This window comes from Miscanthus floridulus, chromosome 17 (genome assembly GCF_019320115.1).
Source record: "Miscanthus floridulus cultivar M001 chromosome 17, ASM1932011v1, whole genome shotgun sequence".
Lineage (NCBI taxonomy): Eukaryota > Viridiplantae > Streptophyta > Magnoliopsida > Poales > Poaceae > Miscanthus > Miscanthus floridulus.
Window position 1 is genome coordinate 20684733 of NC_089596.1, and position 71040 is coordinate 20755772.

General features: G+C 47.9%; 3 protein-coding genes and 1 non-coding gene across 8 annotated transcripts in view; 3 read left to right on the top strand and 1 right to left on the bottom strand.

The window, feature by feature from the left end:
- The first annotated feature begins 29477 nt into the window (after window positions 1–29477).
- On the top strand, window positions 29478–34710 carry LOC136517155 (probable serine/threonine-protein phosphatase 2A regulatory subunit B'' subunit TON2). The gene is made up of 12 exons (XM_066510674.1): window positions 29478–29764; window positions 30427–30518; window positions 30736–30798; window positions 30893–30991; window positions 31259–31417; window positions 31694–31765; window positions 31886–32018; window positions 32118–32182; window positions 32329–32404; window positions 32526–32627; window positions 32758–32950; window positions 34144–34710. Exons 1-12 carry the CDS (start codon window positions 29587–29589, stop codon window positions 34382–34384), a joined length of 1473 nt encoding a protein of 490 aa, XP_066366771.1. The 5' UTR covers window positions 29478–29586; the 3' UTR covers window positions 34385–34710.
- On the top strand, window positions 33462–33582 carry LOC136519287 (small nucleolar RNA snoR104). The gene has a single exon (XR_010774838.1). It is a non-coding gene; the product is annotated as a small nucleolar RNA snoR104 (small nucleolar RNA).
- A 17276-nt stretch (window positions 34711–51986) lies between the features above and the next one.
- On the top strand, window positions 51987–69110 carry LOC136516294 (anaphase-promoting complex subunit 7-like). 5 transcript variants are annotated; one of them, XM_066509653.1, is made up of 19 exons: window positions 51987–52155; window positions 52394–52462; window positions 52704–52754; window positions 52866–53003; window positions 53093–53155; window positions 53253–53368; window positions 53539–53623; window positions 54349–54408; window positions 55429–55474; window positions 65512–65585; window positions 65807–65857; window positions 65972–66172; window positions 66243–66287; window positions 66523–66616; window positions 66690–66835; window positions 67180–67233; window positions 67412–67641; window positions 68347–68407; window positions 68742–69110. In XM_066509653.1, exons 1-19 carry the CDS (start codon window positions 52087–52089, stop codon window positions 68814–68816), a joined length of 1728 nt encoding a protein of 575 aa, XP_066365750.1. In that variant the 5' UTR covers window positions 51987–52086; the 3' UTR covers window positions 68817–69110. The 5 variants fall into 5 exon arrangements, with proteins under 5 accessions (XP_066365750.1, XP_066365751.1, XP_066365752.1 ...); XM_066509654.1 differs by having other exon boundaries at window positions 55432–55474; XM_066509655.1 differs by lacking the exon at window positions 67180–67233.
- A 136-nt stretch (window positions 69111–69246) lies between these two features.
- The window catches only part of LOC136516295 (uncharacterized), a 3418-nt gene continuing 1624 nt past the window's right edge, over window positions 69247–71040 (bottom strand). The window contains exons 3-7 of the mRNA XM_066509658.1: window positions 70786–70832; window positions 70234–70321; window positions 69825–69958; window positions 69632–69730; window positions 69247–69537 (exon numbers count right to left, since the gene is read on the bottom strand). Coding sequence (XP_066365755.1) covers window positions 69463–69537; window positions 69632–69730; window positions 69825–69958; window positions 70234–70321; window positions 70786–70832 — 443 coding nt within the window. The 3' untranslated portion in view covers window positions 69247–69462. The remainder of the gene's footprint in view (window positions 69538–69631; window positions 69731–69824; window positions 69959–70233; window positions 70322–70785; window positions 70833–71040) is intronic.

Below are 71040 nucleotides of genomic sequence, written 5' to 3' on the forward strand. Positions count from 1 at the left end.
AAATAGAAAAGAAAAGAAATCAAATGAAAGAGATGAACCGAATCGAACGAATCAAATCAGGAAAAGAAACCCTAACTCTAGAAAGAGAAAGGGGACGGTAGAGAAAGGGCTTCCTACCTGGGGCCCGGCCGTCTCGTCTTCGCCGCTGGCCATCTCCATGGCCGGCGCGCGGGAAGAACTAGAGGCGTCGACCGGGCAGGTCACGCCACCGCGTGGCTCCGCCTCGGGCTCAGGTGTCAAGGGCACCGCAGCGTAGCCCTTCGACGGTGGTGCGCTCACCCTCGGGTGGATGCACGCATCGGCGAAGGGGCGCGCGGTGGCGCCGCCACTTCCTCTGGCCGCCATGGCTGCTACGCTGCTCCTTCTCTCTTCCGACTACGACGCTGAGAAGGAAAGAGAAAGAGAACGAAGAAAATGAGTCTGGGCTAGGGTTTTTTATCTCACGATATTGACGTCTGGCCGTCGGATGGAAACCAGTGGCCGAGATCATCTGGACCGGCATTAGGGCCAGGCAGGGCAGCAGATTCCTGGCCCAGGCCTAGGTTGCGGCCTAGGCGTGGGACAACGGGAGCGTGTCGGGTGAAGCAGGCTGCGCGGGCCGCACTCCACCGGCCAGGCCGCGCACTGTTTCTGCTAGGCCGATTACTGTTGCTGCAGGCCGGGCCAGAATGAACAGTAAATAAAGTTTTGAGTTTATTTAATTTTCATAAGCAGATTTCGATGAATTTTATCTAGTTTAATATCTCTATTAAAATTTGAATCAACAGGATAATTTTTCAGAGAATATTTGAGAAAAGTTTAATGCTTTTGAAAAATAGATAATGAATTTTTTCATGTTTCCGCTGCTAAAGAAATTGTTTATTCTCCAGTTATTTTGAACCAACGTGATATTTAATTGGAGAAAAAGATATTTTAACATGATTATGATGTTATTTTCTGACCAACGTTGTTAATAACAATATCGTAATTTTAATGATTTTATGCATTATTTTTATTTCTGCCCAACGGCGATATAGATTTTATGTATAAACAGTTGTACGTTTTAATTTTGATCAACGTTGGAATCAAGGCATGCAATTGTTGTTATTATTTATGTTCTCACTCTATATGAATTGTGTTTTCAGGCGGATACAACTTGATGGGTTGTATCAAAGAGATCCCCACTCTCAAAGGTGACAACTATACGGAGTGAAAGAAAAAGATTGACCTGGCCTTTATCTTGGTTGAGGTGGACTGGGTAGTCACCTCATCGTGTCCCACTGAGCCTGTGGCACCGGTGAGGGAGACAAACGAGGCTGATGCCGCTTGGGCAACTAGAGAGAGGGATTTTGAATCCCAAAAGATGTCCTATGATCTTGAGCATAGGAAGTGGGTCACTGTCAATAAGAAATGTTTGGCTATAATAAAGAACATGATTGAGCCTGCAATTGTGGGCTCAATCCTAGAGTGTGACACGGTCATCGAGTACCTCAATAAAATAAAGAGTCAATTTACTGGCTCTTCAAAGACATGCTATCCAGCTGATAAAGCAGCTGGTGACAGAGAGGTACTCTAGAAATGGTGGCATAAGAGAGCACATACTATTTGTTATCACTACGTGATGATGTGAATGTTGTATGCGATGATGGGAACGTTGCGTGCGACAATGGGAATGTATCCTCGTCTGCGGATGTAAACAGAAAATGGAAGAGAGCTCACGATGCGTCGTCGAAATTATGACACTGTCGTTTAGGCCATATTTCGAGGGGAAGAATAGAAAGACTAGTTAAGAATGATATTCTTCCTCCATTAGAGTTCTCAGATTTAGAACAATGCAGAGAATGCATAAAAGGAAAGTATGTAAAGAAAATAAAAAAAGATGTCAAACGAAGTGTAGGAATTTTACAGATTATTCACACAGACATCTGTGGTCCATTTCCTGTAAAGAGTGTGGATGGTTATGATTCATTCATAACATTCACAGATGATTACTCCCGTTATGGCTACATTTATTCAATCAAAGAAAGAACAGAAGCATTGGATAAATTTAAGATATTTAAGGCAGAAGTTGAAAACCAACACAATTTAAAGATTAAGATAGTCAGATCCGACCATGGGGGAGTACTATGGTCGGCATACCCCATATGGCCAAGTTCCTGGACCTTTTGCAAGGTTCTTACAGGAGAATGGCATAGTAGCCTAGTATTCTACACCGGGCGAACCTCAGCAGAATGAAGTAGCTGAAAGACGCAATCGTACCCTGATGGATATGGTGCGCAGTATGATAAGTTACTCCACCTTACCGTTGAGCTTGTGGATGGAGGCGTTAAAACCGTCAATCATATTCTCAATAGAGTACCAAGTAAGTCGGTGCCCAAAACACCGTATGAGTTGTGGATAGGAAGAGTACCCTCACTAAACCACTTACGTGTGTGGGGGAGTCCTGCTGAGGCTAAAGAATTTAACCCAAACATTAGGAAACTAGATCCCAAAACAGTAAGTTGCCATTTCATTGGCTACCTAGAAAAGTCAAAAGGTTTTTGTTTCTACTATCCAGACAAACATACAAAGTTTGTGGAAATAAGACACGTTGTGTTCCTAGAGGATGAAATGATGAGGGGGAGCATGGTAGCTCGAGAAATTGACCTTGAAGAGAAGAGGGTGTATGCGCCCACTCCGATGATTCATGAGCCATTTTTCTCACTACCTGTTGTCGCTGCACCGACAGTGCAAGATATTGTGGTGCCATCACCTGTTGTTATTCCGCCTATGGCAACAATGAATGACGATGAGGAACCTGTTCTTTAGGATCCTGTAGAACCTATTGCCACACATGAGGGGGAGCAACAACAGCCTCAAACAGAAGATGTGCCAAATGTGGAGGCCCCTAGAAGGTCTCAAAGAGTTAGAAAATCAGTTCTTCCTGCTGACTATGAAGTATACAACACTAAGGAATTTCAAATGGAGGATGATCCCACCTCATTTGAAGAAGCCATGAGAAGTGATCATTCATCAAAGTGGCTTGAGGCCATAGAAGATGAAATGAAATCTATGAATGCCAATAAAGTTTGGGACTTGGAAATAATTCCTAAAGAAGACAAAATAGTAGGCTATAAATGGGTCTACAAAACAAAACTTGACTCTCAAGGGAATATAGAGAGATATAAAATACGACTTGTGGCAAAAGGCTTTACGCAAAGAGAAGGGATTGATTACAATGAGACCTTTTCTCTAGTCTCATATAAGGATTCCTTCAGAATCATAATAGCATTAGTGGCACATTACGATTTAGAATTACATCAGATGGATGTAAAGATGGCATTTCTCAACAGGAACTTGGAGGAAAATGTTTACATGGCACAACCGAAAGGTTTTATCATTGAAGGAAAAGAACGAATGGGATGTCGCCTAAAGAAATCCATTTATGGATTAAAACAAGCTTCAAGACAGTGGTACTTAAAGTTTGATCAGACAATAAGGAATTTTGGATTTAAAGAGAATGTAGAGGACAATTGTGTCTATGCAAAGTTTAAGAATGGGAAGTTTATCTTCCTTGTCCTATATGTGGATGATATCTTACTTGCTAGTAGTGATGTTAGTCTACTACTAGAGATAAAGAAGCTTTTGTTCTCAAAATTTGATATGAAAGATCTTGGTGAAGCTTCGTTCGTTCTAGGGATCGAGATTCACCGAGATAGAAGTAAAGGGGTATTAGGACTATCACAAAAGGCATACATAGAAAAGATCTTAAAGAAATTCAATATGCACAAATGTAGTCCCTCACCTGCTCCTATAGTCAAGGGCGACAGATATGTGGATTTTCAATGCCCTAGGAATCAGTATGAGATCGATCAAATGAAAACAGTTCCATATGCTTCAGTTGTCGGAAGCTTGCAATATGCTCAAGTATGTACGCGCCCTGACTTGGCATTTGTTACCGGGTTACTTGACAGCTTCTAGAGCAATCCTGGAACAGAACACTAGAAATTAGTAAAGAAAGTCTTGCGTTATTTGCAAGTAAGGCTGGACAAAAAACTCGAAGCTCGTTAGCTCGCTCGGCTCGTGGCTGGCTCGACTCGGCTCGGCTCGGCTCGTTAAGATAACAAGCCGAGCCGAGCCAAGATTTTAGCTCGTTAGCTATAACGAGCCAACTCGAGCCAGCTCGCGAGCCGCTCGCGAGCTAAACAAGCCAAGCTTCTAGGAAAAAAAGTATCATTTAAGGTAGTTAGATGCATGAATACTATAGTATTTTATTATACTTGTATATATATTAGCGCATATTAATTTTTTATTCGATTTAAGGTTGTTAGATTCATTTCTTTTGTATTATTATTATTCTCAAACTTTAGATAAATGCAAATATATATATTTTGTGTATTTTTTATACCTGGCTCGCGAGCTTAACGAGCCAGCTCGAGCTTTTAACGAGCCGAGCCGAGCTGGCTTTCTGGCTCGTTAGGATAACGAGCCGAGCCGAGCTAGCTCGTTATCTTAACGAGCCAGAACGAGCCGAGCCCAAACGAGCCGAGCCGGCTCGTTATCCAGCCTTATTTGCAAGGAACAAAAAGCCTCATGATGAAGTATAGAAGATCAGTTTCACTGCATATAGTGGGATATTCAGATTCTGATTATGCGGGAGATGATAGAAAATCCACGTCTAGATATGTATTCACTCTCATAGGGGGAGCTATTTCATGAAAAAGCTCAAAGCAAACCGTTACTACATCATCCATAATGTATATCGAGTTTGTAGCGTGTTATGAGGCAACAGGGCAGGTGAACTGGCTAAATAAGTTCATACCCGGTTTGAAGGTGGTTGACGACATCTATAGACCGCTTAAGTTATACTGCGATAATAATCCGGCAGTACAGTATGCTCACAATAATAAGTCAAGTGGTGCTGCCAAACATATTGACATAAAGTATTATGTTGTGAAAGATAAAGTCTGGGATCATATCATAAGTCTTGAGCATATAAGTACCGAAAAGATGCTCGCAGATCCGCTTACAAAAAGGCTTATCATCCAACGTGTTTAGAGAACATGTAGCCAGCATGGGTTTAAGAGAAAGCCTATAATTCCTAGATAAAAGAAGGCCTAAAGTTAAGTATCTATTTCAGAATAGAGTGGTGTGTTGTAGTTGTTAAATCTATCAGCAATTGACCGTGATGATGAAACATGCTCTATGCGCTAATCTGTAATGGAATGAACAAAAGTAAATGATATGAAATTGAAAGATGGTAGGATATCAAGGGGGAGATTGTTAGATTGATCTCTAATCACAAACTGGGCCCAACAGCCTAGTTGGGCCTTTGATCCACGCCCTGATCAGGGGCGCCTAGCCCACTATGGCTGGAGAGCCCCTGTCACACTACGCTATATATAGAGGTGGGGGCCGGCGGCTCTGAGTACGAGGTTGATTGAGCTACAGTTCCTGATTGAAATCCCTAATCTGATCTAGAGGGTGCGCAGCCAGTGACGGGAAGCTCCATTGCCTCGCTGCCACCTGACTACATCACCGGACTCCACTGCCTTCACCAACCTACCGCCATCGGACGGTGTCATCGACGCCCTTCGGCTTCACCGACTCTATGGCAGACGCGAGCGTATCCTCCAAGGGCACAAACGGTTAGCCCTTTCCATCTTTTCCTCTCCCTCTAGATCTAGTAGTTCAAAGTTCTAGGGTGTGTTCATCATGTTTATAGTAAGATGTACCCGCTAGATCTACGGCTAAGGTCCTCTTCTACACAACAATTAGCACCTAATGTGTTTTGCGAATTGAATTCTTGGTAGGATCGTTAGGAGCATACCCTGGCTTAAGTCTCTTCTCTTGGAGACACCCTCTAGATTCGCCGTATTTTCCATCGATGCCTCGCTCTTGGATAAGGAGAATGCCATCGAGGTTCATATATATGGATGCGTCGTCTGCGTTTTAATTCTAATTTATAATTTCTTCTGCCCCAATCGATGATTTTACTCACTGGCTACTTGACTATTTCTACTCGTGCAGCACATTTGGGCCAACTTCGTCAAGGACTATATGACGGAAAATTTTGTTAGTAGACCATCCTCCCTCTCTCTTTCTCTATGCGTACTGCGTAATGCACCTTGTTTTCTTATTGAAATTCTTCATGGTTGGTTGTAGTTCCTTTATCTGTGATGAGGCGGACATGGCATTAGTTGGTATTGTTAGATTTAATTCTGTAGAGTACACAATGCTCAATAATTTGTGTTGCTGCCTCATAAACTTGTTAGAATAAACTACTGCTTTCCTTGTGTGAACACAGCAAGGGAAGACGACGCCAAAAAGGCCCCCTGCTGTGATATTGTAGCCGCTGTAGGTGCAGGAGCCGCATGGCTCACCTGTAGCACCGTAGCCACATGCAGAGGCCGGCACAAAGTCAGCACTGCTGTGTTATCTAGTCACTGTTCCAGCAAGGCAGTTGTACTAGGACTAGATGGATAGAGGTGTATAATTAGAGTACCACGACAACTCAGTAAAGAGAGTTCAGATTTGCCATCTCCCATACAGGGCTTTGGCCAATGCTGGTGTCTTGTACTATGTGTGTATGCTCTGTTCTCCCTCTTCTTCAACCTCTAGCCATAGTGTGTGGGGATGGACAATGCTTGTTTGTGGTTGGCACGGCTATTGGGTGCTCGGTAAGACTGGTGAGTGGTTCACTCATCTGAGCCGGTGATCCTATGGGCCAACAAGTGGTATCAGAGCCATACAAGCATCATCGCCAGACTAACCGCTGGCAATGATGGGTGGTTCAGAGATGGGCAATAGTAGTGGCACTGTTGTGGTTGCCTAGCCACGACCGGAGGTCATTGTTCGCATGGTGCGGGAGGTCAGCGGCACCAGTTGGCCGACGCTGACTTACACCAACTATGGAGAGTGGTCGATGACCATAGAGGTCAATCTCAGAGCCCGACGGCTCTAGAATGCTCTTGACAAGGGCACCGACAATGAAGAAGATGACATGTCAGCGTTGGAGGCTATCCTCGCTGCTGTACCAACGGAGTATAGGGAGCCATTGGGGACGAAGAGCTCTGCTAAGGAGGCGTAAGAGGCTATTGCGGCGATGCGCGTTGGTTCCAACCGCGCAAAGAAGGCGACGGCCTAGCTTCTGAAGTAGGAGTACGCCAACCTCAAGTTCAAGGATGGTGAAATGGTGGAGGACTTTTTCCTCTGCTTGCAAACACTCATCAGCAAGCTGAAGAGCCACGGCATCACCGTCGATGAAGAGGAGGCGGTCTCCAAGTACCTCCACTCCGTGCTGGTAAAGTACATCCAGATCGCTCTCTCCATAGAGACGATGCTAGACTTGTCCACCCTCACCATTGAGGATGTGATAGGCCATCTGCGGGCGGTGGATGAGCGCCAAGGGCAGGCAACAGCAACGAAGGATAGCAACAAACTGCTGCTAATGGAAGAGGAGTGGGCTGCTTGGAGAAACTTCAGGAAGGCAGCCTCCTCCAGCCACGGTGGAGATGAAGAGCGCCACGGCAAGGCTTCTTTGGAGAAGAAGCAAGTCGACCCCAATGCCTATCGGTGCTGCGAGAAGATGGGCCATTGGGCACGGGAGTGCCCAAACCGCAAGCAGGAAAAGAAGGCTCAGGCTCATCTAGCATAAGTCGATGATGAGGATGAGGCCACTATCCTGATGGCGACATTCTGTGCACTGCACGACATCGAGGCTGAGGAGAGGGAAGAGGCGATGATGGTGGAAGGACCTAGAAAGGCCCTAAAGACTGTCAACCTCGATGAACTACGCGCCCAAGTCCACCTCGGACGTGTGGGCGCCGACCAGGAGTAGTGGCGGTATCTAGACTCTGGTGCCAGTAACCACATGTTAGGCTCCAAAGAATCTTCTCCGAGCTCGACGATGATGTTACCGGTACGGTGAAGTTTGGTGATGGCTCATAGGTGGTAATCCAAGGGTGCGGCACCATCATCTTCAGGTGCCAGAACGGGGAGCACCGCGTGCTAATGAATGTATATTACATCCTGCAGCTACGTTCTAGCATCATTAGCATTGGTTAGCTAGATGAGCACGGTAGCAAGGTATTGATCAAGAACAGAGTCCTTAGGATTAGGGACCAGGAGTAGAAACTTCTTGCCAAGGTGAAGAGGTCCCTGAACTAGTTGTACCCGCTCGACCTGAAGGTGAAGCAACCGGTGTGCTTGGCGGCAAGACACACCGAGGAACCATGGATGTGGCATGCCCGGTTCGGACATCTCAGCTTCGACGCGCTTGGTCGACTGGATAAGATGGCCCGAGGGCTACCCCACATCAAGCACGGGGGTGAGTTGTGTGACAGCTGCCTAGTCGGGAAGCAGAGGAGGCTACCATTCCTAAAGGCAACCAAGTATCGCGCGGAGGACGCTCTCGAGCTCGTCCACGGCGACCTCTGTGGACCGATCACGCCTGCTACAAACCATGGTCGGCGATACTTCCTCCTGCTCATGGATTATTATAGTCGCTACATGTGGCTGCAACTCCTAACGAGCAAGGACAAAGCGGCGGCGGAGATCAAGAAGTTCAAGATACGCGTGGAGGCCGAGAGCGGCAAGAAGCTCTATGTGCTGAGGACTGATCACGGCGGCGAATTCACTTAGGTGGAGTTCGCTGCGTACTACATGGATAAGGGTATGGGGCAACACCACACCGTGCCGTACTCGCTACAACAGAATGGCATCATGGAGAGGCGGAACCAGACGGTGGTCGGCATGGCTTGATCTATGATAAAGGCCAAAGGCATGCCGACTAGGTTCTGGGGTGAGGCGGTGACCACAGCGGTGTTCATCCTCAACCGTGCTCTGACCAAAGCCCTAACGGGCAAGACACCGTTCGAAGCTTGGTATGGGCGCAAGCCGAGCGTGTCCTTCCTCTAGACATTCGACTGCATCGACCACGTCCGAAAGATGAAGTCGAACCTCACTAAGCTGGAGGATAGGAGCACACCGATGGTGTTCCTAGGCTACGCGGAGGGTACCAAGGCATACCGACTCTACGACCCATGCGGAGACAAGGTGCTTGTCTCGCACGATGTCGTTTGACGAGAAGGCGGCTTGGGATTGGAACAATCCGAGCACGGGGAAAGCTGGTGGCTTCACCAACACCTTCGTCGTCAAGCACCTGGTCATCCATGGTGGTGGAGACACTGGGGAAGAGGTGTCGAGCACTCTAGCGGTAGAGCCGAGCACTCCTGGGGCAGTGCCGAGCACTTTGGGAGGGATGCCGAGCACTCCGGGAGGAGTGTCGAGCACTCCTGAAGGGATGTCGAGCACACCAGGAGTGGCACTAGGAGGTTCTGCAGTGGTGGCAACCACTCTAGGACGGGTGTCGAGCACTCTCGTGGCAGAGCCAAGATGTCTTGCAGTGGTGCTGACCACTCCAAGACTGAGGCTGAGCACTCCTATAGTGTGGCTGAACACTACAGGAGTAATGACGAGCTGTCCAGAAGTAGTGTCGAGCACTGCAACCAGGGTGCCGAGCACTCTAGGTGCTGTGCCAAGCATTTCGATGGAACAGGGAACTCCATCGACACCGATCAAGTTCGCCTCACCTCCAAGTGACATCACTGAGTTCGTGGACGCCTACCACGAAGGTGAGGAGGTGCGGTTCTGTAGGCTGGATGACATCATCAGCGGCACAGGGCCCTTAGGCCTGGCTAGTCGGCTGCTCAATGATGTAGAGCTGCTACTCATCAGTGCTGAGGAACCACCCACGTTCACGCTAGCCGAGCACGATGGAAACTAGCGACAGGCAATGCTGGAGGAGATAAAGGCGATCGAGGAAAATGGGACTTGGCAGCTCGTCGATCCACCTCTAGGATGTTGTCCGATCAGCCTGAAGTGGGTGTACAAGGTCAAGCAGGACGAGCTCGGTGCCATCATGAAGCACAAGGCATGCCTCATCGCTTGAGGCTTTGTACAACGCGAGGGCATAGACTTCGAGGAGGTTTTTGCGTCGGTAGCACGCATGGAGTCTGTCCATTTGCTACTGACTTTGGCAGCAGCAAAGGACTGGCGCGTCCATCACTTGGACATTAAATCGGCCTTCCTCAATGGCGAGCTGGCAGAGACAGTCTTCGTCAGGCAACCTCCAGGTTTTGTAGTCAAGGGAGAGGAGCACAGGGTGCTCCGACTGCACAAAGCGCTCTACGGGCTACGGCAGGCCCCACGAGCATGGAATGCCAAGCTTGACGCCACATTGGGCGAGCTTGGGTTTCAGCGGTGCGCAACTAAGCACGCGCTCTACACACGACAATGGGGGAAGGAGGAGCTCATCGTTGGCATGTATGTGGATGACTTAATCATCACCGGCGCGCGCACGGAGGACATCAACAGCTTCAAACGCGAGATGGCGGCTTATTTTCGAATGAGCGATCTCGACGTACTCTCCTACTACCTCGGCATCGAGGTGAGATAGGGGAAGGAGGAACTCATGCTCGGTCAGAGCGCGTATGCCTCCAAGCTGGTGGAGAAGAGCGGCATGGCTGAGTGCAAGCCATGCGTGACTCCGATGGAAGAGTGGCTGAAGCTGACGAAGGCCAGCACCGCGGTGAAGGTGGATGCAACAATCTATTGGAGCATCGTCGGCGGTCTGCTCTACCTAGTCCACACGAGGCCAGACATTGCGTTCGTCGTGGGCTACGTCAGTCGCTTCATGGAGGATCCCAGAGAGGATCACTAGGCTGCGATGAAGCGGCTACTGCGCTACGTCAAAGGGACGGTGGATCAGGGGATCATCTTTCCCAAGACCAGCGAAAGTAGGCTGCAGCTCACTATGTTTAGTGATGCAGACATGGCGGGAGACATCGACGGATGATGGAGCACCTCTGGCATGCTCGTCTTCCTCGGGTCGGCTCCAATTTCATGGTTGTCGCTGAAACAGAAGGTGGTGACGCTATCTACGTGCGAGGCAGAGTACGTAGCGGTGGCCACAGCGGCGTGTCAAGTAGTGTGGCTACGCCGGCTGTTGGGTGAGCTGACCGAGATAGAAGCTCACCCACCAGCACTGATGGTGGACAACCAGCCCGCCATCGCCCTCGCAAAGAATCTGGTTCTGCACGACCGGAGTAAACACATCGACGTGAAGTTCCACTTCCTCAGGGACTATGTCGATAGAGGGCAGATCGTCATCGAGTTTGTCGAAACTGGTCGGCAACTCGTGGACGTCCTCACCAAGCCGCTCGGATGTCTTTGACTCATGGAGCTAAAGGAGATGATCGGCATGGAGGGGGTACAAGGGATAGCAATAGGTTTAGGGGAAGAATTGTTAGAATAAACTACTGCTTTCCTTGTGTGAACACAGCAAGGGAAGGCGGCACCGAAAAGGCCCCCTGGTGTGATACTGTAGCTGCTACAGGTGCAGGCGCCGTACGGCTCACCTGCAGCACTGTAGCCACATGCAGAGGCCGGCGTAGAGTCAGTCCTGCTGTGTTATCTAGTCACTGTTCCAGCATGGCAGCTGTACTAGGACTTAATGGATAGAGCTGTATAAATAGGCTACCACGGCAACTCAGTAAAGATAGTTCAGATTTGCCATCTCCCATACAGGGCTTCGGCCAACGCTGGTGTTTTGTACTGTGTGTATGCTCTGTTCTCCCTCTTCTTCAACCTCTAGCCATAGTGTGTGGGGATGGACAACGTTTGTTCGTGGTCGGCACGGCTAGTGGGTGCTCGACAATACTAGCGGGTGCTCGGCAAGACTGGTGAGTGATTCACTCACCTGAGCCAGTGTCCTTTTGGCCAACAAAACTCACATTTTTAAAGAACTGATTTACAAGCAATTCGCAATGGGTGGACACCTAGGTGACACCATTTCCATAGCTGTTAGAGTGATGTGTGTACACATGTTACATTGCTTGTTTCTGAATTACAAAGCATTACAGTAACTTCTTGGCCAAAAAAGGCATTACAGTAACATATATGACACTAGTAGAGAAACTGGCTCTAGTCCCGGTTTTCAACCCCTCTTTAATCCCGGTTTTGGAACTGGGACTATGAAATCGGGACTAAAGGTCTTGATTTTTAGTCCCGGTTCCTCCAACCGGGAGTAGAGGTGTTTATTGGGTGAAAAAAAGTTGTAGCTGTAGAGATTTGAACCTACAATCTCTCACTTTAGCTCTTGCACGCGTTACCATCTCACCTACCACCACACATCTTACTTAGATAAGATACGTTTTCCTTTTAAATTCAGTTTGGAGACACCTTTAGTCCGGGTTTGTGACATAAACCGGGACTAAAGGTACCTTTAGTCCAGGTTCGTGTCTCAAATCGGGACTAAAAGTCACACTTTTAGTCCGGGTTCATGTCTCAAATCGGGACTAAAGATTATCACACTGACGTGCCTCTGACACACCTCGGTGGCCGTTGGACAGAGACATTTAGTCCCGATTGGAGCTACCAACCAGGACTAAAGATTTCTCTAGTCCTGGGCACGAAAAATGCCGGGACTAAAGCCAAATTTCGAAGTGGATCAAAAATCGTTTCTCTACTAGTGTGATCCAGTTTCCTACCTCTACATGGAAGAATACCTTTTGATAAACATAAACTTAAAAAACACACAAACTGGATTTGTTCTCCTACCACAGTTGAGACGCATTGCATGATCACCGAACACCCCCATCCTCTGTCTCTCTCTCTCCATCTGCACATCTCCCTTTCCCATAGTGGCCACAGCTGAGATATGTTCTGCGTGATGGTTGAACCATCTCATGGTGGTCATGTCATCTTTGTGCTTTTGTTTATCATCAAGGTCTGGGGCTGAGAGAATTTCAAGAGTTTGAGGACAAGTCGGCTGCCATTAACCGCACCACTGGTGTTGGGAAACAACTGAGAGATATGCTGAAGGTTTGGTGCCGCTGTTTGAACAAGCTATTGGTTGGAAGCCTCGAATATAAGGAAATAATTGAAGCAGATCAGGAGCTGGTAATTAATCGATCTGTGTAGGCTCCAGTAGTTTCAATTGCATTTGTACACATGGATAATATTCATCACCATTTTCACTGTAGTCTTTGGCTCTTTGCAGGGGATAACGTGCTTCTGTGAAGATCTTGTGGAGGAGATGATGTGGGGAATGAAGAATCTCATGCGCAGTTTAGTGCCTCAAGAACAAAAGGTGCTGACCAAGGAGGAGCGCCTCCCTACGAGTAAAGGGCTGGAAATGATCCTGCGCTGTCATAACTTTGATGTCAAGCCAGAGATGGTGAGTTTTCATCGGAGCCTGTCTTTAGTTACCTTTTACCTGGTGTGTCAAGTACTGATCTGTGCGCTTGAAACCCTTATGGTTGACCCAAAACCTTTTTTTGTTGTAATTAAACAGAAGACTCACAGTTCTTTTTTTTTAACAAAACGGCACGAGATTATGCCCAATTTCATTGAAATGAGGAGAAGAAACAAGCCCCTAGGAGTGGAAGAAGGCTCACAGTTCTTATAGATATACATTTAGTTACTCATTTTATTGCCTATTCATTTTAGTTTCTGAGGTTAGTTTTTATAAACAAGTAAAGAATTATGCCTTGTTTATGGCACAGGGATAAAATATTTGTCTTGTTCTTTACAAACCTGTTGTTGTGTTATCTAAAAAAGGTTGGGTCATGCCTGCCTTTGATCAATGCCCCTTTATTTGTATTCATCTAGGTCAACGATGAAATAGTGGAAACAGCTTGCTTCTTTTATGACTGGTGACTTGGTTGTAAAGAAGCATTCCAGGAGCCTTCACATGTCAGATTCAGATCTTATGGAGATATCTGGGTTCAACAGCCAGGACTGGGATACTATGAAGATTGCAACTGCTATGAAGATGATAGCTTATCCAGACGAAAAAGTAGAGCACCCTCCTGAGGTGAGCCATAATAGTACTTTTGCAAATGTGTTTTCGAGCCTGTTTGGCAGAGTTGTGCTCCCTAATTCTTCAGTTGTGCTCCCTGATTCATTGGTGAAGTGATTCTGAGTGATTCTCTGTTAGAATCGATTTTGTCTGATAAAATCGTTTGGCAAGTTGTCTGCGAAGTGATTCCTGAAAGGAAGGATTTTGCTGGAATTGTCCATAGTACCCCTGTCTGTCTGAACTGAAGTATGTCCAATATTTGTATGATACATTATGGTTTTGCTAGAAATTGAGACTAGTGAAATTCTCCATGTATTTCGTGATTTTTGCATGCAGTGCAAAGGACTAACACAAACATTTTTTGCATTCTCATCACACCAGTCTGCAGTGTCTTCCTTCGTGGTGCTGATATTCGGCCTGTTCGCTGGTTGGTTTCTGGGCTAATAAGCTCGGCTGGTGCTGGTTTATTGTGAGAGGAAAACATTGTTGGCTGGCTGATAAGCCCTGACTGAAACCAACAAGCGAACAGACTGATTGTTTTATGTCTTAGAATTGGTATTAGTAGTCATACTTCACAAACATGTAAAGGACTAACACTCATGCAAAAAAAATATTTTCAACTAGCTACACACCAGCATCACATACAAAATCCATAATACAAGAAGAAACATGTCTCCAGATTGTAGATATGAGCAAGAGGGGCTTGGACGGCAGCGAGAGGAGGTAGGAGGCAGCCTGCAGCAATACAAATCAGAGACAAAATCACATGGATATGAGGGAGAGAACGTATTTGAGAGGGATGGGATGAGCATCGGCCTTCAACTCACCGGAGAGCAGCGGACTGACGAGCAGCGGGCGTCGAGGAGGGGCCCGGCGGCCGGCGTGGACGAGCAGTGGAGGGGCACGGCGGCCGATGCGGACGAGCAGTGGGCGTTGCACCGGGACGAGGAGCGGGCGTCGGGGAGGGGAACGGCGGCCGGCGCGCTCCACTCGTGGCTCGCGCGAGAGTGGCGACGCGGGCGCCGCACAGAGGGGACAGAGAGATGGTGTGGGAGAGGAGACCGAAGGGATTTCTATTTTTATACCAGTGGCATTTGCGGGTAAATATCATGAAAGTTTGTGGGGATGTCTTTAACCTCAGATAGTGGGGATCGCGAGTGAATCCGGGGGAGCATGTTTTTACAGCTCCCTCGGATGTACACAGAACAGAGAGCGATTCACTCAGATTCGCTGAAGAAGGCAGAGCGTATTTTTGTGTTTGGCAGCCGAGGAGTGATTCTCATGGAGAATCTGCTCCATAGAGCGCTCCCAGACGCAGCCTTCATTCACCATGCAGTCGCTATGCGTATATATGTCATATATACGAATCTCATATACTTGCGTGGTCTGAGGTTTTGTGTATGTCTGTTTCTATCAGATGTTCTCAAAAGATGAGCTATCGAAGACACAGAAAGATGCAAGTAAATATAACGATAAGATCATCAAGCACAATGTCGCTAAACGCCCTGTTCGTTTGGACTGGTTTGGCTTATAAGTCATGGCTGAAAGTACTGTCGACTGGTTTGGTGTGAGAGAAAAATATTATTCGTTGGCTGATAAGTCATGGCTTATAAGCTAGATATGAGCAAGTGAACAGGCCGAAAGTCTTCGAAGAATTGGTGGGTGCCAAAAGATGTAAGGAGATTAAGGTGACACTCATGCGGCACTTGGTTCGTGAAGCTACCTTGATGGTTGGGGAAACTGCAAACAAGAGGCTCAATCAAGCTGATGACTGAGGTCTGAGGGCTCTACAATCTACAGATTGATGTAGGCCTGATCGCTTGAACTTATCAGCCAGCTTATCAGCTAGAATGTACAGTATTTTTTCTCTCACAATAAATCAGCTTTAGCCAGGTTTAATATCAGTCGAACAGGCCCAAGATGGGATGACGTAAGACTTTGTTTGGATGGAGATAATTATGGTGTAAAAACATGAATTAAGGTTTTAATTAAACATATTATCTACTGACACAGAGTTATTAATTCTTTGTTATTTTGAGTACCATTGTTGATATTGTGATGGAAGCATGCAGGTCCCACACGAATTGGTGCATTTGAACCCTGCTCTCAGGATGTCTTTCCTTTGGATTTCATTTTATATCCATGGTAGTCCTAATTGTCTACGAAATATGGTTGACAGTCTACCTAGGGATATGCCCAAGGTAGTAGATTATCGGCAGACAGATATGCAAGCTACAAACAAGATGGTGACGCAAGACAGACACGAGGTTTTATCCAGGTTCGGCCGCCGTGAAGGCATAATACCTACGTCCTGCGTCTGATTGTATTGTTGTATGTCAATGAGAGATGTTTTTTAGAGGGGTCCCCTACCCGCCTTATATAGTCTGGGGGGCAGGGTTATAGATCTGGAAACTAATCCTAACCGGTTACAATTGCCATAGGTGGCCAGATAAGGATTCCTATTCTAACCGACCAGGATCTTGATTAATCTCCAAGTCTGCCTTGATTCCTTGCGCGGGACTCCGAGCAGATCGGCCGGGCCGCGCGTCGTCCTCTTGTGGGCCAGACCCCCTGGTCCGGGGCCGGCCCAAGCCTAGCCGTAAGGGTATAGGGGTTAATACCCCCACAGCTAGTCCCCGAGCACCATGTATTATGTTGCGACACGTCGTTCGATCTTCTTCAACTAATGCGATCTGTCTTCATGTCATTTCTTACTGGCTGAAACATTGACCAAGTAAATGTGCTAGTATTCTGGTCAGCATAGAGAGCAGTAGTCAACGATTATAGCCAAAGATTTCGGTTGTCCGAAGAATGCATGGTGCTCTAAAGAAAAAAGAAAAAGATTTCTTTCCTGATGAAGTGTGCCCACTTGTATTTCTGAAAAGAAATGTAAGTGACCCTTGTACAATAGTAGTTGTAGCCAACAGTCAGAGCGTAGGGGTCGATAAAATAAGCACATTCACCTCAAGGTGAAGTGTGCCCACTTAGTCCCCGAGCCTGGTAGTAGGTGACATAGGCACGTGGTGCCATGGTCTAAAAAAAATTACCACTAAAGTTGAGAATCCAATCATCGTACAAGCGATACAAGATGCACCGGCAGGTGCATCGTACCGATGTAGTCCCCGAGCTTGCTGGAAGGCGAGGTATCAGCCTTGTAGCAAGGTCTAAATAAATGCCTCTCAACTGTATGTGAGTATAAATCACATGTAGCCGAGGAGAGCGGTCTCCGAGCAATGTTCGGAGAGTGGTCGGGGCAGTCCTCGAGCATGAGAGTGGTCGGAACAGTCCTCGAGCACGATGGTGGTCTGGACAGTCCCCGAGCACAATGGTGGTCTGGACAGTCCCCGAGGACAAGTGGGGTACATTCCGGAGAAGAGGACGAGCTGGTCAGAGAAGCCAAGCACCTGGAACAGATTCCAGAAATATTTGGGATGATCCCGTGGAAAAAACTGGATGATCCGAGCGTGGTCGGGAACTTCATCAGCCGACGAATCTATCCCTATCAGAGGAGGGTACATCCTAGCTACAAGTATCAAGGTAGCGCAGACCCGACGAGGACGAGGCAGGGGGCGCTTGACAAAAACGAAGTCAGAGCCAGAATTGGAGAGCTATTTAACTTAGCTGATCCAAATTATGTCAGATTGAGCGACATCGAGCACGCTTTCAAGCTCGCCCAACCTCCCCCAAAGGTAACTCATCTTGCCTTGTACCCGTAGTCTTATATTGTGGTAGAAACTTACTGTGTTCACTCCCATTTTTTCCCAGATCAATGGTCGGGATAGAGCGACAGTGTTTGTGTCGCCACCCCCTGGAGTAGATTGGTCGCAAGGAGCTGACCCAACCACCCAGACTAGCGTCGGGATCGAGGACGTCAACTGGGCGGTGCTCAGAGCTAGAGAGGAGGCAGCGGCCAAAGCTGCTGGTAAGCGACCGGCGGCCAGCAAGCGTCGTCAGGCGATTTTTACTTTGTCGGACGATGACGCAGAGGAGGGAGAGGATGTAGACACCTTTCGACTTGTCCCTCGAAAGAGGAGGAGGCAACTGGAGTTGATGGAACAAGGTCGCTCCTCCATGCCAGTGGGACCTACATCGCCAACCACCGCACAGCACGTGGAGCAAGCACGGCCGAAGAGACGCACCTTCGCCACATAAGTACTTGTAACCTTGATGTAAGCTAGCAATTTTGTATTGAATATGGTTGCCTTCTAAACTTATCTCGGATGTACTAGTTTGGCGTCCACCGAAAGTCCGGACCAGCTAGCCAGAAGTTTCGTGGCTCCACCAATAAGTTCCGAACAGACTGCCTAGCAACCGGTCACCGAGGAAGCCATAGCAGAAGATCCATCGAGGGCTCGGCAAGGGAGCAGTCAGACAACAGTCCCCGAGCAGGTGGTCGAGGGACCAACTGAGCCGGGCATGAGTGCTCCGAGCACTCGACCTGCTGAGGGCAATACTTCGGCATCGAGGGTGACAGAGCAAACCGAGGAGCAACAACCGGAGGTGAGAGCACAACCCACATTCATCGACACTGAAGCCCGTGGGAAGGCTTTAGTAATCACAGAAGCTGCTGACGCCGGACCAGCACCGAGACCCAAAGAAGAGCCCAAAGAGGATGAAGTGGAGGAGGTCCTAGGCCATCCACAGGACAAGCGACAACATGTGTATGTGTTGCGTTGGTGGAACGACCAATGGGTTATCCATGAGGAAATCCTAGAGGTCGAAGAGACCAAGAAAGTTAAACGGGCGGCGAAATGGCTGGTGACGGAAGTGTAGGTAAGCTTCGCTTCACCCCCTGATCTCGCTGTCTAGTCGTAGCTGTCTTACTTAGCAATCTGCATATAGGACTTAATGAAGACCGCAAGGTACCGCAAGAAATGCTTCGACCAGATCGAGGGAATCGCTGCTAGCAACAAGGAGCTGACGGCGGAGGTGGAACGCTTGCACCAGTGACTTGAAGCTGCCAACCATGAAAAGATGGTGCAAGAGTCCTAGAACCAGAACCTGGTCGTCCAGCTCAGTAATAAAGAGCGGGAAAGAACAAGTAAGTAACCACTTTATCACAACGACTACTGACAAGTGGTGTTGTGTTATTGGTAGTAACAGCTGTAGTGCAGGCTTAGAAGCCGAAGTGATCCGTCTCCGAGAGGAGAACAGTCGTGCGGTCGTGGAGTGTGATCGCCTGAAAGAGGACAATAGAAAACTGGCGCAAGACCAGTCGTAGCTCTAGGACCACATGACCAAGATGACAGAGGAGCTAAAAAGTAAGTTTTCTAAACCCCATTGCTCTTTTTGTTGCCTACCGTAGTTTGTCATAATATAGCATCTTAACAGCATGTACGGTTTGCAGTTATAAAAATCAATGCGAAGAAGCATCTAGAGGCTGTGATAAAAGACCGTGATGGCTAGAAGGCGCAGTGCCAAGAGATCACCCAAGATCATGACACCTGGAAAAACCAATGCCAGGAGATGGCAACGGGCATTTTGCTGGTCCTGAACCTCATCGATCCAGCGCTAACAGAGGACGTGCCAAGGACGCCGCAGCTAGGATTGATTGAGAGATGCCGAAAGGCATGGGGATGGTTCCAGGAGTTCGTGAAGGAGCCAGGTGAGTACACAGGCGCACATGTGCTAAGCATGGTATGTGCTCACTACCCCTTGATCGATCTCAAGCGCCTGGAGGCTGGATACCCGAAGGAGGTAGATCCAGACAAGGCTGAGGAGCTACGGATGACCTAGCTGGACTTGTCGGTAAAAATAATTGGTGACATTAACCTGTGTGGAGGCGTGACACCACCTGTACAGGGAACGCCATCAACAAGTCAGCTGGAGGCGCCGTCATTTTTAAGCCAACCAGCGAAGCCTGTGGTCTCGACCAGCCAGGCATCGGCGGGGCCATCTTCTTCAGCTCGATCAGTACCAGAGTCCCTAAGACCCTTGCATGATGTCAGGCCCAGCGAGCAGCAGGTGCCGCGTGCCCCGACCAGCCAATAGTATAGGCTATAGCTGTAGAAGAAGATGTAGTTGTGTTATTGTAAACTTGAACCTTTTTAGGCAAGCTTGTAATAACGTAACTGTATATCTGCATAAGCTTGTTTGTTTGGTAGAAAACGTATGTAAGCTTGGATATCATGTTGGTGTAACTAAGTGAGAACATGTTAGTGTTCTGTTTAGTTGTACCAGTTTAGTCAACACACTATCCTGGAAGGTTTGTATGGCCCTGGTTTGTCTTGTGGTCGGAGTGTGAGGTGAGTAGCTTGTGCACACATAGACACACACAAGTCAAACTAGAGGGGACTTGCCGATCACCCGTAGCATAGAGAGCGGATCCCATGCACGCATTTGGAGGAACCAGAGACAGGGCCTGCTCCGAAAACCCGAGAAGGAATGGTGGTCGGTTTTAACCGGTTGAGTTAGAATAACAATAGACTTTGATGTGACACATTAGAGTGGTCAAAGAAATCATAATAGCTTTATTGAATTAAACCGAAAGTACAAGAGGAGTACATATCTCAGTAGTTAAGCATAGAAATGCCTAAGCTTGTCGATGTGCCATGAATTGGGTACGTCTGTACCGTCCAGGTGAGCTAACCTGTAAGATGTTGGTTGCGTAACCTCCTTGATCATGAAGGGCCCTTCCCATGGGGTTGCGAGTTTGTGAACGCCAGCCTGACTTGTCTTCCACTTTAGGACTAGGTCCCCAACCACGAAGAACCGCTCCTTGATGTTCTTGTTGTAGTACCTGCACAAAACAGCAAGGTATTTGGCTGTACGTATGCAAGAATCGAGCCGCTTCTCTTCTGCACTATTCACTTCTAGCTCCCATACTTCATTGGCCTTTTCTTCATCAAAGTTCTCTACCCGTGCTGGTCTGAAGGCTATATCCGCTGGGAGCACTGCCTCAGCGCCATAAACCATAAAGTATGGTGATACGCCGGTATTGCGACTGGGCTGGGTTCTGAGGCCCCAGACCACGGCTGGTAACTCTTTGAGCCATCTTCAGGGAGCTTTGTCATTTTCTCTGTACATCCTCTTCTTAAGTGCGTCCAAGATCATACCATTTGCTCGCTTGACCTGTCCATTAGCTCTAGGGTGTGCCACCGAGACGTATTTTACTACTATGCTCCTTTCATCGTAGAAGTCCCAAAAAGCGTTCCCAGTGAATTGAGTACCTAGATCAGTGATGATGCTGTTGGGTATGCCAAAGCGATGGATGACCTGGTCGATAAATGCAATAGCCTTTTCTGAAGATGCCTTGACCAGGGGCATATACTGTATCCACTTGGAAAATTTGTTAATCAGCACGAAGATGCATGTAAATTTCTCAGGGGCTGGTTTGAAAGGCCCGATCATATCCAGTCCCCAGCATGCGAAGGGCCAAGAGGCTGGTATTGTCTGAATCTCGTGTGCTGGTACGTGGATTCTCTTAGCGAAGAACTGACAACCTTCACAATGGCGGACTAGCTTCTCTGCATCGGCTACGGTTGACGGCCAATAGAACCCTGCTTGGAAAGCCTTGCCAGCCAACGTTCTTGAGGCCGTGTGGTTGTCGCAGGAGCTAGAGTGGATTTGGTCCAAGAGATGTTCACCATCCTCCTGGGTTATACACTTCATCAAGATTTCTTCCTTCGCGTTCTTGTGCCATAATTTGCCATCGACGAGCAGATACTGCTTACTACGATGCATCAGGCGTTCATTTTCTGTCCGATCGGTGTAACCGCTACCATCTGTCAGGTACTTGATGAAAGGTACTCTCCAGTCAGGCTCCTTAGTGGTCGGAGGTGGTTCGATGGTGTTTGACACCGGAACTGTAGCCACCAATAGCTGGTTTGGAGGCTTATCGACCGTGGGATCTTCTTCTTCGATGGAAGGCGTGAGCAGGTCTTGAACAAATACGCTATGTGGGACTTTGGCTCAGGATGATCCTAACTTTGACAGTGCATCAGCTGCTTGATTTTTGTCCTGGACCACATGTGTATACTCGATACCATAGAACTTGCCTTCCAGCTTTCTGATCGATTTGTAGTATGCATCCATCTTTTCGCTGGTCATATCCCAGTCCTTGTTGAGTTGGTTGATGACCAGAGCCGAGTCTCCATAGACATAGAGATGTTTGACACCGAGCTCGACTGCAATGCGCAGACCATGTAGGCATGCTTCGTACTCAGCGGTGTTATTAGATGCCGGGAAATAAATCTTGAGGACGTATCGGAGCTGCTCCTTGGATGGTGACACAAAAAGGACTCCTGCTCTTGCGTCGTCGATGTTGAGAGAGCCGTCAAAGTACATCTTCCAATACTCGTTGGGCCCCTAAGAGGCAGGTGTGCTTAAGTCTGTCCACTCGACGATGAAATTGACAAGTGCCTGAGACTTGATTGTAGTACAGCTTGCAAATTCCAAGGAGAAAGGGCATAGCTCCATTGCCCATTTGACGATGCGCCCATTCGCATCCTTGTTGTGGATGATGTCCCCCAGAGGGTACTCGGTCATGACCACCACACGATATCCGTCGAAATAATGTTTCAACTTTTGGGATGTTATCAGTATGGCGTAGATTAGTTTCTGAATCTGTGGGTACCTGGTCTTCGATTCATTGAGTACCTCACTGACGAAATAGATTGGTCGCTGTACCTTGTAGACGTGGCTAGGCTTGTCGTGCTCGACCACCATGGCAGTGGAGACCACTCGATTAGTTGCCGCAATGTAAAGCAGGAGGGTTTCGTCGTCTCTGGGAGCAGTGAGGACCGGAGGTGATGTAAGGAATTGTTTCAGCTGTGTGAAAGCAGCGTCTGCTTCCTCCGACCACTCAAACTTCTCAGATGCTTTGAGCAGCTTGAAAAACGGTAGTCCTTTTTCACCTAATCTTGATATGAAACGACTTAGGGCAGCCATGCATCCGGTAAGCTTCTGAACATCCTTCACCTTTTTAGGCGGCTTCATGTCTAAAACAGCTTTTACCTTCTCTGGGTTAGGGCGTATGCCGTCGTGACTGATGATGTTGCCGAGCAATATACCAGATGGAACACCAAAGATTACGCCGCTGATTACGCTGGTCGCGGTGGTCGCGGGAATCATTGCGCTGGTTACGACGATCAAAATTGTCATTCCGACCACGGTTACCGCGGTAGTCGTCGCGGCATGGGGGTGGTCAGAGCGTGGAACCCTTGCTGCTTCTTCGATGATTATCTTTTTAGCTTCATCGGCATCCGCATATTTTTTAGCAGTGGCCAGGAGCACTGTGACTGATTCAGGTCTCTTGCGGAGGAGCTTGTCCCTTAGGGCATCGTGGAAGCGGAGACCAGTGATGAAAGCCTCGATTGCCTCATTGTCGGAGATTGACGGGACCTTTATGCGCATCTTCGAGAAGCGTCGGACGTACTCGCATAGTGGCTCATCTTTGCGATCTCGAATCCGCTGCAGATCATATTTGTTGCCGGGTTGCTCGCAAGTAGCAATGAAGTTGTCGATGAATGCTTGCTTGAGCTCCTGCCAAGAATCAAAGTAGTTCGCCGGCAAGCTGACCAGCTATTGGTGGCCTGCATGGCTGACGGCGACTGGGAAGTAATTAGACATGACATGCTCGTCAGCCATGGTTGATCTGCACGAGGTTTAGTAGAGCATGACCCATAATTCTGGGTTCTCCTTGCCATCATACTTCTGAAGTTTTTCGAGCTTGAAGTTCTTGGGCCATATGACTTGGCGAAGGTGTGGAGTAAACTGCTTCAAACCCAGGGGGCGTGGGTAGTATCATATTCCATACGGCGATAGCTTTCGTGGGATGCGCGATCGTTGGCTCTTTGGTTAATGCGACCGCGCAGATCGCGTTCTCCGAGGTAATGGCGGAGATCGTTATTGCCATCACGGCGATCCCGGTTGCCACCCTGGTTGACCCTGCGACCGTGGTTATCACGGCGATTATCACGGTTGTCTCGGTGGTTGTCGTGATTGTCTCGGCGATTGTCGTCCCGACCACCATCATGGCCACCGTTTCTGCCTTGACGATTGTCTGATGGGTCGTTGTTGCGTGAGCCACGTTGGTTGGGTGGCTGTGAGCGACTTGAGTACTGGCGGCTGTGGCTTGATTCGACTGAGACAGATGGAGCTCGGGCTTGATTTACAATCTCTGCGGTCTGGGCCATAGCAGTCGTCAGGTAAGGTTGTATATCATCATGAACTGTCTGGGTTTCTAGGGTATTGGGTAGTCGTTGCATTGTCGCCATAGCAACAACTACGTTGGCGCTTGGAGTCCTGAAGACCTGCTTGTCCCCCACCCTATCAAAGGCATTGTTAAGGTCGTGTGGCTGGACCCTTATGCGTCGTGCCTCCTCTTCTGCATCGGCTTCAATTTGTCGGCGATTAAACCGGTCAATATTTGCGTGCTTCGCGTGCCAGCCTTTCTTGTTCTGTTTTGCCAACTATCGGTGGTTCGTCATTACTGACAACATTGATCAAGTCTCCTAGCCTTGGTGGGAAGGATGAGAATCGTGGGAACCCCGGGGTGTGGTCTGGGATATTCAGATCGTATTCAACGCCTTCATTGTCATGACACTAGAGCTCGGTGTGGACGGAGCCATTAGGTGCGATGCCGGACGAGGAGCTTGAGCCACCCTCTTGAACTGTGTGCACCAATCCTTCTTGATAATCCTCAATCCGGACCATGTTGACGAAGTTGCGCAGGCCATAGGGCTGGGCCTGGTAGTTCTCCATCGAGGCTTCGTACTCGGAGAGCCAGAGACCCATCGCGGGGGTTGGCCGTCACGGGGGCCACTTTGACTCTGAGTCGAAAAGAGACACGGTCGTCCTTGTAGAATTAGAGGCGTTTGAACCATCAGAACGAGCACATTCACCTTGCGGTGAAGTGTGCCCACTTAGTCCCCGAGCCTGGAAGTAGGTAATGTAGGCACATGGTGCCAGGGTCTAAAAAAGTCTTGTTAATTAGATACAGCATGCACCATCTGGTGTATTGTACCGATGTAGTCCCCGAGCTTGCTGGAAGGCGAGGTATGAGCCTTGTAGCAAGGTCTAAATGAGAAAAAAAAATATCCCAACTGTATGCGAGTCGCCAGTCGCATGTAGTCAAGATGCGAAGTCCCCGAGCTATGGTCGGAGAGTGGTCGGGGCAGTCCCCGAGCGCAAGTCGAGAGGCAAACGACGAAGTCCCCGAGCATAGCTCGAGATCCCGTGGTGGTAGATTATCCCAACTGTATGCTAGTCGCCAGTCGCATGTAGTCAAGACGCGAAGGCCCCGAGCTATGGTCGAAGAGTGGTCGAGGCAGTCCCCGAGCACAGGTCGAGGAGCGAGCAACAAAGTCCCCGTGCGTAGCTCGAAATTCCTGTAATATAAATATGTAGAATGGTAGTACATGATGTACAAAATAATAAATTATGGAGAAAAAATCAGCGGTGAAGAAATAGCGTATGATGCCCAGCAGTCATTTGCAAATGAGCATGATGTGATAAAGCAGTTGGTGCTTTGTAAACATCAGTGTTAATGTGAATTTTGTGTTTATACTTAATATAAATTGCCCGACCAGTTAGTATGTAGCTGAGTCTTCAGTCCTGGCTAGCCCGTTAACCATAACGCGGGGCACGGAGCCCGTGCACGTGTAGGAAGAACAAAGCATCGCTAAGGAGCCACTGCCGACCACCCATAACGCAGAGGGCAGACGCTCGTGCACGTGTAGGGAGGAGCCAGAGACAGGGCCATTTCTGGAGACATCGAGCGTCAACATGACTAGTCGAGGATTTGCATTAAGTATAGCTGTATGTTATATTTAAGATTGTATACATGGACAAACGTTATTTGAAGAATAATCATGACGAGGACGTTTGTGGAGAAACGTTGTAATGAAAATTGTATTAAATATAAATATTAGAAGTGTACTTATCTTTGGATACAAATCTGGTCGATGGCGATAAAGTTGTCCGGTCCTCGTGCTTTCGGCCTGTTGTGACGGTGGTCGCGGTTGTCATAGCGCCGTTCTTCGCGGCGATCATCATTGTGACGTGGTCTGGTGGTCGAGGTGGTCGGAGCTCAGCGGAGCCGCTCGGGACGTGGTCGACGTGGTCCGTGGTTGACGTGGTCGGAGCTCGGTGGAGCCGCTCGGGACATGGTCGACGTGGTCCGTGGTCGACGTGGTCAGAGCTCGGCGGAGCCACTCGGGACGTGGTCAACGTGGTCCGTGGTCGATGTGGTCGGAGCTCGGCGGAGCCACTCAGGACATGGTTGACATGGTTCGATGCGGCTCGCTCAGCGGCTCGCTTGATGGCTCAACGTGGCTTGCTAGCAGCTTGTCATGACTTGCGTGATGACTTGAGCGGCTTGCTTCGGCTCGGCTCCACCTTTCTTGATAGCATGATCAGTTTGAATGACTTGATGGGCTTGGATGAAGTCGAACTCATGTTGGAGACGTGGAAAAGCAGCAACAGATCTGTACGTAATGTACGGCTCACGTACATGCATACATATGAGTTTTTGTCCTTGCATGGTCTTCAATATTTAGCTTGCATGACTTTCTGGTAATCGGCTTGCATGGCACTTTATAGATGTACGTATATATCTCTTTCTTTATTTGCTTGTCTTAGGACTCGGATGTGCCCTTGCTTGCCTATTTGGAGTCGTGGCCGTGCACCACCGGCCACCGACAACAACTTCGATGGCTTCAACAAGTATATGTCTTCTTCGTTCATGCATGGCAGCCGTGGAGGGAAGCCAGTCCCTTTGAGACGAAGTGGGACCAACTAGGCCATGATTGATCAGATCGACCTTTGCCGGACGCCGTGCTGAATGTTAGGGCTGCTATTTGACTTCGTGCACATTGGTAGCTGCCCACGAAGCGCGTCGTCGTAGTCCGCCCGCAGGATCCCGAGTTGTCGTGGATGACGACGTTGGTGAAGAAAATTCCCATCTGGCTCGCCAAAGGATCAGCACGCACAACCCCTAGAGGGGACCCCTACCTGGCGCGCCACTGTCGACGAAATATGGTCGCAGTCTACCTAGGGGTATGCCCAAGGTAGTAGATTATCGGCGGACAGATGCGCAAGCTACAAACAAGATGGTGACGCAAGACAGACACGAGGTTTTATCCAGGTTTGGCCGCCGTGAAGGCATAATACCTACGTCCTGCGTCTGATTGTATTGCTGTATGTCAATGAGAGATATTTTTAGAGGGGTCCCCTGCCCGTCTTATATAGTCTGGGGGGCAGGGTTACAGATCTGGAAACTAATCCTAACCGGTTACAATTACCATAGGTGGCTAGATAAGGATTCCTATTCTAACCGACCAGGATATTGATTAATCTCTGAGTCTGCCTTGATTCCTTGCGCGGGACTCCGAGCAGATCGGCCGGGCCGCGCGTCGTCCTCTTGTGGGCCAGACCCCTTGGTCCGGGGCCGGCCCAAGCCTAGCCGTAAGGGTATAGGGGTTAATACCCCCACACTAATCATCTGTGCACACAAGACTTGTCGTCAGCTAAGCATCACTTTGGTATCGATTAAGCAAGGGTGTGACGGGCCTGTCTTTGATTTCATTAAAAGATTTAGAGATATTAAAAACATTTTAATTTGATAATTTATAAAATAATTTTGCTGATTTGTTTTTTGTTGGCTTACACACACATATTAAAGAAAAAGTTGGAGCACTTTTGAGTTTCTCACTATTAATTAGTTGTTACAAAAAGCTTGGGCCATTGAAAATCGAAGTAATGTTGGAGAATATCTTAAATCACATCATTCTAATATGGGCGTGGCTAGTGCCCGGATGTCCGGACATCCACGCAGCCCACCCGTTTGCCTTCACCCCATCCCACGTGCGCACTTCGCCCCATCTCTGCGCCCGCTGGTCGCCCCTGACCCCCTCCTCTCTCTCTGCGTGAGTGCGCGGGCAGCACTCAGGAGCCGGGATGTGCAACTGAGGACAAGCACGCCCCTAGCGCGCCCAGACCACAGCACCACCGTCCGCCAGCCCCCTGCCACGCCGCGCGCCCTGTCTACTTGCCCCCGGTCGTACAATATAAAACACTTGCAACATAGGAAACATTTGAATGCAACATACGTCTGAAAGTAGATGAAATATTTGAAACACGCACTTGCAACATGTGTGTGAAACACACGAAACATCTAGATTTGCAACTTGCAACATGAAACTACTTGCTGCAACATAAGACTAAAACAACTGAAACATTTAGAACACACTGTTGCAATATATCTCGAAACATCTGCAACATCCAGATAAAGAAAGATTGCAACAGACATATAGAAACAGATGAAATATTTTGAACAAACGCTTGCAACATGTCTCTGAAACACTTGCAACATATGCAACATGTGCAACATCCTCCGATCTACTTTTGCAACATCAAAGATAAAATAAATGCAACATACATCTGAAATGTCTGAAACACTTGAAAATATATATATATATATATGCAACGTATGGGAGAGAAGGTCGGGCTAGTCGATTCTGGCCGTTGGGGTGGGAGCCGGCGGCAAGCTGGTGCGCGAACACCACCAGCACCGGCCACGCTCGTGGGTGCCTGGCTCGACAAGGGAAGACTAGAGGTGCCACGGCACATGTGCCCTAGCGGCCATGTGGGGTCAGTTGCGTGCCCAACGGCGATGGGCGACGGACGAACAACCAGGGAGCGAGCGACGCAGGTGACTACCACACAGGTGAGTGGTGCAGGGAGCGAGGGCGCGCGATGTGGCTGGTGATGGGGGTAAGGGCACGGTGCGGTAGCCAGATGAGCGCGCGCTAGAGAAGGGGGCGGACGTATGAGCAGCCATGCTGCTTTGAGGTCGGGTGGATAAGCACGAAGGGGTGAGGTGTGGGCTTGGAAGGGACGAGCGGATAAACGCAAGGGAATGGTAATTTGTTTTTGTTTTTTTTTTGTTTGGGGCCCGCTCGTAGGGAGCCACGTCCAGAAGAGTCATGGAGAAACGCCCTGCACGAAATATTTATGTTCTAATATACATGCTATTGAGTATCGTTTGATAGCTCAGACGTTGTTTGGTTGTGAGAGAAAAATACTGGACGATGTCTGATAAACCATGCTAATAAGTTTAAATGAACAGGGCGTAAATAAGTTTCTTGTTCTTCTTTCAAGTCAACAAGCAGGTAACCCCGCGCGTTGCGCGGGTAATAGTGGGGAAAAAATTTTTGCATTGCGGCCAAAAAAAAAAACGAACGTACTGTTCCTTAATGGGTCTAGTACTGTTCATAGTAACCCGCTACTGTTCGTACAAAACCCGTTACTGTTCACAGAAACCCATAGTAACCCGTTACTGTTCGTAGAAAATCCGTAACTGTTCATCAAGGAAAACGTCTCGCGTGTACTGTGCCGGTAACAGTGCTATGTGAGATGTTCATCAAGGAAAACGTCTCGCGTGTACTGTGCCGGTAACAGTGCTATGTGAGAGGGACGGTTCCCAGCTTGCACGCTCTTTATATATATATATGTATATGTATATGTATATATATATATGTATAGATTATATATATGTATAGATTCCATCTTTTGCCGATCTTGTATAGTCGCCGATCAACATCTTGTCCAACAGCCAAACGCTGATGCAAAAATCGTCGCGTTTCAAATTTCAAATCTCGACCTTGTAGAGTCGCCGATCAACATCTTTGTCCTTCTCATCTTTGCCCACACACGCCCAAACCGGACCGCGTCGGGCCACCACCCTGTTTCGGCCAGAGCCCGTTCCACTCACTGCTCCCCCACGCACTCGCCCCCGCCCCCGATCCACCACCGCGGCCGCGATGAGCACCGCCTCCGGCGACGGCCCGGACGCCGGCGGCGACGGGGCCTCCTCTGCGGCGGCGGCCGCGTCGGCGCCCGCCGGGAGACGGATCCCGCCCGCGTCGTCCATGCCGTGGGTCCGCAACCTCCGCCGCTTCGTCGGCACGGGCTCCGGCCTCGGATCCGAGGCCCTCATGGGTCAGTCAGTGCCTCTCGCCTCTGTTCCTCCCTTAGCCAGCCCCTCCGGCCTCCGCGCTAGGCTAGGCTCGGTCGGAGTTGCGCGCTTTGGATTTCGAGGTGGTGGTGGTTAGGTGCTAGGACTAGGGTTTACATCCGCCCCAGGTTGAAATGTGTGTGGTAGGAGGATGGGATCTGTGCACCATAGGGTTTATGGTGATGTAATGCAGCCCCACGGGTACCTTGGATACTGATTTGCAGCTGTTGATTTTGGTGGTGATTCATTGGGGAAGAGAATGGTGCTTTCTGAAGAGGTAGTGACGTTTAGGAAGGCTATAGATTTTGGATGTATGCTGTTTGAGCTTGCACCTATACTCATAATTTGATGATAGGGGAATACCTGGCCTCAGGACAGTGGGCTGAGTGCTAGTACTTCTCTGTCACTGCACATGTACGGAGAACTAGGACCCTTTTTCTTTTGTAATTTATCACATTTATTGAATTAAAGTAGTTTTGGTAGTTCCTTACCCATGGGTGCAGGCAATTGATACAAAAAACTAGCATGTTCTCTTTGGAAACAAGCTTAAAATAAAATGCTACACTAGACTCTGGTGGTTGCTTTATTAATCAACGTATACATTTCGCACTACACTCATGATTTGTTCTATACGCGCAATTTGCAGAACTGGAGACTAAAAGGATATTGCTTGAGATTTTCAAGGAGCGGCAGCGGAAGAGTGCTGAAGCTGGTTCCATCCCAAGTTTTTACAAGAAGGTGCATGATTCAGTTTGCTGAGTGTTCTTGTCCTTTTATATTTGTCCTCTTAAGATGGAACTTACAGCTTAACTTAAAATAGAACAGTAGCAGCTCTAGCTGCCTGCATAGAGAGTAGTAATTTCTTTTGGGTTTCCTCAGTAATTTCACTTAGTTCTATTTGTAGAATCTAACACCCTAGTTGTGGATACTAAACTAATCTCCATCTTGTGTCCAGAAACCTGAAGAAGGATCCATTAGCTCTAGGGTTCAGAGGTTGGCCAAGTACAGGTTTCTAAAGGTAGCATCTTTTGGTGACAAGCTAAGCTTTATTTTGTTGGCATTTTCCTTTTCATGACTTGTGCCTTATGGGAGATTTTCAAAATCAATTACAGAAACAATCAGAACTTCTGCTGAATGCTGATGATCTTGATGCCATGTGGGTTTGTCTCAGAGAAAATTGTGTTATTGATGATGCTACGGGTGCTGAAAAGGTAGGATTCTTTTTTGATACATGTATTTTACATCACATCCATTTGTAAAGTCTTAGTTTTTGTTGCATGTTTGAATGTCAGCATACTAGTTTCGTTCCAGGCTCACCGGTTCACCACTAATAGCTACATGCGTGATCTCCATTTATGTTTCTTTAGCTGTTTATGTAGCCTACCCCAACTTGTTTGGGACTTAAAGGCTTTGTTGTTGTTGTTGTTGTTTATTTTTATTACTATCACCCTTTCTTATTTCTTCCTGAAATACTGCAGATGAATTATGAAGATTTCTGCCATATCGCCACAGTCTGCACGGAGCAGATTGGTCAGAAATGCAAACGTTTCTTCAGCCCTTCAAACTTCATGAAGTTTGAGAAGGATGATTCTGGGAGGATTGCTATCCTACCATTTTATCTTTATGTCATGCGAACAGTGAGTTATTTTCTGCAAGAAAGAGTAGTTAAAATTGCCAGCTAGTTTTGTCCCACATGCTTCACTTTGTGTCTAATAGTTGTGGGTTGGTTAAAACCCACATTGTTAGCAATTCCGTTCTCTATTCTTATCTGAAGTAATTTTTTACTCCATTAATTATTCCGTTTCATTATTTATACCAAGTTTGTCTAAATAACTGTTAGGCTACACCTTAGAATCTAATTGTGCAAATTATGGTGCTATATACTGATCGTTTGCTTACTGGTGCTTCTGCAGGTTTCTCTTACTCAAGCAAGAATTGATATGAGTGAGCTCGATGAGGATTCTGATGGTTTCCTTCAGCCTCATGTAAGGGCACCCCAGGACATGTTGATGATAGTTTGCACCTTAGAAGTGTTTTTTATGCCTTAATTGTTCTCGTAGGAAATGGAAGCATGTATAAGAGGACTCACTCATTTATTTTCATAGGAAATGGAAGCATATATTAGAGGACTCATCCCCAATTTGGCACAATTGCGTGACATGCCCACTGCATTTGTTCAGATGTACTGCCGCATAGCTGCACGCAAGTTCTTTTTCTTCTGCGATCCACACAGGCGGGGTATAAGAAAAAAGAACTAGACTTATACAGTGGATTTATATCCAAAACAACATTATAAGATTAACTTCCTATGCTGTATTATACTGTTTATGCTTGCAGGGAAAGCATGCATAAAGAAAGTGTTGCTGAGCAATTGTCTTCAGGAGCTAATGGAACTACATCAGGTACTTTTTAATATATTTTTGCACTGTTCAATGTGGTGAACTTGATAATCTTGGTACTTCTACATTGAAATCTTGCTGCATACTCGTATTCCACATGGTTTTGGGGATTTGCGCATTTTGATGATTATCATCACTTGTATTTTCAGGAGAGCGAGGAAGAGGTAACCGATACCGAGCAGGCAGAAAACTGGTTTTCCTTAACTTCAGCTCAGCGCATATGTGGTATGTCAGCTGGAATTCTCGTAAATAGTTGTTTTGCCCCGTAGATTTGAAATGTATTATCTACGTACCATTCCAGTGTGGTGTATGGTCAGTGTTTGATTTTTACCTGATGCCTGCGCAGACATGTTTCTTGCACTAGATAAGGATACAAACGGTACACTGAGCAAACAAGAGCTCAAGGAATATGCAGATGGTACATTGACTGAGATTTTCATTGAAAGAGGTTAAACTCTGCCACTGTTATTTTTATACTTTATTGTTGTCCCAAAGCTAGTGTCTTTAGGCATAGATCATGAACTGTCTTTCAGAGTTTGTTCATGAATGCATAACAACAATGTGGTTGTGTTTTTCAGTTTTTGATGATCATGTTCGCCGGAGCAAAGTTGGAGGTGGAAACAGTCGCGAGATGGACTTTGAAAGCTTTCTTGATTTTGTTTTGGCTCTAGAAAACAAAGATACCCCCGAAGGCTTGACATATTTATTTAGATGCCTTGATCTTAATGGAAGGGGGTTCCTTACAACTGCAGATATCCATACTCTATTTAGGTATGTAATTATTTATGGACTAATTTACACTACACTAGTCTGATGATAGATCTACTTGTTCATAGTCATGGACATGCAGATGCAGCCCCCCTTTTTCTGATGGCCTAATTAAAGTGTTTTAGCATAACATTTCAAACTCAAGTTTGAAAATCTATACCCTTTTGATCAATCTAGTACCGAACGAACTTTGGTTTTGACTTGCTCCATTGTGATGCTCTACTCTGTTATTTGTATTTTTGCGAAAATTTACCTGCCTATATAAAAGTAAAAGAGGGGAAAAAGGACTGACTCTTAAACTACATGAGGTTGGCTTGAAACTTACTTTCGCCGATTCAGTTGCACTACCTATTTCTGTTATTCCAAGCTGCCTAGAGTCAGCCTGTCATCATTATGGATTTACATGTATAACAATAAAAAAATTGAAATTTGTGTTAAATAGTACTGTGAAGTACAAAGCTTGGGTTCTGTTCGATTCCTATTTTGGGAAGCACCTGTATTCTGGAAGAAAAGAAAGGAGGCTGTTAGAGTTAACATTCCTACCTGATGCCATCTTCCTAGATTGAATCTGTCATTTTTTTGTGCTTGCTGAACTTTTAGTTTGTTCTGCTGGCCTTAACAGGCAGTATATCAGTTGCTTCAATAGTTAATCTCTAACCACCAGATGCGATGCTGTTATGTATTTCTGTTCCCCTTTTGCACCCACAGCCACAGGCATCCTCTATTTTATTTTTTTCTTTTAAATTTAGTTTGAATCACCAGTTGCAATGTTGTTAGGCAACACGTGGGATGTGACTGACAAGTATTATCCCAGAAGGCTTGAACAGGGGCTGTTCGGTTGCTGTTTAGCTTTTATGCAATCTAACTAGCTAAATGTGTATTTATTAAGTCCTGTAATTTTTTACTGTAATTTGTTGATTAAAAATAGTTTCAACTATTATAGCTGATACTAGAAAATGCTCAATACAACAAGTTAGTCAACTCAGATATTTGATCATTTTCTGAATTCTGATACTCTTATTTCTCAATAGTCTTCAAAATATGTTTTCAAGTAGTGCTATAAATTCTTACAACACTATGCTAGTGGAGGCTTATGTATTGAACTTATTCTATGATGTGCCCCATGACATCAGTAGGCTGCTTTCTGTTTAATTTGATCATTCATGTTTCTCATGCAACCTTTTTCATGTTTTCAGAGACGTACACCAGAAGTGGATTGAGGGCGGGAACTATGAGCTTTGCATAGAAGATGTGAGGGATGAAATTTGGGACATGGTGAAGCCCGCAGATCCTCTCAGGATGTCGCTGTCGGATCTTCTTTCTTGCAAGCAAGGCGGGACTATCGCCAGCATGCTTATAGATGTGCGTGGCTTCTGGGCCCATGACAACAGGGAGAACCTTCTCCAGGAAGAGGAAGAACAAGTGGAAGAGGCATGAGTTCTGTTCTCCATCTGCCTCAAAATCGCAACATCCTCGGAACTGCCTGTACCGCAGTATCAGTCACTGTAACTTAGCTAGTGTATTAGATCTGTCGCCACCTGTTTCCTGAAGCTTTTTTGTTGTAAGTGTGCCATAGTGGTCTTTGAACTTGTCGAGGCTAGCGCGGTGTGGCCATATTGACATCTGAACACTACCCAGAGGGCCTGATTGAATGCTCACTGCCTCGGCAGCCTGTATGTACATGTAGATTGCACCAAGCGCGAGCAATCCTGACTACGGCGTTACGCCTGTAAGCCTGTGTAATTCATTGTATTCAGTTCGTACATGGCTTGTGGACTGTTACTTGATTCCCTGGTTTATGCTATTTTTGCTACATCGCAGAAGCTTGCGCTCGATCAGTGGTGAAGCTCTAGCCTGTTAACCGTCTGTGATCAAATGCACCGTCCTTAAACTTTTGGTGCTTTTCCATCTATGTCCTCAAACTATTAAAGTGCCTATGTAGGTCTTCGAACTATTTCCGCGGTGCATCTATGGTCCAAAAGCAGCGAGCCACGTGGTCCGACGCGATGGTGCCATAGTGGCATTTGGAAAGGCCAATTTTGCAGAAAAGCCCCTGTGAATGTTTTGTTCATTAGTGGGTATTGTAGCCTTCTCTTCCCCAATCTTCGTTAGCGTTCTTGGCTTGTCGGTCGCCGCACGCTGCCCGCCACTTGCTGCTCGCCGCCCGCATTCTCCGGTCCAACGCACGCAGCCTCCCGCCGTCTGTTAGGTTGAAGATACAGCGCCTCCATGCATTCTGCGAGGACGCTCAGCAGCTCGTCGTCGGCGCAGAGGGTTGAGGCCCCAAAATTCAAGAAGCGCACTAGGCTGCCCCTTATGCCGTGCCCCACATGTGGCAAGGAGATCTTGGAGCTCACTTCTTGGGTTCAGGATCTGAGGTCCCGGGGGCCATCTTCTTCAAGTGCCGGCTTCATGAGAGAGATGTAAACCCTTGAACCATCCTGTAGCTTTATGCTCCTTTTGCTTTTGTTAAACCCTTGCTGTATAAATTGCAGGACCCTCGAAATTGCCCTTGGTATCTGTTTGCCGACAAGTATGAGAAACTGCTGATTAAGAGGGGGATTATTGAGAAGAGAGGGGCTATTGACGCCGGCATTAGGCCTGAGCCATTGGCTGAAGTTGAGCAGATCAAGATTGCAATTGGATGCATTGAGGGAGTACTGGAAGCCAACAAGACCGAATTGACACCTTTGCTTGATGATGTGCTGTCTCTGAAGAATGGAAGTTGTGGGGGTATTAACCCCTATACCCTTACGGCTAAGCTTGGGCCGGCCCGGATCAATGGGTCCGGTCCACCCGAAAGACGACGTGCGGCCCAGCCAACCTGATCGAAGTCCCGCATAAGGAGTCAAGGCGGATTTGGCGATCAAGCAGGATCCTGGTCGGTTAGAATAGGAATCCTTATCCGGCCACATATGGCAATTGTAACTAACTAGGATTGGTTTCCAGATCTGTAACCCTGCCCCCGGACTATATAAGGCGGGCAGGGGATCCCTCTAAGAAATATCCCTTTCTCTCATTGACATACAGCAATACAAATCAGACGCAGGACGTAGGTATTACGCCTTCTTGGCGGCCGAACCTGGATAAAACCTCGTGTCTGTCTTGCGTCACCGTCTTGTTTGTGGCTTGCGCATCTGTCTGCCGACAATCTACTACCTTGGGCATACCCCTAGGTAGACTGCCGACCATATTTCGTCGACAATGGCGCGCCAGGTAGGGGGTGTGCGTACTGCTCTCCAAGCAAACAAGATGGTCATCATCTCCGGCTCCATGGCTACGCCGAACGGCCTCACGTTCACCGTCGGCCAGATCACCTGGACCACCGGCTCCGACGACTTCATCGCCATGACCACGGAGGAGGCGTGGATTTAGTCCGCGCCGACCACTACTTCACCTACATCGGCTATGGCTCCGACCACGACGGATACGGCTCCGACCACTACGGATATGGCTCCGACCACGATGGATCTGGCTCCGACCACGGTACATCTGGCTCCGACCACGCCTACGTCACCTTCAGCCACGCCGATAACCCGTCATCCGCTTCCCCGCTACAAAGGGAAGCAGATCGACAACACTGACCTGCTCGATTCCATCGATCGGGTCGGCACCAAACTCACTGAAACCCTAGCTCTGGTAAGTACGATTCAAAGTCAACCTAATGAGCAGGTAACCGCTCCCCACAACAGATCTACCCGACCAGCTCGGACCAGTCGTCCTACGCGACTTGGAACAGATCTCGTGGTCATATCTACTCCTGAGGGGCGCTCCGTTCGTCGCCAGCCGACCTTCGCAACGGGCCTCCGACTCTCCGAGTACAAAGCCTCGACGGAGAACCACCAGGTCCAGCCCTACGGCCTATGAAACGCTGCCTCCAGCTACGCGTACAACTTACAACGCTGCTCGGATCTGCGTTTTATGCACCGACCTCGGCCGAAGCCACGCAACTTCGTCAATATGATTCGGATTGAAGATTATCGTGAAGGATCCATCCACACGGTCCAAGAAGGTGACTCTAGCTCCTCGTCTGGCACCGCATCTGATGTCTCCGTCCACACCAAGCTCCAGCATCACGGAGATGAAGGCGTCGAATACGATCTGGATATCCCGGATCACGCCCCGGGGTTCCCGTAATTCCCGTCTTTCCCGCCAAGGCGAGGGGGTTTGATCAACGTTGTCAGCAATGACAAACCACCGGCAGTTGGTGAAACAGAACAAGAAAGGACTGCACGCGAGGCACGCAACATAGACCAGTTTAATCGCCGGCAAATCGAAGCCGAAGCAGACCAGGAGGCACGGCGCATAAGGGTCCAGCCACGTGACCTCAACGATGCTTTCGACAGGGTGGGAGACAAACAAGTCTTCAGGACTCCAAGTGCTAACGTAGCCATCGCCATGGCGATAATGCAACGGCTACCGAACACCCCGGAAACCCAAGCAGTTCGCGATGAAATACAAGCCTATCTGACGGCTGCTATGGCCCAGACCGCGAAGATTGCAAACCAAGCTCGGGCTCCGTCCGTATCAGTCGAGTCAAGCCATAGCCGCCAGCACCCAAGTCGTTCACAGCCACTCAACCAACGTGGCTCGCGCAACAACGATGGCCATGACGGTGGTCGGGATGACAACCGCCGTCGGGAGGACAACCGTCGCGACGTCCGGGACGATAATCACCGAGACAACCGCAACAACCGCCGTGATAACCGTGGTCGCAGGGCTAATGCAGATGGCAATCGAGATTGCCGCGATGGCAATAATGATCTCCGCCATGCCATTACCTCAGTAAACGCGACCTGCGCGCTCGCATCAACCAGAGAGTCGACGATCGAGCATCCCATGAAAGCTATCGCCGTATGGAGTATGACACTGCCCACGGTCCACCGGGTTTGAAGCAGTTTACTCCGCACCTTCGCCAAGTCATATGGCCCAAGAATTTCAAGCTCGAGAAACTTCAGAAGTACGACGGCAAAGAAAACCCCGAATTATGGGTCATGCTCTACGAAACCGCGTGCAGATCAGCCATGGCCGACGAGCACATCATGTCTAACTACTTCCCAGTCGCTGTTGGCCATGCAGGTCACCAATGGCTGGTCAGCTTGCCGGCAAACTACTTTGATTCTTGGCAGGAGCTTAAGCAAGCCTTCATCGACAATTTCATCGCTACTTGTGAACAACCAGGCAACAAGTACGATCTGCAATGGATCCGAGACCAAAAAGACGAGCCACTGCGCGAGTACGTCCGGCGTTTCTCAGAGATGCGCATCAAGGTCCCATCAATCTCTGACAACAAGGCAATCGAGGCTTTCATCACTGGCCTCCGCTTCCACGACGCCCTAAGAGACAAGCTCCTCCGGAAGAGACATGAATCGGTCACAGCGCTCCTAGCCACCGCTAAGAAATATGCGGACGCCGACGACGCTAAGAAGATAATTATTGAAGAAGCAGCAAGGGTTCCACGCTCCGACCACCCTCCACACCGCGATGACTACCGCGGCAACCATGGTCAGAACGACAATTTTGACCGCCGCAACCAGTGCAACGACTCCCACGACCACCGCGACCAACGTAATCAGCGGCGTAACCGCCGTGACGATTACAGGAGCAAGCGTGCTCGGGAAGACAACGGCGAGGTCAATACTGTTAAAAAGGGTGGTGGATGACGTAATTACGAAGACGACTACGCCAAAGCATTGAAAGGGCCCTGCCAGCTCCATCCTAAGTCAAACCATACCATGGAAAATTGCCGCGTTCTCAAGTCTATCTATACGCGTCAACAGGCTCCGGACACATCGGACAAGCCTAACGATGCAGGGGAACAGCGCAACGAGGATAACGACGACGACGATGCAGACCCTCGTCACAAGTACGTCAAGCCAACTGATCGCGTGCACACCATCATCGGAGGCAAAGTGTCCATCGAGACCAAGCGGGAACGCAAGCTGCTCGCCCGTGCTTGCTTGAACGTGACCAACGCCGATAACCTCCTCGCCGATCCGCGGCTCCCTCCGTGGTCTCACCGCGAAATCTCTTTCAGCAGGAAGGACCAATGGGCCGTAATACCAGAGCCAGGACATTTTCCCCTGGTCCTCGATCCTTGTATCAACAAGGTCCAGTTCGACAGAGTACTAATCAACGGTGGCAGCTCTATCGATATACTGTTCAAGAACAGTCTGCCCGCCCTGAAGATAGATCAGACAGATCTTAAGCCATACGAGGCACAGTTCTAGGTGTTCTCCTCGGACAGAGCTCTACACCTCTCGGGTAGATCACGCTACCTGTGCAGTTTGGGACCTCGGACCACTTCCGCACCGACTACGTCAACTTTGTGGTCGCTGACTTTGATGGCACCTACCATGCTATTCTTGGTCAACCGTCGATCACCAAGTTCATGGCCATACCTCATCACAGGTATCTGGTGCTCAAGATGCCTACCGAGAAAGGAGTCCTAACCCTCCGAGGTAACGTGTACGCCGCTTACACCTACGAAGACGACAGTTTCAAAATAGCAGAGGCCCACGACCTCTCTATTCGCATGGCCGAGACCGTGCTCGACGCTAAGAAGACCTCAACTGACCACCTGGAGATCCCAGGCCTCGAGACTCCATGCAAGAACATCAAGTCAAAGGAGCACAAGGTGATCCAGCTGGTCGACGGCGACTCCAGCAAAACGGCCCTTATCGGGGCTAACCTGGATCCCAAATAGGAAGATGCGCTTGTCGGGTTCTTGAGGAGCAACGTGGATGTGTTCGCATGAAAACCTGCCGACATGCCCGGTGTACCTCGGAACTTGATCGAGCACTCCTTGAATGTCAACAGCAAGGCCAAACCTATCAAGCAGAAGCTACGACGGTTTGCTCGCGACAAAAAGGAGGCGATTAGGGTAGAAGTGACACGGCTTTTGGCAGCCGGATTTATCAAAGAAGTGTATCATCCGGAGTGGTTAGCCAACCCGGTTCTTGTACGCAAAAAGAATAATGAATGGAGAATGTACGTTGATTACACTGATCTCAACAAACACTGCCCTAAGGACCCCTTCGGCTTATCACACATAGACGAGGTCGTAGATTCAACCACCGGTTGCGAGCTCCTTTCCTTTCTCGATTGATACTCTGGTTATCACCAGATCGCTCTCAAAAAGGATGATCAGATCAAGACGTCTTTCATCACGCCTTTCGGCACCTACTGCTACACGACTATGTCGTTCGGGCTCAAGAACGCCGGGGCTACATACCAACGCGCCATTCAGGCCTGCCTCGTAGACGAGATAAAAGACGACCTTGTAGAGGCCTATGTGGATGATGTAGTTGTCAAAACCAAGGAAGCGCATACCCTTGTTGACAACCTAAAACGCACCTTTGCGGCCCTCAATACATTCCAATGGAAGTTAAACCCAAAGAAGTGCATCTTTGGTGTTCCTTCTGGTATACTGCTAGGCAACGTCGTCAGTTACGACGGCATACGCCCTAATCCGGAGAAAGTCAAAGCTGTCTTAGACATGAAGCCCCCCAAAAAGGTGAAGGATGTCCAGAAGCTTACCGGATGCATGGCTGCTCTCAGCCGTTTCATATCAAGATTAGGAGAAAAAGGGCTACCATTTTTCAAACTGCTCAAAGCATCCGAGAAGTTTGAGTGGTCGGAGGAAGCAGACGCTGCCTTCACGCAGCTAAAACAATACCTTACATCACCTCTGGTCCTCACTGCTCCCAGAGAAGATGAAACTCTCCTACTTTACATTGCAGCAACCAATCGGGTGGTCTCCACTACCATGGTGGTCGAGCGCGATGAGCCGGGCCATGCCTATAAGGTACAGCGGCCAATTTATTTCATCAGTGAGGTACTCAACGAATCCAAGACCAGGTACCCACAGATTCAGAAATTGCTCTATGCCATACTGATAACATCCTGAAAGTTGAGACATTACTTCGACGGATATCGTGTGGTGGTCATGATCGAGTACCCCTTGGGGGACATCATTCGCAATAAGGATGCGAACGGGCGCATCGTCAAATGGGCAATGGAGCTATGCCCCTTCTCCTTGGAATTTGCAAGCCGTACTACAATCAAGTCTCAGGCACTCGTCGATTTCATCGTCGAGTGGACAGACTTAAGCACGCCTGCCTCTCCGAGATCCGACGAATATTGGACGATGTACTTCGATGGTTCTCTCAACATTGACGGTGCGGGAGCAGGAGTTCTTTTCGTGTCACCATCCAAGGAGCAGCTCCGGTACGTTCTCAGGATTTATTTTCCAGCATCTAATAACGCCGCCGAGTATGAAGCATGCCTGCATGGTTTATGCATTGCGGTTGAGCTTGGTGTTAAACGTCTCTATGTCTACGGAGACTCGGCTCTGGTCATCAACCAACTCAACAAGGACTGGGACACGACCAGCGAAAAGATGGACGCATACTGCAGATCGATAAGAAAGCTGGAAGACAGGTTCTATGGCATCGAGTACATACACGTGGTCCAGGACAAGAACCAAGCAGCGAATGAGCTGTCAAAGTTAGGATCATCCCAAGCCAAAATCCCACATGGCGTATTCGTCCAAGACCTGCTCACGCCTTCCATCGAAGAGGAAGATTCCACGATCGACAAGGCTCCGGACCAGCAATTGGTGGCTACGGTTCCGGCGCCGAGCACAACCGAGTCGCCTTCGACCACTCATGAGCCTGACTGGAGAGTACCTTTCATCAAGTACTTAATAGATGGCAGCGGTTATACTGATCGGACAGAAAACGAGCGCCTGATGCGTCGCAGTAAGCAGTACCTGCTCATCGATGGCAAGTTATGGCGCAAAAACGCAAAGGAGGAAATCTTGATGAAGTGTATAACCTAGGAAGAAGGCGAACATCTCCTGGACCAAATCCACCCTGGCTCCTGCGGCAACCACGTGGCCTCAAGAACACTGGTCGGTAAGGCTTTCCGAGCAGGGTTCTACTGGCCGTCAGCAGTAGTCGACGCAGAGAAGCTAGTCCGCCACTATGAGGGTTATCAGTTCTTCACCAAGAGAATTTACATACCAGCACATAAGATACAGACGATACCAGCCTCTTGGCCCTTCGCATGCTGGGGACTGGATATGATCAGGCCCTTCAAACCGGCTCCTGGGAAATTTACATGCGTCTTTGTGCTGATTGACAAATTTTCTAAGTGGATAGAATACATGCCTTTGGTACAGGCATCTTCAGAAAAGGCTGTCATGTTCCTCGACCAGGTCATCCACCGTTTCGGCATACCCAACAGCATCATCACTGATCTGGGTACTCAGTTCACCGGAACGCTTTTTGGGACTTCTGCGATGAAAGGAGCATAGTAGTAAAATACGTCTCGGTGGCGCACCCTAGAGCTAATGGACAAGTCGAGCAGGCAAATAGAATGATCTTGGACACATTAAAGAAGAGGATGTACAGAGAAAATGACAAAGCTCCCGGAAGATGGCTCAAGGAGTTACCAACCGTGGTCTGGGGCCTCCGAACTTAGCCCAGCCGTAACACAGGCGTCTCACCATACTTTATGGTTTACGGCGCTGAGGCAGTCCTCCCACCAGATATAGCTTTCAGATTAGCATGGGTAGAGAACTTCGACGAGGGCAAGGTCAATGAAGTATGGGAGCTAGAAGTTAACAGCGCAGAAGAAAAAAGGCTCGATTCTTGTGTACGTACGGCCAAGTACCTTGCTGTTTTGCGCAGGTATTACAACCAGAACATTAAAGAGCGTTCCTTCGTGGTCGGGGACCTGGTATTGAAGTGGAAAACAAACCAGGCTGGCGTCCATAAACTCACAACCCCATGGGAGGGACCCTTCATGATCAAGGAAGTCACACGACCAACATCTTACAGGTTAGCTCACCTGGACGGTATAGACGTACCAAACTCGTGGCACATCGACAAGCTTAGACGTTTCTATGCTTAACTACTGAGATATGTACTCCCCTTGTACTTTTGATTTACTTCAATAAAGCAATTATGATTTCTCCGACCACTCTAATGTGTCACTTTGAATTTTATGATTATTCTAACCTAGCCAGTAAAAGCCGACCACCACTCCTACGGTTTTTGGAGCAGGCCTTGTCTCCGGTTCCTCTCAACACGTGCATGGGATCCGCTCTCTACGTTACGGGTGATCGGTAGGTCCCCCTTGGTTTGACTTGTCCGCGTCTACGTGTGCACAGGTCACCGTACCTCACACTCCGACCACATGACAAACTAAGGCCGCACAAACTATCTAGGATGATGTGTTGAGCAAAATGGTACAACTAAACAGAACGTTAACATGTTCTCACTTAGTTACACCAACATAAAGTTTCAAGCTTAAATACGTTTTATACAAAGCAAACAAGCTTATAAGGATATACAGTTACGTTATTACAAGCTTGCCTGTAGAGGCTAAAGTTTACAATAACACAACTATGTCCTCCTTCTACAGCTCTAAGCCTATTACATTGGCTGGTCGGGGCGCGTAGCACTTACTGCTCGCCGATTCCGACATCCTACTCGAGTCTCGGGGACTCTTGTGCTAGTCGAGCTGAAGGGGATGGCCCCGCCGATGCCTAGCTGGTCGAGACCGCAGGCTTCATTGGTTGGCTTGCAACTGATGGCGTTTCTAGCAGACTCGTCAATGGCGTACCCTGTATAGGTGTTGCCCCACCTCCACATAGGTTAATGTCACCAATTATCTTTGACGACAAGTCCAGCTGGGCCGTCCGAAGCTCCTCCGCCTTGTCTGGGTCTACCTCCTTCGGGTACCCAGCCTCCAGGCGCTTGAGATCGATCAGGGGGTAGTGAGCACGTACCATGCTTAGTACATGGGCACCCGTGTACTCACCCGCCTCCTTCACGAACTCTTGGAACCATCCCCACGCTTGACTGCATCTCTCGACCAGTCCGAGCTGGGGCGTCTTTGGCTCTTCCTCTGTGAGCGCCGGGTCGATAAGGTCGAGGATGGGGACAATGCTAGTTGCCACTTCTTGGCACCGGTTCTTCCACGTGTCCCGCTCCTCAGTGACCTCGAGGCATCGTGCTTTCCAGCCGTCACGCTCTTTGATCATGGCCTCCAGATGTCTCTTGGCATTGACTTTTAAAACTGAACACCGTACAAGACATCAAATGTTATGGCACAACAAGACAAGGCGGGCAACAGAATGAGAAAGGTGGTCTGGAATACTTACTTTTCAGTTCCTCCTTCATTTTGGTGGTGTGGTCCTGGAGTTGGGACTAGCTGCGTGCCAGTTTCTCGTTGTCTTCCTTCAGACGACCACACTCTGCGGTCACGTGGCTTTTCCCCTCTTAGAGGCGGGTTACTTCAGCTTCTAAGCCTGCATTACAGCTGTCACTACCAACAACACAACAATACGTGTTACACACTTGCTGTGATAAAAGTGACAACTTACTTATTCTTTCCCGCTCTTTATTATTAAGCTGGCCGACCAGGTTCTGGTTTTGTGTCTCTAGCTCTGTACTCTTCTGGTCAGCGGTTTCAAGTTGGCGGCGCAAGTGTTCCACCTCGGCCACCAGTTCTTTATTATTCGCCGTGATTCCCTCAATCTGATCGAAGCACCTCTTTCGGTACCTCGCGGTCTTCATCAAGTCCTACACATAAATAAGCTAAGTCAGACAGATCGACTACATAATAGGGTCAAGTGGTCAAGCCAAACATACCTGGACTTCTATCACCAGACGCTTTGCCGCCCGTTTGACTCTTAGGGTCTCTTCGACCTCTGGGATTTCTTCGTGCATAACCCATTCGTCGTTCCGCCGGCGCGACACATATACATGTTGTCGCTTATCTTGGGGATGGCCCAGGACCTCTTCTACTTCGTCCTCTTCAGCCTTCGGTTCGGGGGGCGGTGCTGGTCTGGAGTCTACAGTCTCCATGACCACCAGGGCTTTTCCACGAGCCGTTGCATCTGCAAGAGTGCTCTGTGCCACTTCCGGCTACTGCTCCTTGGCTTGATCCGGCTCCCTTGGCGCCAAGGTATCCGCCTCAGTAGGTTTTGTGCTTGGAGCACTGGTACTCTGCTCGGCTGTCTTCTCGACCAGCCGCTCGGGGACTAATGTCTGGTCGTCCGCCTGCTGAGGTCCCGGTGGAGTTCCTTCTACAGGCTCCTCCACGGCGGGCTGCTGGGTAGTTTTTTCCGCCATTGCTGGCGAAGTTGTGCCGCACCCGGCTAGCTGGTCGGGGTTCTCGGTGGACGCCGACCTAATTTATCAGAGAAAAGTTCAGAAGATAATAGTATTCAATACAAATTGCAAGCTTACATCAAAGTTATAGATACTTACAGCTTCGAAGCGCGGAATGATGTGGCGAAGGAGCGTCTCCTCGACCGCCCCTGCTCCGCGTGCTCGGTAGGTTCCACCAAAACTCTTTTCACCAGTGGTACAGGCGTCGGGGCTTGATGCTCGGCATTTCCTTCGCTTGTCCTCTATGTTGTAGTGGTCGGTGATGTGATCACTGCTGGCACAGAGGAGGTACCCTGCTCCGTCAACCCCATTTGTCTCCTCCTCTTTCGAGGGACGAGCCGGAAGATGTCTGCATCCTCTGCTTCGTCGTCCGAAAGGGGGAAGATGGCTTGGCATCGTTTGTTGGTAGCCGGGCGCTTGCCAGTGGCTCTGGTCGACGCATCCTCCACAGCCTCGAGTGCCGCCCAGTGGACGTTGTCGGTCCTGGCGCTGGTCTGGGCGGCTGGGCCAGCAACTTGCGGGTAATCCACACCGGGGGGCGGAGACACGAACACTGCTGCCCGGTCACGACCATTAATCTGAGACACATAATGGAGACAACAGTCAATTTCTTGTTAAAACATGACTCTACAGTTAAAAGGAAGCATCATTTACCTTTGGTGGAGGTCGGGCCAGCTTGAAGGCGTGCTCGATGTCGTTCAGCCTGACATAATTGGGATCGGCCAGGTTGAATAGCTCGCCAATCCTGGCCTTGATTTCTGTCTTGTCGAGCGCCTCTTTCCTGGTCCTTGTTGGATCTGCGCTCCCCTGGTACTCGAAGCCAGGATGAACCCTCTTCTGGCAGGGCTGGATCCTTCGGCTGATGAAGTTCCCGACCACACTTGGGCCATCTAGCTTTCCCCACGGGATCATCCCGAGCAGTTCGGCGATCTGCTCCAAGTTCTCGGGCTTCTCTGTCCAGCTATTCTTCTTCTCCGGAATCAGCCCCACGTCGCACAGGGTGATGGTGTTCGGCTCTTCACGGATGTAGAACCATTTCTTGTACCACTCGTCCAGTGAGGTGTTCTAGGGGCAGTGCAAGTATTGGGCTTTCATACCGTCGCGTAGATTCAGGTAGACGCCTCCGGCTATCTTCGAGCCACCGCTCCCTTTCTTCCAAAGACAGAACAGGTGGCGAAAGAGGTTGAAATGGGGCTGGAAGCCACCATAAGCCTCGCAGAGATGGATGAAGGTGGAGACAAGAAGAATCGAGTTGGGATGCAGATTACAAATCCCAATCTCGTAATACAAGCAGAGACCCTGAAGGAAAGGGTGCACTGGAATCCCAAAACCCCGTTTGAAGAAGTCTTCGAAAACCACAATCTCACCTGGTTATGGATCGGGGAAGCTTTCTCCTTCCGGCGCACGCCATCCCGTGAGTGCCTTGTTGTGGAACACTCCCATGGCGACGAGGTCTTCGATGGTCTGCTCATTGCTCCGCGACTTCCACCACTCCTTCGCCATGACTACGCCTTTCTTTTGGGCGTCTCTTTTTGCCATTAGTCTGTCCTTACTAAGGGGGTGGATGCGGTGGCGAGGGGATTGGCGATGATTTTTGGAGGAATAGGGTTCGGCGAGAAGAAGAAGAAGGTTGCGGCGGCGAATGACAATGGGGAATGGTGTGAGTAACTTACCAGATCTACATTATAAATAACAAAGAGCTCCGTTGTTTCATCCGCCCGAGATTATTGGGAGACATGCGCACGCGCCGCAGACGGTTGTTCACACAACCTCGAGATCTACGCCAATAAACACGCCACTTCGTTACCAGTGTACGCACCTCTTCATTGATAGTGAAAGAGGGCCCACACTGATGCACCTCCATACAGGTGCCAAGCGACTGTTTGCCAGAAAGGAGTAAGAAGACAGAATAACGTACTATACCCATCTGCTTTTTTGACCAGGCGTGTCAGACTGGACTTGGCAGAGAAAGGAGATAAATAAATGCACCAAATAAATACATCAATGGTGTTCGTATTTTCGATGCTTGTTTTGTGCTCAAGGATGGATCAGACTCCTACAATGCTCGGGGATCGCCCAGACCACTGCCGTGCTCGGGGACTGCTCAGACCACTCCCGTGCTCAGGGACTGCCCAGACCACTCCCGTGCTCGGGGACTGCCTAGACTACTCCCGTGCTCGGGGACTGCCCAGACCACTCCCGTGCTCGGGGACTGCCCAGACCATTGACATGCTCGGGGACTGCTCCAACCACTACCGTGTTCGGGGATTGCTCCGACCACTGACGTGCTCGGGGACTGACCCGACCACCATCGTGCTCGGGGACTGCTTCGACCACTTCCGTGCTCGGGGACTGCTCCGACCACTGCCGTGCTCGGGGACTGACTGACCTTTGCTTGGAAAATGGTCCTCCTCGGCTACATGTGATTTGTACTCACATACAGTTGAGAGACATTTATTTAGACCTTGCTACAAGGCTCATATTTCGCCTTCTAGCAAGCTCGGGGACTACGTCGGTACGATGCACCTGCCGGTGCATCTCATTTTGCCTGTACGGCAATTGGATTCTTAACTTCAGCGGACATTCTTTTTAGACCCTGGCACCACGTGCCTACGTCACCTACTACCAGGCTCGGGGATTAAGTGGTCACACTTCACCTTGCGGTGAAAGTGTTTGTTTAATCGACCCCTGTGCTTTGAATGATTGTAAGGATTATTAATGTGCTCGGGGACTGTCCCGACCACTGCTTGAATAATGGTTCTCCTTGGCTACATGTGATTTGTACTCACATACAGTTGAGAGACATTTATTAAGACCTTGCTACAAAGCTCATACTTCACCTTCCAGCAAGCTCGGGGACTACGTCGGTACGATGCACCTGCCGGTGCATCTTGTTTTGCCTGTACGGTAATTAGGTTTTCAACTAAACTGAGAATTCTTTTTAGACCCTAGCACCACGTGCCTACATCACCTACTACCAGGCTCGGGGACTAAGTGGGCACACTTCACCTTGCGGTGAATGTGTTTGTTTTTTTGATCCCACGCCTCTGATGTTCAAGGACGCTATGTTTCAAGACCACTTACATTTCTTTTCAGAAATACAAGTGGACACACTTCTCAGGACAGAAATCTTTTTCTTTTTTCTTAAGAGCACCATACATTCTTCGGACAACCTACTTCTCCGGTGATGACGGTGGTCAGAGACGTCAAGGACTCAAGCTCTACTTGTCGGAGAAGGTTAAAATGGCGTGTCGCAGCATAATGCATGATGCTCGGGGACTAGCTGTGGGGGTATTAACCCCTATACCCTTACAGCTAAGCTTGGGCCGGCCCGGATCAATGGGTCCGGTCCACCCGAAAGACGACGTGCGGCCTAGCCAACCTGATCGAAGTCCCGCACAAGGAGTCAAGGCGGATTTGGCGATCAAGCAGGATCTTGGTCGGTTAGAATAGGAATCCTTATCCGGCCACATATGGCAATTGTAACTAACTAGGATTGGTTTCCAGATCTGTAACCCTGCCCCCCGGACTATATAAGGCGGGCAGGGGATCCCTCTAAGAAACATCTCTCTCTCATTGACATACAGCAATACAAATCAGACGCAGGACGTAGGTATTACGCCTTCTTGGCGGCCGAACCTAGATAAAACCTCGTGTCTGTCTTGCGTCACCGTCTTGTTTGTGGCTTGCGCATCTGTCTACCGACAATCTACTACCTTGGGCATACCCCTAGGTAGACTGCCGACCATATTTCATTGACAGAAGTGATAGAGTAGCTGAAAAGCTACAGAAGTTGATAGACCTAGGAAAAATTGTAGCAGTGTGCCTTGTAGTTGTTACTGTGTTTGTTGTTCTAGGTGTAATAATCATGTTTTTCAAGTAAAAGTGGCAGCTTAGTAATCTTGTTAATTATGTGTTCAAGTGTTATGAAAAACCTGCATCTTGTTTCAGTTAGCAGTCATGTTCAGTGAATGGAATTTCTGTTTGTATCAATGCAATATTGTTTCAGTTTGTTTTATGCAATTCTCTCCATCAATTGAAGAAGTTGATAACATGCACGGAAAGATACCAGATCAACATGCTGACATACCATTACCATCAGCGCCAATTTAGTCACTGCAATTACATACCATAGTTTAGGCCATTCCTTCTATGACCATCAAACTGCAACTAGACAGTACATTGTCATTGCATATAATCTATATCTCTATGATCACTGCATAAAAGGCAACCTTAGCTACTTGACAAAAGGCAACCAGTGCTTCTGGACAAAAGAAAACCTTAGCTGCTACACAAAAGGCAACTATTTTTCATGTACAAAAGGATGACACTACATCTTGGTACTGTACTTGCTCTTGCATAAGCCCAAAGCTATTTTTTTCAGATTTTCCCCCTTGAACTGTCCTTGGAAGTTGGAGTATAGGTGCCTAACACAAAACTTGTGTTCTGAGTTAGGAAAAGTTTGCTGCACAACAGGGATTAGACCTTTCTGTTTATCTGTCATGATGGTCCAAGGTGTAGTGTTCTCTTTTCCAAGATCCTCTTTCAACTTCTCTTAAGAACCACTTCCAAGAAGCAAGACACTCAACCTCAACCACTGCCATTGCAATAGGAAAGATACAGTCATTAGGATCTATTCCTACAGCAGTTAGCAACTGACCCCCAAATTTAGTTTTGATGTGGCAACCATCAAGACATATGACGGGCCTGCATCCACTTAAAAATCCCCTCTTGCATACATCCAATGAGACATACAGTGAACTAAAACAACCATAAAGCAATTTCAAATACAAAGTGTTGCCTGAATTGTCTTCCTAAGTTCCTGCCCATAGTTCCACAAGTCTGTAAACTGCTTCACTTCATCTCCATATATCATGTTCCATGCCAGTCTCCTAGCTCTAGATAATTTGTTCCTAGATGGGGTCAAATTTAACTCCAGCTGCACTATCCTTGCAAAAATTGTCAAAGTCATCTTCTCACCAGCTCTGAACTTGTCTGCATACTTCTTGGCTAGCCATGTTACAGTACACCTTTTCAGTACCCATTTTTTCTAACAAGTATGATCCCCAACAAAAGTATTGATCACAAAACAGTTCACCCTTCTGTCCAATGAAACATACAAGTACTATGGACAATCTTCATCACAATGAGCTTTGATTCTAATCCTATCATTCTTGGTCATCTTTATCTCCACTCTATTCTTGATACTATATTCAGTAATAGCCTTTCTAAGCACCTCTACTGAATCAAACTTCATGCCAACTTTGAAAATTGGGTTGTGCAAATCTTCTGGTATAAAACTTCTCATGTTCTGTCCAGCCTGACTCTCTTCATCAGATTCTAGTAACTCCAATTCTTCTTCATCAGAGTTCAACTCATCCCATTCTCTGCCTGCTGAGTCCTTGTCTGTGCCAGTTGGGGCATTTCTTTTCCTCCCTGCTCTGACTATTGTCCTTTTGCTGCACCCTCATCAACCACCCATTCATCAACATTGTCACAAAACAGGTCATCATCACCATCATCAACATCATATGTCAACAAAATCCACTTATGAACTGCCTTCACTATCATCACCATCGACAGAATCTGTCCTAGGAGGGACAACCACCTTTGTAGGACTGATCACTTTGGGTAAGGTTGCAATTGGATTGAACACAATGTCCTCCTAGTTGTTGCTATCAATTGAATTGTAATGGTCCATAAAAAGCACATAGTTCTAGACCTTAAATGCAACTTGCTTCATTATCTGTGCTTCTTTATCCGATTCAATCAAACGCAAACCGGTTGACAAGTCCATCTCAGGCAACAACCAATTCACCGGGACACCCAGATCATAACCTAGCACCACTGATATCTCATTTACTCCAGAAAAAGACCAGTACTTCACCTTGACATGATCGAACCAATCAGCCTTGCCATCGAGCTACACCAGATCTACACCAGACCCATAGAAAAAGCCACCATGATGCACTTTTACTGAAAACTCTTCATCGTTAGGCCCTCAAGAATGAAAATCAACCCTAAAATCAGGCACAGAACCGGAGCATAGCCACCAAAATAGTATGCTGCCTACCAGACCTACTACTACGGCTCCAAATTGATAGCAATAGATAGCATTGAGTATAGGGATACAGCTCCAGGACACTTACCATAGATTGGTGTCGTTTCCCCTTTTAGCCGTCGACGACCTGACATGGTGCCGTCGCACCGCAATTTGTGCGACCGGGCGACACCCACTGCGGAGCTTGCTGCCACCGACGAACTCATGCCTTCGGCTTCACTACTCCCTTTCCGCGAGTTCGCCGCCGCCCTGACCCACCCTCGTCTTCTGTCCCGGCTAAGAAAGATTGGGGAAGAGAGCTGCTAGAGTTGGAAGTGAGGAAGACAACGTTCGCAGTGGTTTTTTGATAAATTGCGATGCCAGGAGCTTCCATATGCCACTATGGCACTGCCACATCGGACTATATGGCTCGCGTGGATGCACCGAAAATAGTTCGAGGACTCACTTTAATAGTTCGAGGATGCAGATGGGAAGGCACCAAAAGTTATGACCCACCGTGCATTTTACTCAAAGCTAAACTTCCATCCATTGTCCATTTTTTCTTGCTTTCTTATTGTTGTCTCGTTGTTGCTTCCAAATATGTTATTTTAAAATTTAAATTGCCATGCTTCTCTCTCTGGGTGAGGATTTTATATCCCGTTGTTTTGTGCGAGAGGGGGAGAAACAGAAACAAGAAAGCTGTTGGGCCTAAATTGACCCAGAAATGGCACAAGCCCAGATACTGTTCCATGGCTTTTCATTTCAAATCCCCTTCTCTCTCTACTCCCATCTCTAGTAGTCCAGTCCACTCTGCGACTGTTGTGGGATCAGCAAATCAAACCAACCCATCAAACACCAAAAATCCCCGCACGAGCTCCGGTTTCAAATTCCCTCGGCAGAGCTCGCCGCCGGGGATGGAGGCAGCGCGGGAGTCCATGGCGGCGCTCCTCGATGCCGGCCTCTTCGGGCCCGCCCAAACGCTGGTACGTGCCGCGATCCCTGCCTCCCCTTCCCCTCCTTGCCTTCCATCCTCCCTGCGCCTGAATCTCTAGGGTTTCGGGGGAGCAGAAGCGGGTTCGGGGTTCGCCGGGAGCGTCTGGGGCAGGGCTAAGCCCCTTGCATGCGACGTGTGCGAGCGGGGTTGGGTTGCTGAATTGGGTGATGGAGCGAGGTTTCCGTCGCAGCAGTGATTACTCATTTACTCTTCTCCTTCACTTGCAGGGGTGTTTCCTTGTGTCGTCGGCGGGTGCGGGCAACGATGCTGGCATGTCCATGAAGGTGGAGAGCCTGGTAAGCCCAAGCTTCCTTGACCAGCAGCTCTGCAAGTGGTGCTTGTTTGGACTAACTTATTGCTATGATTCTGTCAACTCCTTTTCCTGTCTCACTTCTGATGCCATATTGCGGAAACTAAACGGGTTGCAATGCACAGATTAGTTTCTTGATAGTCAATGCACGGATTGCCCCTGCACCCAGTTCTGTTCCTTACAGGGCCTTTTTTTATAGCTGATGTGCTTGTTGGCCTACCGCGCAGGTCCAGCATGGTGATGCTTTGTATGGAGAGAAAGAGTTCCGCAGGGCACTGGTAATATTTCAAAAAAAAAAAAACACTCATGATTGGCTTACAAGAAGTTGCAGAAGTAAACACATCAATTGCTGATATCTCCGTTGCTAATTTCCCTTTCTTCCATGGCAGAATGCGTACAAGCAAGCTATGCAATATAGTAGAAGTATCCCTAGGCAAGCAACAAGTAACACCAGAAGTTCAGTATCCGCCACAGGCCGGTCACCTTCTCCAAATTCTTCGAATCTCTTATCATTCAATGAAAATGAGGTGTGAATGGTTGAATATGGCACTCTTGTGTTCTCATGTTGATATCTATTATTCTATTTACGTCATTCAGTTTTGCTGTGCTGTTGCAGGTGAAGTTTAAGATCGCTCTTTGCCATTCTGCTCTATGTGAGCACCGTGAAGCACTTCATGAGGTTACTTGTTTTTCGTTTTCTTATGTCTATTCTTCATTTTCAACCTTATTATCCTGTTTTAAGAATACAGATGATGTGATATATATGCTTTCTGCAGATGGAAGGTATTCCTTCGAAAGTGAGAACACTGAAAATGAATATGATGTTAGGGAAGCTTTATCGAATATCAAGAAATAGCCGTACAGCTGCTGTCTGTTATAAGGAGTGCTTGAGGTATAACATATCAAAGAAATTGCTTCCTTGGAGATTGTGTTCTCCAACTTCATCGACATAAGTTGCGCAATTTGTTCTTCTATAGCAAGTTCTTTCTAAACTTGGTTACAGAAACCACTCAACTTTTCTATGCTCACAAGACTGTCTACATCTCCATACTTATCTGTCAGGCAATGCCCTTATGTTTTCGAAGCTATCACAGCTTTGGCGGAAATGGGGCTTTCAGCAAAGGAATTTTCTTTATTATTTCCACAAGTAAGTGTATGTTTTGTTTGCTTATAAGCTGTAAATAGGAAGTTCTGAGGGCAGATAAGTTTTAACTTCGCATGGTAGAATTCAGGGCTTCTCTGTGCTTCATTGTCAGATGTCCTGGTCGTCAACTTTATTGTTTGTTTGAGCTATCAGAATCTATTCATGCTCTACATGCCTGCCAGATTTGCAACAAAACTTGATAGGCTGTTTCAACAAATCTGTCCGTTTTGAACTCGAAAGTTTTTCCAAGAGATGCTATTGTTTCCTCTAATCTATTGTACAACATTTGAGCTATCAGAGTCAATTCATTTTTTACATGCTTGCCAGATTTGCAACAAAAATTGATAGCTATTGTTTCCTCTAATCTATACTACAACAAAAAACCATCACTTTGCATTTTATACCAAAAGATGTTGATATTGTCAATCCTGTGAGCAAGTTCTTACTTTTTCCATTTCTGAACACTGAAATTTTCTTCTCATTTTGTACACAGTACCTTAGCATGATCTGACAATCACAGAACCATATCCCGTCAAACCTTTTATATTTTTTACATTTGTTCTGTTTCTGTACATATAATCCATATGGACTGTTGGGTTTCATTTTTGTTTGAACACCACAGACGACACATGTAAAGCTTTATAGAAACAATAATACACATACATCAGTTTATTCAACAACCTTTTCTCTGTAAGTTTTAGTCATTAGTCAGTTAAACTTCCTTGCAGGCACCAAATAGAGGAGGCAAGGTGCCGGGTGACTTTGTAGATGCACAACGTTGGTGGAGTGTAAGTGAACAATGTTGAGGCATAAACGTGCATAGCACTCGATGCTTAGTCTTAAACATCCTTCTCTATCAAGTAACTAGATTCACAACATTTGTGGAGTGTAAGTGAACAATGTTGAGGCATAAACATTCATGCCACTCAATTTTTTAATCTTAAACAGCTTACTCCATCAAGTAACTAGATTCGTGGTTGCCATCTTATGTTTGATTTGCTATTAATTCTCATAAACCATTGGACTCCAAAACCACATTTTGCATATATAAATGCTAAACTCTGTTAAATTGAAACTGTATGCCAATGAAGTCATCACCTTTTTAGCTCCCATGTTTTGAAACATTGACACAGCCCTGAGTATAGCTAGGGATGAAGCCCACTGGTGGTGTATGGCAGGAGCAAAGGGTCTTTCCTTGCTCACTGCTTGGGGCTTTTAGTTTTTTAGCCCGCTCGGTCGTTGTATACCCTAGTGACTGATTAGGGGTACCGTCGATTTGTACAAGTCGTCCGATTAATCGTGATTAATCGTCGTAGTCGGTCCCATGGCGACTAGGTTCGACTGGACGACTTGAAAACATTGTTGTATACTCAGAAACAGGTGCTTAAGCCTTAGCAAACAGGGAAGGTGTGGAGGGGTGTGTGAGTGTGTTTGGGTCTATGTATGACTCCTTTTTCTTCTACTAATACAATGATACGCAGCTCTCCTGCGTGTTCAAAAAAAAAATGCTTATTTTTGTGTGTTAGGGGTGGGGAATGCATCTGGCCTCTTTCTGATTATGTAGATTGCATAATTTGCCACCAATTCTGCAACTTATGTGCATGTTTATGTCTGCCACGTTGCACTGTCATTGATGAAGTGTGATAGATATGTTTCTTTCAGAACAGTACTTGTTATTGCAATTTTAAATTTAGTTATGGTTTTCAAGAAACTCTGTCAACTCATCCAGAGATATCATCATACTGCATTGTTCTTTTTATAGATTGGTTCAGATTGATTATTCACTTAAATTATAATTTTCTTGACAGCAGTATGTTGAGGCGCAGTGTTGCATTGCTTCACATGATTATAAAGGTAACATAAGTGTCCTTATGAAACATTTTATCTGAGAATTCCAACATATAGTTGAATTTTGTTGAACTTTTGAAGTTATAATTCACATTCTCATTGAGAGCGTCCATTATTATTATTGTTAGATGATAAATGATCTAGAATCAGCATTGACTCTTGGCCACTGAATGTAACTTTGTAGTTGACACTTCCTAACTTTTACTTGTATCTATTAAACATAAAATTGTAGCTTTGAAAGTATTTTTACAGGGATGTCATTTCTTTATATTTACTAGTTAAGTGCCCGTGCGTTGCTACGGGTATACATAGAATCTCATGACAGATAGCCGCACGTGTAGAACATATGTAAAATCCCATCCATCCATTCATTAACAATTTATTTGACATAAAGCTAAATATTAACCATAGAAGAAAAGAGGCATGTTAGAAAATAATAACCATCACGTTACAAATTAAACATAAATTCACATATAGTTATTGAAAATATATTATAATATAATGAGTACATCCTCTCGGTAACATGTCCACAAGATCATCGTATGCTACTTGTCTCCTATTGTTCCCGGACTTCTTCTATTACCTGAAATGCAGATGGATACGACAAATGTCAGTAACAAAGGACACAAATGTAAGAAAATATAACAGTTATACAAAACAGAAGACAATAACTTTTATAGAGTGAGGACCTCCTTGTAGACAATAATTTTCGTGTATATATCATTTATTTTCGTCTTTTTTTTCTTATCCTTGGTGGGACGGCAAGGATCTTAATGTTCGATCTGATGGGATAAGTCTCTGTGTTGGCTGGTCTTTATGGGGCTGCAGCATATGGTCTTTGTGGCTGCATGGTGGTCTTGCTGCCCATCAAGGACAGCATCCTTGACTGGCTAGGACAACATTTTAGCATCTAGGACAGCATCTGTTTTAGGACAACATGTTAGCATCTAGCATCTTGGCATATGCTTGGCTGGCTAGCAGCCTATAAATATGTATCCCTAACCCCTCAGGTTGGCATGTCATTTGTGTGAGAAATAAACCAGAAAATTACCCCAACTCCTAGTGTCATCCTCTCTCGATGAGAGTAAGAATTCTGCTACTACCAAGAGTAAGAATTTAGCGACCAACAACTGTTATCGGAGCCGTACTATCCTGTAGCCTGAGCATCTCCTACTCATTTTCTTTCCCAGCCTCGCAACAGCCCCAGCTGGGAGCAGCAGCAGCTCTGGCCGCTCCTGCTCACTCCTCTCCCTTTGCGCAGCTCGTCTGAAGCAACCCTCTCCCCACGCAGCAGCCCCCCGGTAGCGCATCATGTCCGCAGGACAGTCTCGGCGCTCGGTCGCCTCGAGCACGCGGCGTCGGCAGGAGGCCGAACTTGCCGCGGCAGAGGAATGCGAGCGAGCGGCAGCAGAGACCGCTGCGGCGGCGGCAAGGGCGTCAAAGCTGGCAGCGCCAGAGCGGAGGCGGAAGCGGTGGCGACGGCGGATGCAGCGCGTGCGGCGGCAGCGGAGGTCGAGGTTCTGCGCGGCAGCATCAGCAACTCCATTTCTGCTGACGACAGCGCCGACGCGGACCTCGAGCTGCTGGGGAGGGAGGCAGTGCGAGCGCGGGCGGCGTAGTGGGCAGCCGCGCACGCCCACGAGCGCGGCGGCAGCCCAGACAGGCGCGGACGTGCCGGCGACGCTCCTGGAGGAGGTGCGCACGGCAACGGTCGCGGACGGGTCGTTGGAGAGCGCGGCCTTCATAGGCAGCGTGGCCCTCTCTCGCCGGATCGGTACCGTGGTTACCATGGGCTCCAGCCTGTTGTCAGGGATGTCGGCCTCGGCGGTGGGTGGCCTACCCTCACTAAGACCAACTACGTCGAGTGGGCTGCGGTGATGAGGGTAAAGCTCTAGGTGCGGCACATGTGTGAGGCAGTCCGGTATGGCGACGTCGACTATGACCAGGATCGACGGACGCTGGATGCCCTCATCGCTGCAGTCCTGTCCGAGATGCAGTTCTCGCTTACCAACAAGTGGACTGCCAAGGAGGCTTGGGACGCCATTGCTGCGGCACGCATCGGCAGCGACCGCGCCCGTAAGTCCACACTGCAGGCACTTCGCAAGGAGTGGGAGAACCTGGCCTTCAAGCCAGGTGAGGATGTTGATGACTTTGCTCTCCGTCTCAACACTCTGTTGCAGAAGATGGTGCAGTTCGGCGATGACATCTACGGCGAGGAGAGAGCTGTCGAAAAGCTCTTCCGCTGCGTCCCCGAGAAGTACAAGCAGATGGCTCGCTCGATTGAGTCTCTGCTGGATCTCTCCACGATGTCGATCGAGGAGGCGATAGGCTGCCTCAAGGTCATCGACAGCGATGAGCCACAGTCTCTCTCGGGGCCCATCACCACTGGCGGGAAGCTCCTTCTCACTCGGGAGCAGTGGGTTGCCTGCCAAGGTAACCGGAAGAAGGGGGAGCCTTCTTCCGCGACAAGCGTGGCAAGCAGCGCAAGGCACGCAGAGACGCCTAGGCCGGAGCGCGAGGACGTGCCGAGGGTGATGCCCGCGGAGGCGCCTAGGGCGGCGCCGCCGGCAAGCACAAGCCGGCACGAGACGACACCTGCCGCAACTGCGGCCAGCTTGGCCATTGGGCCAAGGACTGTCGACAACCACGACGCGGCCAGGCCCATGTCGCACAGGCGGAGGAGGAGCCGGCTCTGTTCATGGCACATGCAAGCATCGAGCTACCTCCAGCGGTACCGGCCGCAGCGGCTCTCCTCCACCTTGACGAGCCAAAAGCACATGCCCTCCTCGGCGACGGCTCCGGCAACGACAAGACTGACGGGTGGTGCCTCGACACCGGCACCACCCATCACATGACCGGTCGACGGGAGTTCTTCACCGAGCTTGACTCCAGCGTCCGAGGCTCTGTCAAGTTTGGGGATGCCTCCGGCGTGAAGATCAAGGGCGTCGGCTCCGTCACCTTCACCGCCGTGTCTGGTGAGCACAGGCTGCTCACCGAAGTGTACTACATCCCCGCGTTGAGGAACTCTATCATCAGCTTGGGACAGCTGGATGAGAACGGTTCGCGCATGGTGGTTGAGGATGGAGTCATGAGGATTTGGGATCGCCGTCGTCGCCTTCTTGCCAAGGTAACCAGAAGCGCAAATCGACTCTACGTCCTTAACGTGCAGGTGGCACAACCCCTCTGTATCGCTGCTCGTCGGGATGACGAGGCGTGGCAGTGGCACGAGCGCTTCGGACACCTTCACTTCGAGGCCCTGAAGCGGCTCAGTGCCACGGAGATGGTGCGAGGCCTGCCATGCCTCGACCATGTGGAGCAGCTCTGCGACGTCTGCGTGTTGATGAAGCAGAGGCGACTCCCCTTTCCCCAGCGGGCGAGCTTTCGAGCCAAGGAGAGGCTCGAGCTTGTGCACAGGGACTTGTGTGGCCCGGTGACACCGGCCACACTGGGAGGACGACGCTACTTCCTACTGCTCGTCGACGACCTCTCCCGCTACATGTGGGTGATGGTCCTCGGCAGCAAGGGAGAGGCTGCGGACGCCATAAGGCGCGCGCAGGCTGCTGCGGAGGTGGAGTGCGGCCGCAAGCTGCGCGTGCTGTGCACCGACAACGGCGGCGAATTCACGGCGGCTGAATTCGCGTCGTACTGCGCTGATAAGGGCATTCAACACCACTACTACGCGTCGTACAACCCGCAGCAGAACGGCGTCGTCGAGCGGCGCAACCAGACGGTTGTGGGGATGGCTCGGGCCCTTGTCAAGCATAGGGGGATGCTGGCTGTCTTCTGGGGAGAGGCGGTGGTGTCGGCCGTCTACATCCTCAACCGCTCGCCTACCAAGGCGCTCGACGGTAGGACGCCGTGCAAGGCTTGGCATAGGCGCAAGCCGGCGGTCTCCCACTTGCGGGTCTTCGGCTGCCTCGCGTTCGCCAAGGAGCTTGGCCACATCAGCAAGCTCGACGACAGGAGCACTCCGGGAGTGTTCATCGGCTACGCGGAGGGCTCGAAGGCCTACCGCATCCTCGACCCAAAGACACAGCGTGTGCGCACTGCGTGCGACGTTGTGTTCAATGAAGGGCGAGGATGGGCGTGGGACAAGGCGGTGGACGACGGCTCGGCTCCGACGTACGACGACTTCACTGTCGAGTAGGTTCACTTCGAGGGAGCTGGGGGAGTAGGCAGCTCTTCTTCGACAAGCGCGTCTACCCCAGTCCCCGAGCCTCCACCGACCCCGGCGCCTGCTACTCCGACAGCACCACGCTCTCCAGCCAGGACCTCGGCTGCGATGAGTTCTTCGCCGGCTCCACCACAGCCGGCACCGCCACGCACTCCAGCAGCGACAGGCACCTCTCCGGGCACGTCTACTCCAACACCAGCGCGTGTCGAGCACAACCCGGTTGAGCTCGCTACTAAGCTCTCTCACGACGAGGAGCGTATCGACGCGTACCACGACGGCGAGCCGTTGCGGTACCGTATGATGGAGAACCTTCTTGGCGACCAGCCGGTGCCGAGACTGGTGCCTCACGACCTGGAGGCGCAGTTGCACCTTGCGTGTGACGACGGTGAGCCTCGGTCGTTTGCTGAGGCCGAGAGACACGCGGCATGGCGCGCTGCGATGCAGTTGGAGATGGATGCGATTGAGAAGAACCGCACCTGGGAGCTTGCTGACCTTCCTCGGGGCCACAACGCGATCACCCTTAAGTGGGTGTACAAGCTGAAGAGGGATGAAGCCGGCACAAGGCTTGCTTGGTGGCACGAGGCTTCGTGCAGCAGGAGGGGGTCGACTTCGACGACGCCTTTGCTCCCGTGGCATGGATGGAGTCCGTGCGACTCCTTGCGCTAGCTGCCCAGAAGGGCTGGCGTGTTCATCACATGGACGTCAAGTCGGCGTTCCTTAACGACGACTTGAAGGAGGAGGTCTACGTGCACCAGCCGCCGGGATTTGTGATCCCCGGCAAGGAGGGCAAGGTGCTCCGCCTGCGCAAGGCCCTCTATGGCTTGCGGCAGGCACCGAGGGCGTGGAATGACAAGTTGGATTCCACGCTAAAGGGGATGAGCTTCGAGCAAAGCCCGCAGGAGGTGGCCATCTACCGACGGGGCAGTGGAGGAAATGCTCTGCTGGTGGGTGTCTACGTCGACGACTTAGTGATCACCGGCACCAAGGATGCGGAGGTGGCGGCATTCAAGGAAGAGATGAAGGCCACCTTCCAGATGAGTGACCTGGAGCTTCTCTACTTCTACCTGGGAATCGATGTGCACCAGGATGACTCCGGGATCACGCTTCGACAGACCGCCTACGCCAAGCGCGTCGTTGAGCTAGCCGGGCTCACCGACTGCAACCCAACTCTCACTCCGATGGAGGAGAGGCTGAAGCGGAGCCGCGACAGCACGATGGAGGAGGTGGATGCTACGCAGTACCGGCGTCTTGTGGGGAGCCTTCGCTACCTCGCCCACACACGGCCGGACTTGGCATTCTCCGTCGGCTACGTTAGTCGGTTCATGCAGCGACCGACGACAGAGCACCAGCAGGCTGTGAAGAGGATCATCCGCTACGTTGCGGGGACTCTCGACCATGACCTCTACTACCCTAGGTGCCCTGGGGCGGCACACTTCGTCGGGTACAGCGACAGCGACCACGCCGGCAACATTGACACCAGCAAGAGCACAAGCGGGATCCTCTTCCTCCTCGGCAAGTGCCTCGTTAGCTGGCAGTCAGTCAAGCAGCAGGTGGTGGCCCTGTCCAGCTGCGAGGCCGAGTACACAGCTGCCTCCACCGCTTTGACTCAGGCGCTCTGGCTCGCTCGACTGCTTGGTGATCTCCTCGGCAGAGACACTAGAGCGGTGGAGCTCAGGATGGACAGCAAATCCGCTCTGGCCCTGGCAAAGAACCCCATTTTCCATGAACGGAGTAAGCACATCCGGGTGAGGTACCACTTCATCCGAGGCTGTTTGGAGGAAGGGAGCATCAAGCCAAGCTACATCAACACCAAGGACCAGCTTGTGGACCTGCTTACCAAGCCTCTTGGGAGGATCAAGTTCCTTGAGCTCTGCTCCAGGACCGGGATGGTTCAACTTTCCCACCAGACGACGCACAAGACTTAGGGGGAGAATGATGGAATAAGTCTCTGTGTTGGCTGGTCTTTGTGGGGCTGCAGCATATGGTCCTTGTGGCTGCATGGTGGTCCTGCTGCCCATCAAAGACAACATCATTGACTGGCTAGGACAACATCTTAGCATCTAGGACAACATCTGTTTTAGGACATCATGTTAGCATCTAGCATCTTGGCATATGCTTGGCTGGCTAGCAGCCTATAAATATGTATCTCCAACCCCTCAGGTTGGCATGGCATTTGTGTGAGAAATAAACCAGAAAATTGTCCCAACTCCTAGTGTCATCCTCTCTCGATGAGAGTAAGAATTCTGCTACTACTAAGAGTAAGAATTCAGCGACTAACACGATCTGGCAGTGGCTCTAGATAGCGCAACATACAACCGACCATGAGAGAACACCGATTCAGGCAAATACACACCAGCATGGGGGATAGTCTGCCCCTGAGCCTTGTTAACCGTCATGGCAAAGCTGAGTCTAACTAGAAACTGCTTCCTCTTGAACTGGAATGGGAACATCTCGTCATCCGAGGGGCATAATGGAATCCGTGGTAGGAAGATTCGCTTTCCGCCCTGGTCTCCGACCATAATTTCTGCATCGATGGTATTTCGTTGGAACCCTTGAACCACTAGCCTCGTTCCATTGCAAAGTCCACCCGCAGGGTCGATGTTCCTTAGCAATATGACCGGGCACCCAATCTTGAGCTTTAACACATGTTGAGGGAGACCGTTGGGGGTCAAAGTGTTGAGGAACTCAGATGGGTAGTAGTTGTGTGGATCATCAACCGCACTGTCAAAGCTATGATACACCATCTCATCCCCTTGGAAACGGCTTATCATCTTCATGTTAATCATATCAACCCAATCGTTCCGCGTAGATAATATTGCTCGTGAGGTGATGTAACTCTTGTTTGATTGGCATTGAGGGCAGGGAATATGCAGTCAATGAACGTATCAAGATCACTGTCTTTCTCGGTCTGTGGTATCATTATTGCAAAAGCAGTATTCCACAGGAAAAATATATTGTTCTATCTTAGGGGCAGGTTCATTACTGCAAAAGCAGTATTAAAGCATGGAATATACAGATAGGCACACATAGAGTACTCACTGCTCAAGAGTACTGGATGCTAAATCTGAACAGTGTATGTAAACTAATATAATGTATATTCAACAATCTATATAACACTGAGGCAAGTTTAGGTAACAAACAAATAGGTGTGACCAAATTCAATAATTTTCATCGGTAGCAGCCCAAAGATCATTATCGAAATATATGGAACCAAGTTGCAGCTCTAAAAGCTAAGTGACGATTTAGATTCTGCAAACTTCCACAAGTTTCTAACAACCCATAAGGGGTGCCAAAATCATCAAATGGGACCATGTGTTCCTGAGAATTCCTTTAAAATTAAATCCCTAAGAAAGTCTACTTATCAGGTCTGTGAATCAGTTAAGGATTGAAATTCATATGTATCCATATATGAGCTGCTACTGCTAAAACAAACTGACTGAATTCTAAAAATGATGTAGCCGAACCACATACCAGAAAAAGATGGAGCAAACAGCAGGGATACATGTTTTGCAGTCAGTGAATCCAAAGGTTATTCAGAAGTAAATCCAAGGTAATCAATGTAATTTCTTGATTATTTTCAGTTAATCGTAGCATTCACAGGTATAGGCCGAGGTTACTCAAAATGAATCCGAGGTTTCTCACATCTAATGAGGACTCTTACTCTCACATCTACAGATTCTCTTAAAACTGCAGTTGACAGAGGCAACACTGAGGTCTATAAAATTAGTTTCCCCATAACACCACTGAAGTTAGCTTTCGAAGCCTGGACCACTGAATTGAGAGCAGTCTAATTTTTAAGAGACTATCATTAAACATTATTGACTATGTAATGGTCTATCATTAAACAGCCGTCGTATGCATGTGTGTGGACCTGGTGAAATTCAGAAGATGGGTACATCTAAGATAAGCAAGTCCCAAGTTAATCTGTGATACGTACTTTTGTGCAAAACAAGCAATCGGTGGCACAAGTGCAGAGGCATTTAGTATGGCCCCTGATGGTGAGCAATGGCAGTTTCTACTGGCTCAGTGACTTGAATAAATTCAAGTTTACATCGGCAACATAAACTTCCAGAGATGTTGGGCAGCATATCGATATCAATCACCAATTTGAAAGTAGCGGTAGCAAGCCAAGAACACAGAGGCTCAGCATGGCAGTTCGATGCAAGTAGCAGCATGCCAGCAGTGCAGCCCATGAGAAGGAGATGCTAGCTAATTAGCTTTGGTGGTCAGGTTAGCTGCAAGATAGATATATGACTCCAGGGGGTACAGGTTAACTGAATGACAGTATACTGAAATTAGCATATAGAATTTTGAGGTGGCTGTAGAGAGAGTGTAATTCAGAGATGAAAGGCACGAAGGCAGTTGCAGTTTCCTGGCATCCTGGTTTGTGTTCACAGTAACCATTATTCGGTGCAAGCCTTGTGCATGCATTTTTAGTTGTTCTACTAAAAAAAACTCTTAAACATACTTGTCGACAGGGATGATCTGATGACACCCAACTTGTGCACCACTGGCAACATGTTGTAGATAGTCAGATGAAAAGCAGTGCAGCAAATTTCTAGTTCCCAATTCTGCAGAATCGACAGTGATGCAATTGCAAATTTGTAGACAATTTAGATGGAGTTCAGCAAAGCACTGAATCTGTATACATTCTTATCCCGACCATCTATGCCAAATGTGAAATCGGCCACAATGACTCTGAAACTACTGATTTATTACCACAGTGACTCTGAAACCGCAGTGACTCTGAAACTACTAATTTACCACATCACATGTGTAATTGGCCATCTATGCTATTTTGAAATCTGAAACCACAGTGACTCTAAAACTACTAATTGCAGGGAACTGAAAGGGAATTACGCCAATGAAAAGCAGGGGGTTTGGGGTTCGGACTGCTCACCGGTGGAGTGAAGGAACGTCGCAGAACCGGGGTGGCCGCCGGGCGGCCGAGCAGCAGGGTGTCGTGGCCGCGGATGTTTGGCGGTGCAGCACAGGGACGTCGGAGCCACGTCCTCGACTCTGCGTGCTAGTCGTGGCCGTGAACGGCGGCTCGACGTCGGACGAGGCCGCGGCGGATCTCGGGTTTGCCGCTTGGTACGGACGAGGCTGCACCCGGCGACGCAGGAGAGGCCGCCGCAACGCTGGCGTGCACGACCCCGACTGTGTGGGAGCCGGCGTGCAGGGGCTTGCCACTTGTGGCGGACTAGGCTGCGTCGGGCGACGCAGGAGAGGCCGCCGTGCACGACCTCGACTGTGTGGGAGCCAGTGTGCAAGGGCTGGCGGCGGCGTGCGGACGAGGCTGCAACGACGGCACGGGTGGGAACGACCCCGATTGTATGGGCACCGGCGTGCAGGGCCGGGGCTGGCGGCAGCGTCGGAGCGGGTGCGGCGTCGGAGCGTGGGAGGCGTGGGTCATGGGGAGGCTGGGGCACGGCAGTTTTGGGTTTGTGGGAGGCTTCGCGCTGTGCGAGGTAATTAGGGGTAAGCGGTCTGATTAGTCTAATCTGACGATAACACGTGATTCTTTTTAGTTGTAGAGATCAGTAATTGATACTCCATCTGATCCAAAATGCAAAGTCATTTTAGGATTCATTTTGGTCAAACTTCTGTCTCTTTGACCATCAACAGATAAAAAAAATCATGTTCACTGAAAATGTATGGTTGATGTTATTAGATTCACCACAAAAAATACTTTCATAATGTGTATTCCTTTTCATTTGATGTAGATTATTACATAATATTACTTTTTGTAGACTCCACTTGTATATCTTGGACATTAAGTTGCAGATTTTAAATCAGTAGCAATGACATGTATTCATTTCTAGCGATCACATAATAACTAGGCTTACTGTTGCTTGTTTTTTTATAGGTGGCCTTGACATATATCTAGAACTAATGCAACGGTTCCCCAATAATGTGCATATCTTGCTGGAAATTGCTAAGGTTTGTCTTTCTTCACTTCTCTAATCCCCCATATTGAATTAAGGGCTGTCAAGGTCTCTCAGATTTTTCTTGGATCATATATCCCTTCAACTTTGATGTCAGTGTGCTTGTCAGTGTCTAGAGAACATGTGAAGTTAATTGTTCATTTCCAGCTTTATTTTGGTGGTTTTTATGACCTTTCTTCATGTGTTGATCCTGATTTTTGAGCTTCTTGTTTGAAGGTTGAAGCCATCATAGGCAGGAATGATGAAGTGATAATGAACTTTGAGAAGGTAAATTGAAAATGTACAGAGCTAAAGCCCCTGATTCGGAAATCGTGTGAACAAGTAACAAGGTTATATAAACATTTGCTATATTCACTGTTGTTTCTTTCCTTTTTTTTGCAGGCCCGGTTGATTGATCCAAACATCATGACATATATGGATGAGTATGCAATTCTTCTAAAGTCAAAATCTGACTACATCAAACTGAATAAGTTGGTACATGATATGCTGCATATTGATCCTGCAAGACCAGAGACATGTGTTGCTCTTGCAGCAATGTGGGAAAGAAAGGATGAAAGAAAAGCTTTGACATATGCAGAAAAGGTAAATACCTTGTGGGTTTGATGGAAACTCACCTTCCATCTAATGCTCCTTACGATGTCTTCCTTTTCAGAGCCTCCGAGTTGATGACAGGCATATAACTGGCTATATTATGAAGGTAATACTGCAAGATATTGTCTATGCAACTGGATTTACATTATTATGGTAATTCCTCTTGCATTACAATTTGCGAAGCACAAGGATGGTTGCTGCTTATTTTCTCTGGGAAGTTCATGTTTAGATTTTGTGTCTGCTACCATCTTTGCTTTTTTAGGATCGCCATCTTCCATTGCTAGGGCATATCATGATTTTCCCTCATTGGTTTGTCATTGTTTGCCTACTGTTCTTTCAAGGGCAATCTGCATCTTTCATTGAATCGACCAGATTTGGCAGTGACAGACTTTAGGGGGGCTCAAGAATTGAGAGCTGATCTTCGTTCTTATCAAGGTTGGTAGGCTTGGTGCATTTGATATTCAAAATCTATTGTCATATTGTTAGTCTAAATAGAGGTATTCTCCAGGTTTGGTGCGTGCTTATCTAGCACTTTCTAAATGCAAAGAAGCATTGTTCACTGCACGTGAGGCAATGAAGGTTCTGCATCAGTCTGCAAAAGCTCTCAAGCTAGTTGGCGATGTTCATGCAATTAGTTCTAGTGGGAGGGAGAAGGTAATCTTATTTTGCCATTGGTCACTGATTCAAGGATTATATATTTTTTGGGGTTCTGGAAGCAATCATGCCGCTAGATAGCTAGTATGTTTAATCAGCTGAAGGTGGGCTGCTGTACTGCAGTAAAAAAACTACTGTCCTAGCTGCAGGATAAGCCTGCAAAACTTATTAGCTAAGGGACACTACTAGCCTACCAAAAGTCTGTCCCCACTGCACTTCTAGTCTAGTGTTCTCACTGCAGCTTGACTGCTATTCAGCCTTTGAAAGTTGTCTGCAGTTTGCAGACTTCTACTAGTGTTCTCACCAAGCTGCAGCCTTGACTGAAGATTGGTCTGCATTTGCAGACTTCTGTGCAAGACCAGCAGCAGATTATTCAACAAAGGATCCTCTTAAGACAAGTATATGTGCTTTGTAACCTGCTTTCTTTTCTCAATTAAGTTACTGTGACTTCATTGAAATTGACTTGTATATATCTTTTCAAATGGACATCTTGTGATTCAACTCTGTACACTATTATTGAATGATACTACCTGTTGGTCGATTGTGCTGATATAGATATCATTGCATCACTTACAGGCAAGAAAGTTCTATGAATCAGCCATTCGTCTTGAACCTGGATTTCTTGGAGCTGCACTGGCCCTGGCTGATCTTCATGTTGTGGAAGGACGGAATAAGGAGGCTGTTATGCTACTGGAAAAATATCTAAGACAATGGGCAGATGATTCTCTACACATCAAGTTGGCTCAAGTACATGCGGCAACAAATATGCTTTCAGATGCACTTTCCCATTATCAATCTGCACTAAGGTGCGCATTAGTAGCAATTCTGCAGTAGCATTCATCATCTATTAACCTTTTCGTTGCTGTTGGTTTGAATCCTGAAGACGTGGTACATAAATAAAGTTTAGTATATGAATATGTAGGAGTAAATCTGATTATTGAGGTAAGATTTTAGTGATAGTTCCTGGAGTTGGGTTTATGTACCATCTACAAAATGTAAATAAATAACTAAATTGTGGAAATTTTTGTACTAATCATGTTTCTCCTTCAATTTTAAATTGAAACTTGGTTCTTGATGTTAGTACCATGGTTTTTCTTCCAACCACGGCCTGAGATAGCTATGACAGGATTGGGTGGGTTAGCTCAATAATTTGTATTTTCAACTAATATTTTGATTATTCTGCCGATTTTGGAAGAAGTGAACTATTCTGAATTGACAATCAGATAATTCCCTTCCATCCTTATCCTGCAAGGCCCAAACCGCATGCTTACAGCTCAAAAGCTACCCAAGAAGCATCAGAGTTTTGTAATTGATGTATGAGTAAATAACTTACTTTCTTTGTTCTGATAAGCTTTGTTCCTGTTTATTTTAATCCAACTTTGTAGTACAAATCAACTGGTCTGATATTGCCCCTGCGGTTACTGACTCCGTGCTTAGTATTCTGCCTTGTGCCTTCCTATTTCTTGGTATTACCTTCTAGTTCATGAAAAGGGAACTCAATTGTGTTTCAGAATAAACCCACAAAATGAAGCTGCAAAGAATGGATTGGAGCGCTTGGAAAAACAAATGAAGGTTTGTGCAGTTCATAACTACTCCCTCCATTCCAAATTATAAGTCATTCTTTCTAAGTAGGTAACTCTTCCTATGTATCTAGTTATACGTTATATCTAGATACATAGAAAAAACTATTGTATTTAGAAAAGCCAAAACGATTTATAATTTGGGACTGAGGCAGTATATCATACTGATTAGCTCACCAACTTTCAGTTCTTGTTTTCATGTTTTGCTTCGGTCTACCTTATATACTCCTTTTGCTTTCCCAACCTTATTTACTCGTTTCTAAATATCCTACTGGTGCAAGATAACTAGCATTGCCTCATTGCCTACACTTGTTTTTCATGTGCAGGGAGTGGACCCAGATGCTCCGGAAGAGGAGGAAGAGAATGAGGATGATATCGATGATCGAGATGAGTTTATTTGAAGCTAGAAGATGCTGCATATATTCTGCCTCTTACCTGGTTTCATTACAGGTCTCTTATACTTGCTGGAAGCTGGCGCTGATTGATAGCGATCATCTTTGTATAGCGGTGGCAGCAGTGGTTGTGTTACTTACTTGTAACTGAATAGCAGGTGTTCTAGCGTTGCTGTGCTCAGAATCCAGGTGTTTGTTGGGGCGAAATATGCCCATGAGCTTGTAAAAATGCCGACCCAAACGGTACAATTTAACTTACTAGATTTTGCACGTGATGTATGCTATTTCCTTTCACTTTCGTTTTGCGAAAAGTCGAGAACGTACGAATAGTCGTAAAAGAAAATATAACTACTACATCACAGAAGTTCGAATGAACCTGCCTGTACACTTTCTGAATACTACAACTGGGATGACTGAACTGTGAACAAAATCTGCAGACTAATCAATCGATGCTCATGTGGTCTAGATGCTTTTATTAGCAGAAGAGCAGACAATGGCAAAACAGTATCCTTATTGATACTTCAGCAAAAAAAAGTGTCAAAATGTTTTCAGCCGAGTAGAATGGGCACATAACTGCACATATATGATGCAGAAATTTGGAACTGTTGCAGACTCCTACATGTCTATGCCATCGTGACAGGAATGCATAAGCGCCCTAGTTTTTCTTTGGGTATTCTCTTGCACCAAATATGGTTGACCCAACTCTTACATTTGTGCTTCCCATTTCAATCTGCAGGCACATAGAAACAACGTATATCATTATTAGTGCAGCTATCAGCCTACCATGTCTCTTCTCCACTCACAGATCACAGTATCTCCCTTACCGCTTGTACAAAATCAGCTGACATGCTCATAGACAGTTCGCACTGCTCTTCGGGTATTCCAAGCTCCTTGCACACCTCTTCCCGGCAGTTAGCCAGTGTCTATGAATTTAACATACGTAATACACATTAACGCACATATGAATGCCATATTGCCACTCCAACAAAATTTCTGTATCCCAGAATATATTTTTACCTTGAAATTCTCAGGCGTTGAGGTGTAATCGAGCATCCCAATTGTCATCAAACCAGAGAACACAAGGTTTGGGCAGTTCAATTTGACATGCTTTGCTAGTTCGGCACATCCTGAGGGATGTACTCCAAATTTCGCTGCAATAGAAAAATAGTATTCAGAACTACATACATACATGAGCTCTGGGCATGCTCGCAGATCAGCCTACAGCTTCCAAATGCTTATCGAAGACAAACAATGTGCTGCATATCAACTATCAATGCTTAAAACTAAATGGAACACAGTTTCCACATTCCGAAACCACTATAACCAAGCCCAAAGTGAGAACTTTCATCCTTTCAGTATCGTATTGAAAAAGGAAACTAAAGACCAAGTTCACACTAGTAATGAGAAAGGAAACAAGAGTACTTACATTCTTCTCCACTAGTGTTGACTTGGACCAAAAGCTTAAGAGGTTTTCTCCCCAAGTCAGCTACCACTCGATCAAGACGGTTAGCAATCTGAAAGAGTGATTGTTACATCTAATCTGGTTACAGATTCAAGATTGAAAAACTGAGAGGACATCATGATGAGTAACCCAAAGGTCTATGACACAGCTATCGTTAGTTAGGACCTAAGTTATGCAACAAAATCTTGCTGTACAGAAGAATGATAAATCTGAAGCCTATATACACCCAAGTTGAATATACATAATGAACGGCACTATCTTGTATAGCCAGAAGATAACAAGTTATACTCGATGCTGATAGGGATGAGTCTGACAGTATAATGTTTTCCTCCTTTTTGACTCAGCAAAGGAGACACTTTTACTTGAAGGTAACCAAGTGAGTGGTGGAGTGAGCTACTGATGTATGAGTGCCTCAAATGTAAGTGTTTCCCAAGTTCAAAAAAAAAATGTAAGTGTTTCCCAGAACCAAGAAAGCAATTTATGGAATCACAAGATAATATTAAATTGATCACATACCTTCTCATCATCTACACTCTCAACCATATCAAGGTTTGGCACGCCAGCTAGAAGTTAAAGGAACGAAAAAAGAAACATTAGCTCAAACCATGAACTAGATAAGGGCATAAGGCACAAGTGCCAAAATCTGTACAGAATCAAAATAAAGTAATAAGATACAAGACAGGAACTCTGCAAAAACAAGAAAATAGATGCCCCCTCTACTCTTTTTTACTTATCATTTGATGATGCAACTGCCGTGACATTTTAAAACAT

Coding starts and splice junctions, on each gene's coding strand:
- LOC136516294 (XM_066509653.1), top strand. CDS start 52,087: ATGGAGGCAGCGCGGGAGTCCATGGCGGCGCTCCTCGATGCCGGCCTC. Junction 52,463..52,703: donor CCATGAAGGTGGAGAGCCTG/GTAAGCCCAAGC, acceptor CCTACCGCGCAG/GTCCAGCATGGTGATGCTTT. Junction 67,234..67,411: donor AAAGGATCCTCTTAAGACAA/GTATATGTGCTT, acceptor CATCACTTACAG/GCAAGAAAGTTCTATGAATC.
- LOC136517155 (XM_066510674.1), top strand. CDS start 29,587: ATGAGCACCGCCTCCGGCGACGGCCCGGACGCCGGCGGCGACGGGGCC. Junction 30,799..30,892: donor CCAAGTACAGGTTTCTAAAG/GTAGCATCTTTT, acceptor AATCAATTACAG/AAACAATCAGAACTTCTGCT. Junction 32,628..32,757: donor TGAGATTTTCATTGAAAGAG/GTTAAACTCTGC, acceptor TGTGTTTTTCAG/TTTTTGATGATCATGTTCGC.